We start from the raw sequence: 72,089 nt of genomic DNA, 5'->3' as shown, positions 1-72,089 counted from the left end.
TGAGCCCAGAAGAAGTGCCGATCAGTTGGAATGTTGCAGCATCTCCAGAGATCTTGTGATTTACATTCAGATGCTTGGCAACTGATTCATATTTATGATAGTCACAGTGTCCCAGGGTCATGTGAAGTGACCAACACCTGCTGCAACCACCCAACAGACGGGGGGAATAAAAACCAAACACCACCCCACCCCACCCCGCTGCCAATCCTCCACAGAAATGCTCACAACAATGAAAACCTCGGACAGGAGGAAGAGCGCTGCCGGGTAGGCAGGCAGGTGGCTTGTTCGGCTGTGGCTTGGGGGGTGCTTTTTTCAGTGCCACTGTAACTTCAAACAGTCATTAAGTGAACTGTTATAGGTCGAGGACTACCTGTACTTTATCACTTTTTTCCTTTTGGGGGGGGTCATCAAGTTTTTGACCCCTTGCTAGGCGACTGGTGGTACTCAGATATTGCCATATCCTAAAAGTGGTACAACGGGTGAAAAGGTTGAAAACCCCTGACCTAAGGCACCCTCACCCATAGACAAGAGGATCCCTGAATGTGTTGCTATATAGATGCTCATATAAAAAAAAACATGACTGGAGAAGAGCTTGGGGGAATTGCCAATCGTGAACCCTGAGGATGGTTTTAGGCTGCATATATTGGCTGCAAGGAAATAAAAATTCTGGACGTCACTTTCCTCTGCAGCAAACTCAATTATTGTTCATATTAAAGATACCATATTTGATTGCCCCCCCCCAAAATGCAAATAGCCATGGCTGCAAAAACATCTCTGCTGCTATCTAAAGGTGGTCTGAATTTTTGCAGCCCTGATAATGGTAGCTCTAGTTCAGGATGTGTTGGTTAATATTAACATTGGCTTTCTTGGCTATGGTTTACTTAAGATGTTGCTTGTTCACATACCCAAGTAGTCTTGAAAAATAGCAAATGGCTATTTGTGATCCTGAAATGCTGCAACTATCATAAATATATGCTGGTTGCTAAGCCCCCCCCCCCATCATGACCCTGGGGATGCTGCAGCCGTTAAATTATAAGCCACTTTTTTTCAGATCCTTTAAAACTTGTTAAGATTGTTAAATGAATGGTTGTGAGTAGAGGACTATTTGTAATATGCTGTGTAAATCTCTGTAAAGAATAACAGAGTTGGAAGGAACCTTGGAGGTCTTCTAGTCCAGCCCCCTGCTCAAACAGGAGACCCTATACTATTTCAGACAAATGGTTGTCCATCTGTTTAGTTTAATGGATTGTGTAACTGCCCTCACCAATGGGATAAGTCAGCAACCAGTTTATCTTTTGGAAGATATCTTCTCTAGAATCTCTACAACTTTAACCAAGCCAACTGGACTGGACCAATTATACAGATATTCAGCCCTTTAGCTAGGATTGCCCGTGGAATTCCTATTTCCTTCACAAAGCAGACAGGTTTTCTTGAATAATGTCACTATGTTTCATTTATTTTGCTATTTCTCTAAACATTGATGGAATAAAGCAAACTAGTTCCAACATATTCACAGCTGCTCCCTGCTCCACAAATTATGGGGTTCATTTTATGATGCTTGATTAAGTACTGAAATTATCTGAAGAGCAATTTCAGCCTCTCTTCTTCATATTAGTAATATGACCCATGGACGCAGAGCAGCTGCCTGTTGGGAAACCTGATCAACACTTGCAATCACAAGGAAGCATATTAGACAAATGAGGCCAGATTGTAGTGATTAGGTGGGATTCAGATGGATTATTAAGGATATTAAAGATTATTAGAGAAACAAAACTGAAGGCAACTTTTTCCTTGCAGGTGCAAATACAGAGATCAAAAGCAAACAATAATAATAATAGTAAAGTTGGAAGGGACCTTGGAAGTCATCTAGTCCAACCCCCTGCTTAGGGAGGAAACCCTATACCATTTCAGACAAATGGCTGTCCAGTTTCTTCTTGAAAACTTCCAGTGTTGGAGCATTCATTGCTTCTGGAGGCAGGTTGTTCCACTGGTTAATTGTTCTAACTGTCAGGAACTTTCTCCTTAGTTCTAGGTTGCTTCTCTCCTTGCTTAGTTTCCACCCGTTGCTTCTTGTCCTGCCTTCAGGCGCCTTGGAAAATAGCTTGACTCCCTCTTCTTTGTGGCAGCCCCTGAGATATTGGAACACTGCTATCATGTCCCCCCTCGTCCTTCTCTTCACTAAAATAGACATACCCAACTACAGCAGCCGTTCCTTATATGCTTTAGCCTCCAGTCCCCTAATCGTCTTTGTTGCTCTTCTCTGTACTCTTTCTAGAGTCTCAGCATCTTTTTTACATCGTGATGATCAAAACTGGATGCAGTATTCTAAGTGTGGCCTTACCAAGGCATTGTAAAATGATATTAACACTTCGCGTGATCTTGATTCTATCCCTCTGTTAATGCAGCTTAGCACTGTGTTGGCCTTTTTGGAAGCTGCAACACACTGCTGGCTCATATTTAGGTGATTGTCCACTAGGACTCTGAAGTTCCTCTCACAGTTACTGCTATTGAGCATTTGGTTTTTCTTGCCTAAATGTAGAACCTTGCTTTTTTTAACCATTGAATTTCATTTTGTTAGATAGTTCCCAGTGTTCAAGTCTGTCCAGATCCTTCTGTATCTTAAGCCTGTCTTCTGGAGTGTTGGCTATTCCTGCCAGCTTGGTGTTGTCTGCAAATTTGATGAGTTTCCCATCTATCCCCTCGTCCAAATCATTGATGAAGATGTTGAAGAGCACTGGCCTAGAACAGAGCCAGGGGCACCCACTACACACTTCCCTCCATGTAGATGTGGTTCCATTATGTATAATATAAATAAAAACCTGGAATAAAACTCAGCCATTGAGAAAAAGGAGGATCCATAATGAATGGACAATAGAACAGAGCATGCTTAAAAAAAAAAAAAAGATTTCTGGATTACCCCAAAGTTAAAGAATAGAGCAGCTGCAAGACCACAGTCAGAGAACTGGCAACTGACCGGCCGTACTCAGCGAGTGGTCCTCAATGGAACTGCATCTATATGGAGGGAAGTGTGTAGTGGGGTGCCCCAGGGCTCTGTTCTGGGCCCAGTACTCTTCAACATCTTCATCAACGATTTGGATGAAGGGATAGATGGGGAACTCATCAAATTTGCAGATGACACCAAGCTGGCAGGAATAGCCAACACTCCAGAAGACAGGCTTCAGATACAGAAGGATCTGGACAGACTTGAACACTGGGCACTAACTAACAAAATGAAATTCAATGGTGAAAAAAGCAAGGTTCTACATTTAGGCAAGAAAAACCAAATGCACAAGTACAGCATAGGTGGCACCATGCTCAATAGTAGTAACTGTGAGAGGGACCTCGGAGTCCTAGTAGACAATCACTTAAATATGAGCCAGCAGTGTGCTGCAGCTGCCAAAAAGGCCAACACAGTGCTAGGCTGCATTAAGAGAGGGATAGAATCAAGATCACGTGAAGTATTAATACCACTCTTCAATGCCTTGGTAAGGCCACACTTGGAATACTGCATCCAGTTTTGGTCACCACGATGTAAAAAAGATGTTGAGACTCTAGAAAGAGTACAGAGAAGAGCAACAAAGATGATTAGGGACTGGAGGCTAAAACATATAAGGAACGGTTGCTAGAATTGGGTATGTCTAGTTTAACGAAGAGAAGGACAAGGGGGGACATGATAGCAGTATTCCAATATCTCAGGGGCTGCCATAAAGAAGAGGGAATTAAGCTATTTTCCAAAGCACCTGAAGGCAGGACAAGAAGCAACGGGTGGAAACTAATCAAGGAGAGAAGCAACCTAGAACTAAGGAGAAACTTCCTGACAGTGAGAACAATTAATCAGTGGAACAGCTTGCCTCCAGAAGCAGTAAATGCTCCAACACTGGAAGTTTTTAAGAAGAGACTGGACAGCCATTTGTCCGAAATGGTTTAGGGTTTCCTGCCCGAGCCGGGGGTTGGACTAGATGACCTCCAAGGTCCCTTCCAACTTTACTACTATTACTATTTATGTCTAGGTGGTTTTAAAAGCATTTCCTCGAATGCAGGGGGAAAAACAAACAAACTGGCAACAAAACCACTAACAGTAGGAGTTTCAAAAGAGAATTTTGTCCAGACATCCCTTTTTGTTTGTAGGTCATAATATAATCAGTGGGCAAAACTAAACATTCTGTTAACCTTCATGCATCTCCCCTTTTTTACAAACCATATGGCTCAACATGGTTTCTCCCAATGCATTTGCCTTCTCGCAAATTAAAAATTGCAATTCAGCAGCTAATATAGGAAGAGTTTAGTGGGGGGTTGGGGGTCCACTCGCAACCTTTAGTGGAGAAGCCATGCAGGTCTGGATCTTCAGAGACTTTCCACCCCAAATTTAGATTAATATTTGTTTTGGACACTTCTCCGCATTCTCCCTTGAACTTCAAATCTTCTTACAAAGAATGAAGATGAAAAGTGGAAAAAGGCAAGAAAATGGGAAAACAGAACATGTTAAGGACAGTTCTAAGAATTTCAGCCTTCTAACATATCTGAAAAGGGCCAATAAAGCATAAAACATAGGAGGTGAACTGTCTATGGAGATTCTCCATCATGCAGGTCATGGTTGTTTCAAAGGTGCTATTTCAAAAGGCAACTAGACTTTTGAAATAGCACATTTTCCTTGAAGACGTTTCACTTATCATCCAAGAAACTTCTTCAATTTGAAGATGAGGTGAGAAGTGAAATGTCTTCAAGGAAAAACAAAGTCCAGGTGCCTTTTGAAGAAGCACCTTTGGGACATAGGCAGCGAAAAGGAGAGAACAGTGGAGTTGGGGATAAATAATCAGAGAGTCAAAGCAAGATTAAAGGGAGAGTCAGATTGGTTGAAGAAAGAAGATTAAAAGAAAGAAAAAAAGGATGAAAACACAAAAGCAGAGAACAAATTTAGATCCAATTTACTGCTACCAAATCATACCAAATGTCCATTCTTCCTTCAGTATCTATAGACCATAACAGGAGCTAAATGTCTATGTCAAGCATCTCTGGAAGCAGGGTTAGATAGGGCAAACAGAGAAAGAAAGGACACCAAACATGGTCAAGCCCAATCAACCAGATGCAAGCCTGTAATTTTTCAATGGTCACTGAGATCCTAGCTCACAACCATTGGCAGAAACTTACTCTTTGTATAATGATGTAGACTGAAAACAAAACATCCTTAAGGCATCCCAGCATTTGGGCTTTTCTGGCATTTAAGTGACTAGGTCACCTGTTCATTGCATTCTTCACTTTATAGCCATTCCTTCTTGTAGGTCGAATAGATATAAATATTATGCCAAGGATGACTCAGTCTGGATTAGATGGAAACTAATCAAGGAGAGAAGCAACCTAGAACTAAGGAGAAAGTTAGAACAATTAGAACAATTAATCAGTGGAACAACTTGTGAATAGCACTTAGCACTTAGCAATAGTGCTTAGACTTATGTACCACTTTGTAGTGATTTGCAGCCCTCTCTAAGCAGTTTACAGAGTCAGCATATGGCCCCCAACAATCTGGATCCTCATTTTACTGACCTCGGAAGGATGGAAGGCTGAGTCAACCTTGAGCCGGTGAGAACTGAACTGCTGAACTGCTGGCAACCGAAAGTCAGCAGAAGTAGCCTGCAGTAATAATAATAGTAGTAAAGTTGGAAGGGACCTTGGAGGTCATCTAGTCCAACCCCCTGCTCAGGCAGGAAACCCTACACCATTTCGGACAAATGGCTGTACCGTCTCTTCTTAAAAACTTCCAGTGTTGGAGCATTTACTGCTTCTGGAGGCAGGCTGTTCCACTGATTAATTGTTCTCACTGTCAGGAAGTTTCTCCTTAGTTCTAGGTTGCTTCTCTCCTTGATTAGTTTCCACCCGTCTTCTGGAGTGTTGGCTATTCCTGCCAGCTTGGTACTGCATTCTAACCACTGTGCCACCACGGCTCTAACCGTGCTCCAACATTGGAAGTTTTTAAGAAGAGATTGGGCAACCATTTGTCTGAAACGGTGTGGAGTTTTCTGCCTGAGGAGTGGATTGGACTAGAAGACCTCCAAGGTCCCTTCCACCTCCATTATTCTGCTCTACAGGTGCTCATTCTGAATGGTTTATATTACTACTCCCCTTGCATCTGATGATTCTTTATTTTGAAACTGTACAGACTGTTCTCTGTCAAGCACACCCTGACAGCCCTTGGTTCCCTGGCCAATTTTCCCCGCTCTGCAATTTGACCGTCTGACTTAATTTCACGCATCAGCCAAAAATGCAAGTATCAGCAATAAAACCTGCAAGTTCTCCAAAACATGGCTCAGACTAAATCTTGCTTAATTAGAGCCTTGCTTCTTAACTGCCGTTCTTAACTGATGCTTAACCAGCCCCCATTTTATGATTGCTTCTTATAGGGCTGTCTTCCTCTGAAATATTTTAACCTGCACAGATGGCTAATTCTAGAACTCTAGGCAACTAATGATGTTTTTGTGTTGTTGTTGTTGTAATTTATTTATTAAAACATTCAAAGAAACCAAATAAATAGCTACATAAAAAAGAAGACAGAAACAGGTACAAAGGATAGAATAGAATAATAACTTTATTGTCACTTTGAATGTATACTAATCGGCATACAATAAAATGAAATTTCATTGTGTACATTACGTGATCAAGATCACGTGAAGTATTAATACCACTCTATAATGCCTTGGTAAGGCCACACTTGGAATACTGCATCCAGTTTTGGTCACCATGATGTAAAAAAGATGTTGAGACTCTAGAAAGAGTACAGAGAAGAGCAACAAAGATGATTAGGGGACTGGAGGCTAAAACATATAAGGAACGGTTGCTAGAATTGAGTATGTCTAGTTTAACGAAGAGAAGGACAAGGGGGGACATGATAGCAGTATTCCAATATCTCAGGGGCTGCCATAAAGAAGAATCAAGCTATTTTCCAAAGCACCTGAAGGCACGACAAGAAGCAACGGGTGGAAACTAATCAAGGAGAGAAGCAACCTAGAACTAAGGAGAAACTTCCTGACAGAGAACAATTAATCAGTGGAACAGCCTGCCTCCAGAAGCAGTAAATGCTCCAACACCGGAAGTTTTCAAGAAGAGACTGGACAGCCATTTGTCCGAAATGGTGTAGGGTTTCCTGCCTGAGCAGGGGGCTGGACTAGATGACCTCCAAGGTCCCTTCCAACTTTACTACTATTACTACTATTATTATTATTATTATTACAGCTCTCAAAGGGTCACCACCTCCAATATACACTACATAAATATGACAAAAATAAATAAATACCGAATTATGCATATGCCCACATATATTATATGACACAGAGAAATAACACAGTCTAGTTCGGATTATGTATATGTGTGCATGATGAAAAAAAAAACAAATCTTGCGAGTTTACCAGATGGATAGCATAGGGAACAAAGCTATTACAGAATCAGGTAGTCTTGCTAAAAATACTTCAAAACCTCCTCCCAGAGGGGAGCAACAAAAACAGACCCTAAAGTGGGTGTGTGGGGTCTCTAACAATGCTTCGATCTCTAAGCACATAGAGCAGGGGTGTCAAACTCGCAATATCACGTGATGTGTCACAATGTATCGTGACTTTTATGCCATTGCCGGCGATGGGGTGGGCATGGTTTCGCTATGAGGCATCCGACCCGCGGACCGGCAGTTTGACACCCCTGACATAGAGCTTATAAGCAGCATCTTGAATACCAGGAAATGAGCTTCCTAACAAAATTTCAGTTTACAATATTTAAAATATATTATTCCAACAATGAATAATAGAACCACTTTTGAATTGTGGTCTTGAGAATCTCTTGGACTGCAAGCAGATCAAATCAATCAATCCTAAAGGATCCTAAAAATCCTAAAATCAACCCTGACTGTTCTTTGGAAGGACAGATACTGAAGCTGAAGCTCCAATACTTTGGCCACCAAATGAATAGAGAGGGCTCTATTGGAAAATACCTTGATATTGGGAAAGATGGAAGGCTTATGGTCCATGGGCTCATGAAGAATCAGACATATCTTAGTGGCTGAACAACATAGAACTAAGTTCATTGAGAAATAGCTAGAAATCTATACAAAATTCTAAACATGGTATTAATATTTATATCACCACTATCTGCCATTGTTCCAGAGTTTGACTGATTAATAATTTGCCATCAAGTTGTTGTTGACTATTAGCAACCCACAGAGATAGATTTTTTCCCCCCATGATGATCTGTCCCTAACCTGGTCTTTCAGCTTTTTCAATGGCACTCCCACGAGTCCATCCATCTTGTAGTTGGTCATCCTCTTCTTCATTTTCCTCCCATCTGTCTCAGCATTAGAGCCTTTACTAATAAAGGAGAATATTTGTAGCTCGGGGTTGACATGAGGGGTCCTTGGTGCTCTCTGAGCTTGCTTGTTTTCTTGCAGATGTTTCATTACCCAAACTTGATAACATCATCAGTGCTCAGAAAACAAGCATGCTCAGAGAGCACCAAGGACGCCTCATTAGAGCCTTTTCCAGAGAGCTAAGTCTTCACATAATGTGTCTGAAATAGAATAATTTGAGCTTGGTCATTTGTGTCCAAAGTGAAAACTGTTGGTTGATATGTTTGATGATCCATTTGCTTCTTCTCTTGATCTTTCACAAGGTCTTCACCTTTCACAATTCTCAGGAGTCTTCTCCAACATCAAACTCCAAAATCATCAATGCTCTTCCAATCTTGCTTCTTCAAAGTCCACTTCCAGAGATCAATGTAAAGAAAAGGAGGGGGGAAAATCAGTACAGAAATATTGGGAAGTTGCCTAGTTGTAAAATCACTCTCATTGTACCTGGGTGATATTTTCATCAATATAATAAACATTGAAATGTTTTCATTACTGTCTTTATGTCAATTATTTGCCTCTTAAAACCCCACTCCAGAACCTAAATTGGATTATAAAGACACCACTTTTTCAAATATGAAGTCATAACACCATTGAGGAAAACATTGATACTGGATTGATTCTGTGTGATGTTTGAAGTTCTGGTTCATTTAGGGACATCTTGGTAGGAACAAGACTATAAATAGTACAATATTCAATACAGACTACAGTGTCTATCATCCAGTCAGCTCCCAGTCAGTTGAGTCTAAAATGCAACTAAGTTTACTAGCTGTTCTAAAGAATTTAAAAGCTGTGCTTTTTCACAGTTGGTGGCACAAATCTCTCCGTACCACACACTCACATGTGTAGAACTCCTACGAAATGAAAGACCTGTGTCTTTATGACATCATAAAATTGATTCTGCATTTATTTGCATTTCTAGTAAAATTTCCTCCTGCCTTCCTATACCTCAAACAGGCAAACACTGACTTGTTATTTTCAAATAGCTGTTTCTAAAGCACCAACAGACTGTTGTTGGAAAAAAGAGCCATCTTTTTTTCCCAAGTCGGGGAAAGAAAATGCTAGGATATACAAGGGCTTAATTGTTTGGATGGTTCAGTCTGTAATGTCGTCTGAGGTTTCCCCTTGGTCTCCCGCAGGTATGTTTTAAGAAAACTAATGTTGTGGCATCGGGCTCAGTTTAAGACTGCTTTAAAAGTGGAAGAGTTTTGAAATTCAGAGGGAGAAGATTGGGATACATACATACAAATCCTACATTTGCAACTATGCTAGAAAACGTGATGTGTTCTATAGCTGTCCAGCTAAAATCAGAAGAATACAGGGAGTCCTTTACTTAAAACAGTTACAACAGATCACTTGAAGTTACAATGGCACCCCAAAAAGTGACTTATGACCATTTTTCACACTTACGACCCTTGCAGCATTCCCATGGTCACATGATCAAAATTCAGAAGCTTGGCAACTGACCCATATTTATGACGGTTGCAGTGTCTCTGGCAAGCAAAGTCAATGGGGAAGCCAGATTCACTTAACAACTGTGTGGTCAACTTAACAACTGCAGTGATTCATTTAACAACCGTGGCAAGAAAGGTTGTGCAACGGGGCAAAACTCATTTAACAAATGTGTTCCTTAGCAACAGAAATTTTGCTCAATTTTGACTCAGTTGTGGTTTAAGTCAAGTTTTACTTATAATATGATAGCAGTTTTCCAATATCTCAGGGGCTGCCACAAAGAAGAGGGAGTCAAGCTATTTTCCAAAGCACCTAAAGGCAGGACAAGAAGCAACGGGTGGAAACTAATCAAGGAGAGAAGCAACCTAGAACTAAGGAGAAATTTCCTGACAGTTAGAACAATTAATCAGTGGAACAACCTGCCTCCAGAAGCGGTGAATGCTCCAACACTGGAAGTTTTTAAGAAGAGACTGGACAGCCATTTGTCTGGAATGGTATGGGGTTTCCTGCCTGAGCAAGGGGTTGGGCTAGAAGACCTCCAAAGCCCCTTCCAATTCTATTGTATTCTACTCTATTCTATTCTATTCTATTCTGTTCTGTTCTGTTCTGTTCTATATTTATATTTATTGTTGTTGTTATTATTGTTATGGGTCATCACACGGTCAGTCAGATGTTCAGACTGGATTTGGCATTTTATCTACCTATCGAATCCTTACCAAGGACCTGGGATAGGCAGATGTGGATGTTTATATTATTACAGATATTGTCGCAGGATGGAAGCGGTTCCTAGTAAGGCCGCCTTTTGCAGTTGACTAATGGTGAATTTGTCAATGCCAATGGTGTTCAAGTGGTGCTCCAGTTGGTTTGGGATTGCACCCAATATTACTATTGGTACTATCTTTGCTTGCTTTTGCCACAGTCTTTCTATTTCTATTTGTAGGTCTTTGTATTTTGTTATCTTCTCCAATTCTTTCTCGTCTATTCTGCTGTCTCCAGGCACTGCCACGTCCACTATCCAGACTTTTTTGTCTTTCTTATTGACAATTGTTAAGTCCGGGGTATTATGTTGCAGGTGCTTGTCTGTTTGAATTCTGAAATCCCAGAGCAGTTTAACTTTATCATTTTCTATGACTTTCTCTATTTTATGATTCCACCAGTTCTTGCTTAGGGCAAATGATACAGGATGATAATGATGATGATGATTACATATTATTGTAAAAATTGAGACCCATACCTCTTCTTCATAGCAATGTCTTTGATGGACCAGTGACAGACTAGAGCATCAGAAGGAGCCAGTGTGCCAAAGTGATGCAAAGCAGGTGGCTGCCCCATATCTCAGAGATGATGCACAATAGTATTCCACCATTCCCGGCTCTCTCACTGCTAAGCTCCCAAGGACAACCATGCAGCAATTGAATTCCCCTCTTCCCTGCTTACAACTTACTGAAGAGACCTTGGAACAAACTCAAAAGCTTATATATCTTGTCTGGGGAGAAATGAGTTTAGAACACCAAGCATTTTGGGCTGAGCAGTTTAATAATCCTCCAAGGAAGGATAAGAATAATCTCATTTCTGGAACAGGTATGCAAGGAAAATGGGGAACACAGAAGTCGGAATAATAAGAAGGAAAGTCATAACATGCTCATACCAGCAGGAGATCACCAGCCAAAGTCCAAGGATGGGGAATTGGAAACGGGGTTCAAACCTCATTGCCAAGAAAATAAGAACAATGCTTTTATCAGGAGAGGCCAAACTCTCTCCATGGCAAGCCAGGTGAATTATATCCCTAGGGGGCAAGAGATCAAAAAAGTCAAGATGGGGAGAGGGGAGGGCTCAACAATGTGTGTAGGACTTTGTTGCACATACAGAAGAGATGGTGTTTTAATTGTACCATTTACTGTCTTGACTTTTTTTTATCTCTCCCCATGTAAGTGTTGCTGATCATTTGTAACTTGGGTGGTGGTCTCAAAGGTGCTTTTTTTCAAAGGCATCGATTGATTTTTCTTTGAGGGAGAAAACTTTTCACTTCTCATCCAAGAAGCTTCATCAGTTCTGATGGTAAAGGGATGGAAACGGGGGATGGAAAGGTTTTCTTTTTCTTCCTCAAAGAATAAAACAACCCAGCTGCCTTTTGAAAAAGCACTTTTGAGATTGCCACCTAAGGTTACAGATGATCAACAGCACCCACATAGGAAGAGGTAAAAAAGTACCTTTGAGACAACTTTGACCTGGATGACTAAGAATCTCCACAGACACTTGGGTGGTTTCTTGGGTTTGGAGAAACTGACTGTCCCGGGAAATCAAGTGGGAATTTGAGTCTGAATCCCACCAGTCAACCCAACACCTCAACACATATACTGGTTACTAAGAAATTCATTCTGGGAAAATAGGTAGGTTTGCTTAGTAAATAATTGAAATCCCATCTGTCAAAACCCATTTCTATTTATTTTCTATCTATCTCCTCTGATCTAAAAACAAATCTCACTTTCCCCTGGGTTCTGCCATACCCCCAAGGGGGAGGGGGGATATGCCTGCAGGGTTATTGCTTTTGCTTCCTCTATTTGCTACAATGTAACCTTTTGTTTTGTTTATTGCTTCTGTGTCCACTGCCCACTACAATGTAACAATTTGCTTCCTACACTGCATCTCTCTCTGAACTTTCCTCTCCCTAATCTGTCAGCTAGGAAAAGGGGAGGGGAGAAAGAAATACAACCTCCAGAGCCTGGCTTATTTCTCCAGTCTCAAAAGGAGGTGCGAGGAGCTGCTTGAACATCGTGCTACCACCGGAGCCGGACCAATGTTATCTCCTCTTTCCCATGATGGACTTAACACCTGGGGATTGACTGGTCTGAACCGTCCAGATGAACTGTGGGGTGGGGTTTGCTTGGGGATCTGTATCAATCTGTAAAGAAATCCCTCAGATCTTGTCTATTATGCCTACTATCAACTACTCTTAATAAAAGTTCCTGTTGGAGGAAATTGTCTCCAAGAATTCTGCTTTCTTAAGATGTGGGATTGAAGTGGGTCCTTACACCCATCTCTACATAGGAACAAGCTTTTTTTTTTTTTAAATTTCACCATATTCGCATTGTCCAGAAGTGTATTTTATTCCTTTTTATGTAACCTATATTTTAAAAAAGAAAGTTTGATATATTCATTTCCTTGATTTAGATGGATCTTCTTGTTCAGAAACTATAAACTGACTTAGAGTTTAATGCAATGCATTAAATGCAACCATAGTCACAAGAGTCACTGGCTTTGAAAATAAATATCATTTTATAGTACAGACAGTTCTTGACTTACAACCACAACTGAGTCCAAAATTTCTGTTGTTAAGTAAGACATTTAAGTATATTTTGCCCCATTTTACAACCTTTCTTGCCTTAGTTGTTAAATGAATCACAGCAGTTGATAAGCTAATAACCCAGTTGTTCAGTTAAACTGGTTTCTCCATTGACTTTGCTTATCAGAAGGTCATCAAAAGTGATCACATGACCTTGGGACACAGTAACGGTCATAAATATGAACCCGTTGCCAAGCATCTGAATTTTGATCATATGATCATGGGAATGCTGCAAAGGTCGTAACTATGAAAAATGGTCATAAGTCACTTTTTTTCAGTGCCGTTGCGACTTTGAATGGTCACTAAACAAACTATTATAAGTCAAGGACTCTTTGGAGAACTGCCCGTTTGGCAAGGCACATTGTCTATATAGAGAGATGGTCTGCCCATGAAGCTGGTTGAAAGAGCCTCACCAAGCCATTTGGTAGAACATAGCAAAAGCAGTTTCTGAAATATGAAATTGCCATCACATTAATTACAAGTGTGTCCTTCTGGCTCTCTCCCTTGAAGTCCTTATCTTCTGCTCTTCTTCCTGCTGGAGGATAGGTCAGGGGGTTTGTAAGGAGTCTATTGTCAAACTAATTGATTGCCCCTGGGGAAATCTGAGTTCAGAAGCGGTGGGCCTCTTCTGGGTCAACAGGGGTCAGGCACTTCAAAGAGGAAATAGATGTGTTCCATCAGGGGTGAGAATGACAGAAGTCATTGATACTTGAAGTTGCCAGGGCTGTCTTCCACTGTGGGACAGGAAGCAAGACAGGGATCTGCTAAAAGAAAAGCTCAGCAAAAGATAAAGGTATACATGTGTAGGAAAAGTTGAAAAGCAACCTGTTAAGAATTGGCGTTTTAAGTGCTACAGGTAATCCTTGACTTATGAATATAATTGAGCCCAACATTTATGTTGCTGACTGAGGCAGTTGTTATGTGAGGTTTGCCCCATTTGATGACCTTTCGTGCCACAATTGTTATAAGTGAATCATTGCAGTTGTTAAGTTAGTAACATCGTTATTAGGTGAATCTGGTTTTCCCGTTGTCAGAAGGTCGCAAAAGGGGATCACAGGGACACTGCAACCGTCATCAATACATGCCAATTGCCAAGCATCTGAATTTTGATCACGTGACCATGGGAGACTACAATGGTCATAAATGTGAAAAGCGTTCATAAGTCCCTTTTTCCAGTGCAGTTGTCATTTTGAACAGTCACTGAATGAACTGTTATAAGTTGAGGACTACCTGTAATGGATGGCCATATGCAACAGAAATCCTGGATTAAGGCATGGAAGAAGCTGACTTATAGTGAGTTAAGCTACTACAGTACCTAAGAAAGGATTTTTCCCAGCTTGCTCAAATATTTTTTGATTGGATAGATGTCTTTTTTATTATGATTTTCCATATTGGGTTATTTTGGGTATTGAACATACATAGCAAATGGGCAACTCTTCTCTTGAGACTTCTAGCCTGCAGTGGGAACTCAAGTTAAGCACCTAGGCTGGCATTCTTACCTTGATGACTGCGTTTATACAATTGTTCGGAGTTTATGTACCCACATTTCGGAGTGGTTCCTGACATAGATGTTGGAGAGGGAGAGGGAAAAGGCAGGCAAGTAATGAAATTTGCATTGTGATACTCGCATGCAAACCATATGACTTACGTATTTGTGTTCAACCTCAGGACATAAATAAGGAAAACTAGGTTGTGTACAGTGCCTATTATATGATTTCTCTATCATCAGTGAGGTTTGTGTTTCCAAATCTTTTAATAAAGCAACCAGCCTCTATTGACACCAATGTATTTGCTCGACCTCTATTTGAAGGTTTTTATATTTTCCTATTCTTTCTCACTGACCCTTCTATTGATAGCTCCTGCAATGATAACCATCCATATTTGTTTCTTCAAAACTATAATGTTGTTGTTGTTGTTGTTAGTTGCAAAGTCGGTCCGACCCATCGCGACCCCATGGACAACGTTCCTCCAGGCCTTCCTGTCCTCTACTATCTTCTGGAGTCCATTTAAGCTCACGCCTATTGCTTCAGGGACTCCATCCAGCCACCTCATTCTCTGTCGTCCCCTTCTTCTATTGCCCTCAATTTTTATAGTCTAAAAACGTATCAGTTTATGTTTGGGTGTTCTTCAGGACCTTAACTTCTACCATCACCACCATTTCTTCCTCTTCTGTTTCCTCCTCCTCCTCCCTACCCTTTTTATTGTTAGAGCTTGTGAGATTTTCTTCCTAAACTGCCTGGATGAATTCACTATATCCTGTGAATTGGGGAATAAAGCACCATTTGGTACTCTGCCTCTCACACTAAAATGTCTTTCCTTCTGGCCACACACACACACCCTGGCTCTTTATGATACAGCTCAATAGAGGCTCACAGTTGGAACAAACAGAGTGTATAGTATACCCCATGCTTGGTAAATAAAGGTAAGGTTCAAAAAAACCACTTTCTTTTGAAATACATGTATTGACATGTTTTATTCTAGAAGTTTCTGAGGCATGCAGAAAAAGCTGAATTTGACTTTTCCTATTTTGCAGAAGCAAACTCCCATCAAGATAGCCTGAAATATTTTAAACATCCCTTAAAGAGGAGAAATTTTGCTTAGATTTTTATAAACCATTGATTTCTTTCTTATTATAATTCATCTCATTACTATAACTGGAATTGTAAAACTTGTTAAATAAACAAATGCCTTAGCTAAGGATGGTTTCTTGCTCTATGTTTCACACGCGCGCACACACACACACACACACACACACACACATATACACATATGAGAGAGAGAGAGAGAGAGAGGGAGAGAGAGAGAGAGGCTACTGTACTGAAATAAATATTTGGTCTGCAAACACTCTTTAAAGATACTTTTATTGTAAGTAAAAAAAATCCCCTTTAAAAATAATAAAAGCAACAGATGGAAAAGATTATATTAATACAATTTTGTTTAGAAGTGCTTCCAATCCAGAATTTGAAATGCAGGCAATTGAATTAGTAGCTACATGTAAATTCTCTTCAAAGACTAGTTTTCAAGAAGAATTTTGGAAATTAGTTGCACTGTAGAAGAATGTTGGCTAAATGTACTGCTCTCCCTATGTTTCAATGTTATTAGTCTTTGTCTAATAACATAGGAAATTTATTTATTTGTTTTACCTAAATTTCCTTGTAAATGACACAGAAGTTATGAACACCCATATGTAGAGGCTTACAAGTTTTTGTATCCTGGATGAGTTTGAGCAAATAATAATTACTGAGGTGGGATATTTTTTCTGTGTGCTATATCCTGTTTACCCAGAGTCCTTTTGCATTAAAGAATGCAAACTGAATCAAAAAAACTTTTCCCACCATCAATTACATATTTTGACTTTTTGGCTACAAAATTGGGGCTGCATTACACAATGATTGTTTCTGATATGTCAAACTAGCTTACAAGACTGATAATTTAGGCTGGGTTATTTCTTGTCTATTTCTGAATTATAAAAAACTAAAATCTCCAAGTTTAATTCAGATTCTAATGACTCCGGATATTTTAACAACAATACAGAAGCAGTTTGCCACACTGACTTCCTTTAAAAGAGTAGAATAGAACAGAATAATAAAGTTGGGACTTTAGAAGTCTTCTAGGCCAAACCCCTGCTCAGGCTGGAAACCCTATATCATTTCAGACAAATGGTTGTCCAGTCTCTTCTTAAAAACTTCCAGTGTTGGAGCATTCACAATTTCTGGAGGAAAGTTGTTCCACTGATTAATTGTTCTAACTGTCAGGAAATTTCTTCTTAGTTCTAGGTTCCTTCTCTCCTTGATTAGTTTCCATCCGTTGCTTCTTCTCCTGCTTTCAGGTGCTGTGGAGAATAGCTTGATTCCCTCTTTTTTGTGGCAATCCCTGATATATTGGAACACTGCTATCATGTCATCTACCATCTTGATTTTTTTTTGACCATACGTCATTTCCCCAACAACAAATGGAAGGGTTGGGTAATAAAGACTGGGTAGCTTGTTCCTCAAGGAATTCACCACTGGCCTTCCCATAAGGCTTGGATAGTTTAGGAAATCCAGAGATTCCTTGGTAATTTATTCTTCAGCAAGTTCATGTCGGAACTGGGCCAGTTTTGTTTTATTTTGTCAGAAATAACTAGGAATTTTCCTACAGCACTGGTAGAAAAACTGAGAAATGTTTTCATTTTCACTGAAATCAACAAAAAAAAAAATGACAGTCACAAACTTTGTGTGTTTGAATGAATGTTTGAGGATCCCTCCATTTTTGACCTTCAGATGTTTATTTGAGGTATCATGAGAATACAGCCAGAACATAAGACTCTGTCTCCCTCTCCCCCCTCCCTCTCTGTCTCTGTCTCTCTCACACACACAAACACATCTGCATATAAAATTGGTGCAGTGTATAATACTGTGTATTATAGAAATGGGACAAGTTATGCACACATCTAGATGGAACCATGGATCCACATAAACTTTTACACCATCAATCACCCAAACAGAGATTAACTTTTGGTGGTGACTTCCATGATTTAAATTAAGATTCTATGCAGAAAACACTATTATAGAAAAAAGATGTAATACACTCACAGTTGTACAAAAATATTGTATTTATTAAAGTAACAATTGTACTAAACAACCTATATTTGAAATGCTTTGAATTATTGCTAGAATAAATACAGGCAATAAATTCAATATTTTTTAATAAAAGGAAATGAATTATTTGACACTCAAACGTTATTACCCAAAGCTTTAACTTATACAATATAAATAGTTAAAAGGCAAAGTCAAGTTTCTTTTTTTCCCCACCTGTGTTGTTTATTTATTTTGTTTCATATTTTAAAAAAATGTAATACTGATCGATTCGGTATTAAAAAGGCTCTTCCCCATGCCCAGCTGAAGTGTATATCAAAAACAAATTTGCAAGCAAGCATGCTTGTCTCCATATCACAGACAAATAAAGGGAAGTGTGTTGCACATCATTTTATGACAGAGAAAGAAGCAACCTGCATCTTAATAAAAGATTGTTAAAGAGAATCAGATGAATGTATTTTCCAAAATCCAGTTAAGAAACTAGAAGTGCAAACCAGTGTGATGCTGATAATACTTCAGTAAATATCCTTTGAGAGTTAGTATTATATAATTTTGCCCACCCCATAGGCATAAGGCCCCAAATTTTTATTTTTCTAAACTAGTACCATACTTATAGGCATAAGTAAAACAAACTCTGTTTACAAACATGTCTATCAGCATTTCTTAACGTTGACCATTTTAAGATGTGTCAGCAGAATTCATGCTGGCTGGGGAATTCTGGAAGTTGAAGGCCACACATCTTAAAACGGTCAACGTTGAGAAAAACTGGTGGAATAGATGGAATTACTACAGCCCATGTCCATGTTTGTTCATTTCATGGAGTTATATCTAGTGTGCTCATATTACCCTGGAATAAATCGTATTCATTTTTGTGGGTATATAGCAAACACCTATGAGATTATATTATTAATCACATCTCTATTAAAATCAATGGGACATTATAGTTATTTAAGTCATCTTCCAGAAGCTGGCATTCTTCTGATTGGTAAGATTGCAGTTTCCATCCACCCTTTACACCAGTGGTTCTCAACCTGTGGGTCGGGACCCTATTTGGGGTCGAACGACCATTTCACGGGGGTCACCAAACAACACAGTCCACCATTTCCCCCCCCTTTTCCTTAGCTGTGCTACTCCCTTTTCTTCTATTGGCTTTTGAAAGCCAATAGAATAGACTCTTTTGAATAGAGTCTAATTCTATTGGCTTTCAAAAGCCAATAGGAATTGTCCAGGCTGTCTCTGCCCTGCTGAGCCCGCCAAAAGTCCCATTCTGTAAATGGTGCTGCACCAGTTGAGTAGTCCTTGACTTATGACTGGTTGAGTAGTCCTTGACTTACGACCGGTGGGGGGGGTCACGGCATTAAAAAGGTTGAGAACCACTGCTTTACACCCTTACATGCTGACTGAGAATACTGGATGGAAAATTTTTGAGATGAGATTTTTGGTTAATATGTGACTAACCTAACTTTAGCTCCAGCTAATGTGTTTAAAAGCTTGGGAAATAAGGAATTACTTTTCAGTTTCCAAACTTGGGTCTTCGGATTGAAAAATGATGTACAAATTCCTTTTAGTTGCATTTCCTGTGTGTGCATTTTTTAAAAAAAAAATCACTTTCACTAACATTGATTTAAAGTTACTGTGGTTTATAAATCTTTTGGTTTTATTTTAGTGGCATTTCTGTATCATTTAAACATTTCTGGGTAATACAGGAAGCAAGAATACTGGATCGTGGTTACCAATCTGCTACATGATTGAGTACCTTTATAAGTATCTTTGATTATGCCATGTATCCCCAGTCAGATTTGCTACCTTGCTCCAAGATAGCAATATCAATAGCATTTAGACTTATATACCACTTTATAGCACTCTCTGATAGGTTTACAGAGTCAGCATATTGCCCCCAACAATCTGGGTCCTCATTTTACTGACCTCGGAAGGATGGAAGGCTGAGTCAACCTTGAGCCAATCTGGATCGAATTCCAGGCTGTAGGCAGAGCCTGCAATACTGCACACTAACTATTTCACCGCCATAGCTCTCAAAGATCTTCACAGATTTTTTGCTAAAACAGAGATTATGGGATTTATTCATCTTTCAGGAAATATATTCTGTTTTGTAATATTGTAATATCCAAAGCACCTGAAGTCAGGACAAGAAGCAACGGATGGAAACTAACCATGGAGAGAAGCGACCTAGAACTAAGGAGAAATTTCCTGACAGCGAGAACAATTAATCAGTAGAATGACTTCCCTCCAGAAGTTGTTAGTGCTCCGACACTGGAGGTTTTTAAGAAGAGATTGGATAATACTTTGTCTGAAATGGTATAGGGTTTCCTGCTTGAGCAGAGGGTTGGACTAGAAGATATCCAAGGTCCCTTCCAACTCTATTATTCTGTTATGTCTGGGAGGGGGAAACAATTGCACATATCTATCCCTTTGGCCTTAATGGGGCAGAATGCCCTTCAGTACAACCCACACTGAATACAAAGAGTTGTGCATAATCACTTGGAGAAAAGAATTCCCAGAATTAGGGGGAGCACTCTGCAGGTGTAACAAATAGTAGAATTATTGGAAGGAAACTGGGAAAATAGACATGGAGAGCTACAGTTCTGGCTGTTTTTACCAAAATAATGAAAGAACTGTTGCAATATAAGCCCTGCCTCTTTTGTACATGCAGGTGATGTTATGATGCATCTACAGAAGGGGCGGGGCTTGCAGCAGTGTGATGCACAATCATCAGATGGACTGGTTTGACCCATGCTCATTGAACAGAGAGCAAGGGATGAGATTCTTTTGAAAAATAACACTTGATGGGCTGCTGTAGAAGACCTCTTTAGAAGTTTCTCTCACCGTTTTTCTATCCCCATAAACTGACAATTTGCTTTTTCCAAATAAAATTAAAGCAAGTCGCACATGTTTATATATATACTGTAATAGAAATAGCCATCCATCCATTGAAAAATACAGAAATTAAGTTTTATTCTTAAAAAACAGAGAGCATCCATTTTCACATTGTGGGCAAGGGTGTTTTTGTTTTTAAACCTTTTATCTTAAAGTAACAATTGTTCAACACTTATTTAGAAAAAGGGCTGCAAGTGGGATGGGAAGAAAAGATTTTTGGCAGTAATATAAAATACGAGCTTTTTTTAAAAAAAATGGTGTAAAAGGTAAACAAAGACAAATTATTACAATGATATAAAAATACAACTGGGTCATCCACTCTTATAAAAAATGACTTTGGAATTGCATTTGGCAGTTTCACACACACACACACACACACACACACACGTGTCACATCATTCTAAAAAAAAATCACAGAACAATGAAAAGAAGTTTATAAATTATGGTTGCAAGGGTCATCAAATCCTTTGCTTGTGTCTCCAAAACTCTCTTTCTTCTGTGTCTGTCCATATCAGGGTGACTAATGAGGTATATAGGACATTAACACTTTCGGACATACGCATGATAGAAGAAAGTGCATTTTCAGAGACCACCCACAGGAATGGGTTGAATCCATGATTTTTATCCTCCTCCCCCTACCAAAAAAAGGCACAATCACATTTTTATTTTATTTTTTGTTTTTTTTTCTTTTGCTTTGGCATGCTTCGTTAATGTTCAAGTCCAAGCAGCAGTAATCCTTTCCCCTTAGCGATGTCAAATTCAGTGCCACCAACTCTGAAAAGGTTTATTTTCATGTCCCTTGGGGGAAAAAAAAACTTTGCTAAGGGCAGCAAAAATGAAACAACAACAATAAAATGTCCAGCTGGTGAAATCACACATCAAGCACCATATCGTATTGTTGTTCCTTCTTCCGCCGGCCACATTTAGTGATAAGAGCTAAATATAAAGTCAAAAGCATTACCCAGTAGCAGGCGTAAAGTATTGTGCCAATGATCAGCACTGTCTGTTTTGATTCAGAAAATGGCTTTCTAGATTCCTTGTATATGGTGAAAATAACCCCGCCTAGAAGGATTGTAAACCAAACGGACACGGGGATGAGTCCTATGAAATTGACCACAATAGTTTTTCGGCCAGATGTGCCCCATCCTGCCTTGTTTATGGTGGCTATTGCAAACATCTTGGCTGGAAGCAAACTTGACATGTACAACACTGAGTAAAGGGACATAAACACCATAACGATGTTCCCTCTAAGGCAGCTCGCAAAGGAAGACTTGATGAGGCCAACAAGTTGAACAGTCAACAAGAAGAGAAGGATGTTCCACAGTTTCCCCCGGTAAAAAAGTTGTATAACAGTGGCAATGAGAAAAAACGGAAAGAACCCTGTGATGACTGCCTCGTAGGTCATCCACAAGTGATGCTTGTGGAACCACATGGCGTTGTACAGCCATTCACGGAAATAGGACTTACTCCAACGGGTCTGCTGGTTCAACCATCTGAGATATTCAATGGGTGTTTCCGTAAGGCACTTTGATCGAGCGGTGTACTTTGTTGCATAGCCCAGGCTCAGGACTCTGTTGGTGAGATGTCGATCATCTCCAAAGCTACACTGAGATCCCATGAATTCTTGATTATACCAATCTTCCACGAATTCATGGAGTAAGGAGTTCCTGTACATCCCTAAGGGTCCACTGATACACTGTACACAGCCAAAGTAGGACTGGCATGCTCGTTCAATATTAAATGCCATCCAGTACCTGACACTGCTGAGAAAGGAGATCCATGAATCGTACTTGTTCAAAATCTGCAAGAGAAGGTTAACAATTAGTTCCTGAGATAAAGACAACAAGGATATCCTTGACTTAAAGCTGTCAATGTTTTTTTTTAATGTTGTAATGTGGAAGGTTCCTTATTTATTGTTTACATTCACCAGCTCTTATATGCGTAAGAATAACCTCTGCACAATAACATTTCTCAAGATCTTAGGATGTCCCAAAAATTGTTATTGCTTTTGCTGCTCTAGTAGTAAATTAAGCCAAGAGTTTCAAAGACCCAATATTTTAGTTTGGATAAATTTCTTTGCTTTGCTTTACTTTTTGTCATTATTCTGACTGAGAGAGTTCAAATCCAATCTTCAGTAATTCATCAGACCAATAACCACTGTCTTAGTATTTAATATGTATTCAACAGATTTATATGTCACCTTTTTCTGATGGACAGGTAGTCCTTGGTTTATGATCATAATGGAGCCTGCCCACTAGTTCTAATCTCATAAAACCAGCTGGGGGTCATTGGGCTAGTCACTCTGACACAGGAAAGAGGCCTGGACAAACCAGTTCTGAAATCTTGTGAAGTAAACTGTAGAGACTTGTCCAAGCAGTCATGAAAAGTCAAGACATACATGAAAGCACCAAAACACAAAAATGCTGAATTAAAGTCAAAACAATTACTATATTCACCTGTACATCTCCTCCAACACCACCAACCATTGGATCTTCTTCTAAAACCTTCACCATTTCCACCGAAGATGCTGGATCGAGCATCGTATCTGAATCGCATACCTATCCATAAAAGAAAGAAAGAAAAAAAATTAAGAAAGAGACCAGGGTAGGTTTGTTGAAAAATAGAACTATAAGCAATTACTTAGTTAAATAATAATGCTTGCCTGTTGATATTTTCTCATTGGATTTCCCAAGAAATCTCATAATGCTTAAATTCAATACTGTGATTTAGCAATTGTTTAGCAATGAATTGGAAATGCAGAACAGGTGTACCACAATGTAAAATGTACCAGAGTGTCTTTAGAATATTGGCCAAAGAGACTTGTGAAATTGATGGTAAATTTGAAGAAACAAATCTCTGCAGGGTGCTTGCTTTATATGGAGAATATAGTCTGCTATCCCATCCCCCTGAATGTTCAGTTGGTTTTTTTGCACTTAATTTGGATCTCTAAAAACCCACCCAATGGAAATTATATTGCTTGTTCTTTGCAAGCAGTGTTAAACACAAAGTAGTGGGCATATCACTTCAATAAGCTACAATTCATTACAGATAGTCACAACTGAGACCAAAATTGTTGTTGCCAAGAGACAACAATTTGTCTGAAATGGTATAGGGTTTCCTGCTTGAGCAGAGGGTTGGACTAGAAGACCTCTAAGATCCCCTCCAACTTTGTTACTCTATTATTTTGTTATTATTCTTTCCCATTGACTTTGCTTGTCAGAAGGACACAAAAGGTGTTCACGTGACCTGAGTCACTGCCAAGCATCTGAATTTTGATCGCATGACCATGAGGATGCTGCAATGGTCGTAAGTATGAAAATGGTCGCAAGTGCTGTTGTAACTTTGAAAGGTCACTAAATGGATGACTATATGTCAAGGTCTCATCACCATCCTCGTCATTTTAGCCATTGTCCATCTACTGCAGGATGAAGGCCTCTTCTGCATGTTTTCCAACCAATATAGTCCTGAGTTTTGTTTTGCCAATTGGGCCCGCAATACTTGCTGATGTTGTGGATCCATTTTGTTTTAGGTCTCTTTTGTGGATGCTTTTTATTAAGTGGGATCCATTCTATGACTGCCTTGGTCCACCTGCCATCAGTTCGTTTTCCTGTGTGACCATCCCATTTCCATTTCAATTCTTTTACTCTCTTGATGGTATTGTATACTTCCGTTTGTTCTCTAATCCATGTGCAGGTCTTTCTATCTTGTCTTGTAATGCCGAGTATGCATCTTTCCAAGGCTCTTTGCACCACTCCTAGCTTTTGTATTGATTGTGAGGTTAGTGTCCATGTTTCACTGGCATATGTTAAAGCAGGTAGCATACACCGAACAAAAACTTTTCTCTTCAAGCATAGGGGGAGTTTGTTCTTGAAAATTATGCTTAGCCTGGCAAATGCCTGCCAATCACATTTAACACTTCATTCAATTTCCCTTATTGTATCACCTTCCATTGAGATCCGTTGGCCAAAGTATATGTAGTGGTTCTTCTCTAGAGTGAATTTTTTTTCTTTCTTTGGTGAATAAAGGTTATCTTGTCTTGTCTTATCATCTTATCTCATCCTAGATCTTATATAGAACAGGATAAAAAAACACAAATTGGTGGGTGCTTTGCACTGTTCCTGGAGAGAGAGAGAGAGAGAGAGAGAGAGAGAGAGAGAAGATTGCATTTGGTGCCCCAGTTCAAATGTTTCCCACTGTCCTAAGGGGGAATGAGTGATGACTGAACTTACAGATGCTTAAAAAAAAATTGGCAGAGGATCTGGGAAGAAATGTGATAGCCCTTTTTGCTCACAGAAGATTTAGCTATTTATGTGAAATATATACCTTGGATTCCACCATCCAGCTCTCTTTGAACTCGCAATTCATGGGGCTCCACACTTCTAAACATTAATAAAAGTCTGTTTCACTCTTATGTTTAGAGTGCATGTTATTTTATTTCCTGATTATATGGTCATGTTTCCAATGGACTGGGAAGGGAATATATTTTTATACTTCTTAAAATGTGAAATAGATAGCTCTTTTGAGCACGGTTGTTGTGAATACAACTAGTATTTGTGTTGTATATACAGCACACTTTGCATCGCTTGGTTTTAAAAAATTTTTTAGTGGCTATGTGAAATTTGGTTTATTTTTAATCTTGCTGGAGGTATGTGTGTGTTAAAGTGCTATGTAAACCCAACCTCTCTGGCTGGTTTATGGTTTACAGTACTGTGTAAACTGAGAGAATGGGTTAATTCAGTAAGCAAGCAGATTTGTGAACACATTCTATGAACTATTGCAATTTTGACTTTAGTCCATGGTTTTCTGGAGGATCTATGCGCATATCAGTATAGTGTAAATGGGATTACTCTTATTTCTTCTATGTCCAGCCCTTGAAATGCACAAAACACTTTTGAATTTAAAGTTTTGAATTCAATTCTGAGCTTAAAATCAAAACAGTTGCTTCAGATTCAAGAAGGATTAACTTGAGCATTTTGGTTGAACATCAGAGGGCCTGTTTAAGCTCAAGAATTTTCTTGCACCCCTTAACAATACCTCATCTCTTCTATAGATCTGAGGCATCCCTGACAATCATCTACTTCATGTGCTACTTCCAGCATACTCAACAGACTCCATTGGTGTTCAAATTTATAAAGGAGGAATTTCATACAAAAAGGGACATTTCAAAGATCAAGGCAGAATAAAGAAAAGGGAGAAAATTATTCTTAATTTCAGAGCAAGCCAGACCCTCAATATTTTGAGAGAATCCATTCAGGAACTGAAGGCAACTTAAGGCAACTTAAGATAATTAAAAGAATATGCACAATATTGGACATGCTAATTAAATCAGTATGATTAAACTCAAAATTAAAATCACTTGTTAAAATCAGCCTTCTTCCTTTGGAAGAACATTGGATAAACTTTCAATACAGAAATAAAGGTGCCCAAAAGTTTCAGATTTTGAAAAAAAATGAGAGAATATAATGTTTTCAAGCCAAGCAAACACTGCTTCTACTTTCCTAATAGGGCCTCAATGCCTGTGATTCATCATGATCAAATCATTAAAGTTAGATGAAACCTAGTGACTCATGGGGAGAAAACATCATGTGTAAAATAATAAAATAAAATTGAAATTATATCTGAATTCTAAATTATGGAGTTACTGCCAAATTTCAAGTTGGTGTGACCTAATAGTAAGAGCAGTTTAAAATTGGAGATAATGGTTAAGAAAGGTGGAGGTCCATCTCCTGGATGTTTGGCTGCCATCTCTCTGGGCTGCTTTAATTTGGATTTCTGCATTACAAAGGGGTTGAATGATCTCCAGAATTCTGCCACTTCATTTCTGTATTTATTAATGGCCAGATGTTTTGCTTCAACCCACTTCTGGATTTCTAGTACCTGTCCTCCCTGGCTAACCTAATAATCTTGCTTCCCATGGCCAGGGTGTTGAGTGTGAGCAGCTGAAATCCCCACTCATTTTGCTGCTCTCGTGCCCATCCCTTGCAGAAGAATCATCTAGATGAGCAACTGTGTTTTTCTTTGACACTAACAATGGGGCCATGGTTTTCAGGATGATGAGTACCCAGTTCTCTCTCTTTTGCTGCCCCATAGCACCTGCTGCTGGCAGTGATCACCTCATTTTGCTCAGCAATAGGGCCGGCTTATTAGGGAATTTTATACCCAGTGTCCAAATAGAGTCAGAGACCCTGATATGGACTTGTAGTTTTATATAAATAAATATTTTTTATAACTATATATACAGGAAACTAGATAGTCAGGCAAACAGGAGTATCATCAGGTAAATCAACATAGCAGGAATATCATGAGGTAAAAGCACACAGAGGAAAAAGGCGGGAAACAAGGAAACTCCCCCTTTTCACTGAGCAACCAATCACAGCTCAGATTCCCTCATGCAGTGGCCAGTTCTCTTCAACCAGTTTGCTGTAACTGTGTGTTCTTACTCATTGTCCAACCTTTCATGGTTCCCGCTATTAAATTAAAAATCTTAACGGCTTTTGTGGGTCACCCAAAAAAAAAAAAAAAGATAATGCAGAGAATCTGTCCACATCTCTGTACACGTAAGAGGGTATCAAGAATACAAATATACTGGTGATTAATACAAGCAACTTGCATGAGTGAAATACAGTTCGGGGGATAAGCTTTCCCCCAACATCACCACCCAATTCATTTTTAGGGGGTAATGCATGGGTGGAGATGTCTACTAGATATAGCCCAGCTGACAGATAATCCCCGCCTAAAGCTTGCACTTTAGAATTGGGGAGTTGGCCTGGTCTAATTCATTTTTAAGTGAACAGTATCAACCAAGGCTTTAAAGACAAAGCTTTTGCCTTGAGTGAGGTAATGCAGCTGTGGAGGCTGAAGCCCAAGAACTTGGCTGAAGGACTAGGCTTGTTTGTATTTCTAAGCTTTCCCCCACCTTCCTGACCCAACCCGCTTTCCCTCCCTGCTTCTTAAAAAGTTTTAATAGGACTACAAACTTTCCATTTTCATAGATGCTGCCAAACCTTTGAGATTCTCTTTTGAGATGTAAGACCGTATGTTCACATAAGAGGGCCTCTGAGAGGCTCACAGAATGAACTAAGCCTTCAGTTCCTAGCTGGGATTATTGTTATCTTTTTTTTTTTAAAAAAAGAAATGTGCTTGATGATTTTTTTTCCTTGGAAAAAAAAGACAATAGAAAAAAACTTTTAAAGGAAGACAGAGAGAGAAATGTAGTCTTAATATTAGATAACATTGGCCTGGAATCTTAGGTGTTTTATCAGCCAGATTTGATAACTTATCTTGGATCACACGTTTAGATCATCTGCCGGTTTGATCTAGTAGTTAAGGCACCAGCCTAGAAATCAGGAGAGGGTGAGTTCTAGTCCCACCTTAGGCCTGAAAGCTAGCTAGGTGACTTTGGACAAATCACCAGAAGACTGTGAGTTCTAGTCCTGCCTTACTCATGAAAGCCAACTGGATGACTTTGGACCAGTTACTCTCTCAGCTCAACCAATCTCACAGGATTGTTATTGTGTGGAAAATAAGCTGAAGTAGTATTAAATATGTTTACCAGCTTCAGTTACATAGCAAAATAATAAAGGTGGAATATAAATAAATACAAATAAATAAAATATATAAACTGTCCTCTGTTGCTCTGTGGTGTATCTGAACTTCCACTTGTGATAGCAGATCAAAGGTATGAGGGAAATCAAATATCAGAAAAAAAACTTTGCTAACTCAGCCTAAAGTCCCACCCATTCAAACTTGTATTTCCACAGTGGCCAATCAGAAGTTTTCTGAGAAGCCAAAAAGTGAGCAATGAGCATAATGACTTCCTCCTGCTTGGGTTCTCAGCAGTAAATATTGAGAAGCAAACTTCTATGCAAACAGAAGAAATGGTAATTCCAGGCAAAGTAGTAATTACAAAAGCAAACTGGAATCTTGACATACTAAGGCTCTTTATGTAGATTCTTTTCTCCCATCTCCTGTAACAATATTGAGGATATTTTTCTTAAAAAGTGACTCCTAATATTACATATAATGTCTAATGATGGTAATTTCAGTCTAAAAAAATAGGATCCAAATGTATAAATGTGGTCAGGATGTTATTCAGGTAGTCCTCAACTTACAATCATAATTGAATCTGCCTATCATAGTTGTAAAATGGGTCAGTCATATGACCAACCTTTTTTTGCAGCAGTTGTTAATTGGATCAGCATGGTTGTTAAGAGAACTGATGATTTGCTATGGGTGCGGTTTTACCAAAAATTGGAGATAAGTGTTGGTTTTCGGCAAAACTGTTATAAAATGCAGTCACATTTCCGTGGGATACAACAAACAACCATGAATGCAGCCATGTTACCAAGTGTGTTAGTTGTGTGACTGAGGGAAGGGGTAAATGTTGGAACTTTGAATCCAGGTCATAATTAACCCCAAGATAAGTCTACAGTAAGTCAAAGATTACCTGTAGGCAGGTTGTTTAATAGGCATATTTTTCACTATGTTGACTACATACTACTTGTAGTTGGGCATAGTTTCACTATGTTAACAGTATACTATCTATGGTAAAATCCTGTTCTTTCTTCTTAATAGTTTTTTATCTTTAAACTGACCAGCCAGCGGAAGGCAACCTCAAACTAAATACTGCATCTGTACAGACCACAATTATTGTGAAGTATTTAAGACCTCATGGCCACATTTGGGTCCCCCTAAATATTGGTGCAATCCTCAAGAATCCTCAAACATTAAATTGCCATATTTAGTCTGAAGAGGAAAATTATTAAGTCCACAGCTAGAAAATAATCATATTGTCTCTGATGAGTTGTAATTCAGTGCCACTGCATAGCAATTGAAATGAAATCAAATTTAGTTTTGCTCTGCCTACCTCCACTACATGCCCCCACTACATCAAATGATACTTAGGAACCAAGTGCAATGTTTACTGCAGAAAAATACCTGCATACCTGGTTTAGTAAGTTAACCATTTTGGGTTGAATTCCTACAATGCTAAGCAATAGGAATCCCTGCGGATTTTACTCCGCTAGTCATTGTCAACTATATGGAATGGTACTCATCTCTGTTTCAAGGCCACTGAGCCAGCATTGTCCAAAGACACTTCCATGGTCATGAAGCCAGCATGATGTCATGGAGCACTGTTCCCTTTCCACTGAAGTGGTACCTATTCACATTTGCATACTTTCGAATTGCTAAGTTGGAAGGAGCTGGGGCAAAGACATAAGCTCACTCCATCATGTGGCACTCAGATCTCGAATTTGGGTTACCAGCTTTCCAGGCAACAAGCCACAGTGTCTTAATCACTGATCCACTAAGCAATAAAGCATCATTAATAAACTGCTCTGACTGACTTTGCATTGCATGTTACGTTAGCACCCATATTATAACAACCCATATTATAGCCTAGTTGAATTGGGTGAACTCAACTGATAAGGCCCATGGAAAAGCAGAGAGTACTCTGCTTTTTCTGCTGATAAAATACAGGTAGTCCTTGACTTATAACAGTTCATTTAGTGACCGTGCAAAGTTACAACATCCCTGAAAAAAATGACTTATGACTGTTTTTCACCCTTCCAACCATTGCAGCATGCCCATGGTCATGTGATTAAAATTTGGATGCTTGGCAACTGGTTCATATTTATGACGGTTGCAGTGTCCTGGGATGATGTGGTCATCTTTTGAGACCTTGTGAAAAGCAAAGTCAGTGAGGAAGCCAGATTCACTTAACAACTGTGTTACTAACTTGATAGCTGCAGTGATTCACTTAATAACCATGACAAGAAACATTGTAAAATGGGGCAAAACTCACTTAACAAATATCTCACTTAGCAGCATAAATTCTGGGCTCAACTTTGGTTGCAAGTCGAGGACTACCTGTACTTAGCTGCTGGCTGTAGCAGAGGTTAGTGATACGTAGCCATGTTTGACAATATTTAAGCTTTAAGAACAACCAAGGGATCATCTTTGCAATATGGCTATCAACACAAACAGATGGTTAGGGTAGAAGTTCTTTAGATGAAAAACCCGCTGAAACAAATCAGAGTTTGTTCACAGTGCCCCAGACTCTGTTGAGGTCTATGCCAACCTAGCAATGGAAGGCAATCAAATCCAGGCAACTACAGGCAGAAACGCTTCCCTGACCACAGTTCATTGCATGCTGTCTAGAACAGGGAATAATACATCTTGTGAGACACCTGGTAGAGTTGTGTCCCTTTCTGCTACCCCAAAAAAGTTCTTCAGGGAAGCTACTGGGGCTGTGTGGAATCAGATGCCCCAGGGTCTTTTTCTAAATCAATTAATTATCATCACAGAACTTGATGGCAAGTTTTCACCCTTCCCATTTGAGCCCTCATCACTGTCATTATTTGCCATCTGATCATCTTAACTATTTCAAAAGTCCAGCTTTTTCAACGGCTCTGCTGTTTTCCAATGGAGAGAGAAAGAGGCACACTGTTTGCATAAGGGGCAGGATGGGTTGGGTTGCAAACAGCTCAAAATATACAAAACTGGCTTTCTTGGGACGCCTGTTTTATTTGGCACTGAATGAGAATGTTTAGACCTACCTGTACATAATCCACACTTCTCCCCAGTGCTTTGAAGGCTGTGTACATGACTTCTCTTTTTCCACCCCATTTTTGCATGATGCAGACACTCTTGTTGGACAGGACCAGCTGAGTGACGTGTTGCATGCTTTCTCTGTGGGACTCTTCAGTCTCGTTGGGACCTCTCTGATGAAAGTTATTCCTCCAGATGTAAGTGGCAGATTTATCCCTGCCCATGATTTCACTAAAAATGTCCATCATGTAAACATCATCTTCAGAATTCCCATCGATTACCATAATCAACTTAATTCCAGGGTAGGTGAGCCTCTTCACGGAAAGTAAACATTTCTTTAAGTAGTCCGGGTCTTCTTGATAGGCAGCAATGCAAAGGGCAACAGTTTTGTTCAGCTTGATTGGCGTCTCGAGAGATCGGCGCATTTTACGGTGCTCGAGAAAGGCAAATAAGCTTTGGATGATAAGGTGGGATGCCAAAATAGCACCATAGAGTCCAAAGGAGAAATAATAGTTGTCTGTTTGGATAAACTGGTAGCCCACAATATAAGCAGCTGAAATTCCAAGCAGAAGAGATACTCCAAATAGGGTCGTTCCAAGAATTCTCAAGATGCATATAAACCTCTCACAATGCATCTGTAAAAACCAAAAAGAGAGTTATAATTTCTGCTCTTAGAAGCACTAAGCGAGTTACTTAGTAAAACAACTGAGGGATCAGTTTACTGCTTTGCAGTTTAGAATGGAAAGAGTTGACCTGAAGACCAAGAATCTAAGAATACTCGTTAGAGTATTTATTAAAAGGAGGCTTAATGTTACAAGTATTCCAATGAGGAGTCTGCTTACAAGTCACAAACACACACAGACACACACACATGCAATTTAGGGTGCTAAAGCTCTTCCATACTTCCTCCTACTTTTTAGTTACAAATATTAGGAAACTTGCCTTTTTTGTGAGACATTCCTTGTTTTGTCCCAAAGGTTCTTTTTAAAGAGGCAACTGGATTTTATTTGTTTTTTCTTGAAGAACTGAAGAAGCTTCTTTGGATGAGAACCAAAACGTCTTCAAGGAAACACAAAAAAAAATCCAGTTGTCTCTTGAAAAAGCACCTTTGGGACAACCATGACCTGGATGACTGAGAATCTCGATAAAATAACAATAATAGAGTCAGAAAAGACTTTTGAGGTCTTCTAGTCCAGGGCTTTTCAACCTTTTCATCCATTGTACCACTTTTAAGATATGGCAATATCCGAGTACCACCAGTCGTCTAGCAAGGGGTCAAAAACTTGATGACCCCCCTCCCCAAAAAAGGAAAAAAGTGATAAAGTACAGGTAGTCTTCAACTTACAACAGTTCGCTTAGTGACTCTTCAAAGTTACAATGACACTGAAAAAAGTGCTCCCCAAGCCACAGCCGAGCAAGACACCTGCCTGCCTGCCTGCCCAGGGCACTTTTCCTCCTGTCTGAGGTTTTCATTGTTGTGAGCATTTCTGTTGAGGATTGGCAGCGGGGGTGGGGTGGGGGTGTTTGGTTTTTATTCCCCCCCCCCGTCTGCTGGGTGGTTGCAGCAGGTTTTGGTCACTTCACATAACCCTGGGACACTGTGACCGTCATAAATATGAATCAGTTGCCAAGCATCTGAATGTAAATCACAAGACCTGGAGATGCTGCAACATTCCAGCTGATCAGCACTTCTTCTGGGCTCAGCAGAAACATCAGGATCAGTGCTGCTTTCCAACTGATTGGTGCTTCTTCAGGGCTCAGCAGAAGCACTAGGATCAGCGCCGAGCTCCAGCTGGAGCCTGGTACTGATCCTGGTGCTTCCCCTGAGCCCTGATAGCCCCGAAGAAGCGCCGATCAGCTGGAAAGCGGCACTGATCCTGGTGCTTCTGCTGAGCCCTAACAGCCTGCAGCTCCAGCCATCTCTCGCTCAGGCTTGTGCGGTGCTGCCACCAGTTCAGCTCATTCCCCTCCCCTGCTACCACTTTTCTGGGATGGTCGCGTATCACCTGCCAGGTGTTAATGTACCACAGGTGGTACCCGTACCACTGGTAAAAGCCCTGTTCTAGTCCAACCCCCTGCTCAGGCAGGAAACCCTATACATTTCAGACAAACGGATGTCCAGTCTCTTCTTAAAAACTTCCAGTGTTGGAGCATTCACAGCTTCTGGAGGCAGATTGTCTCCATAGACATTCCTTGTTTTAATAACCATCATTGTGAAAACTTACTTTCACAAGAGAAGAAAAGTAACTAATTCTAGACCACATTTGTTTTGGGCCACCAAAGGCTCTGGGCAGTTATAATAAAGCATCTCACCTCTCCATTATGAGGAAGACCCTTCAGAAGGAGGAGAGAAACAGTCTGCATCAGGGTAAAGTGGATGGAGAGACCACTGACCAGAAACTCAAGGAAAGCAAAAAAAAAAAAAAAAAAAAAAACCCACAATTTTGATATGGAACAAGAAAAGAGAGGTGTAGGTGGCTATGAAAATGGACAGGGGTGTGTGTTGAGGATGCTATTGTGATTCCTGTTCTTAATGGGCTTACTTTGTGCTGGAGTAGGCAGGATATGAGGATGACTCCCAGGTCATGTGAGATGCAGTTTGCTGGACAATTGAAACCATTGGCCACACTCAAGAAATCAAAACACTGGCTCTGCTTATTTTCTTAAAAGAAAGTAATTAACATTGCACAAACACGAAATCCAAAGTAACAGTAATAAAATAAAACAAGATTTTAAAAATCCCAAGGATTACTTTAATTGATTTATATGAAGTCCTCTTCTATAAATGGTATTATGGCCTATTCAGCTCCTTGTTTATTTCCCCAAAGTGGTGACTTCTACGTTAGGACAATCTGATGCCCTCCAGATGTTTTTGGACCATCACTCTTAGCATCTCATGAACTAATAATCAGGGATGGTGGGAATTTTGACTGAAGTATCTGGATGCACTGTGTGTGTGTGTGTGTGTGTGTGTGTGTGTGTGTCTTTCATTGATCCAGAAGTTCCTTTGGTGCCAAAGGGAAATCATCTCCATAACATTTCCTAGCAATTCACCTTCAATTCAGGGAAAAAGACTTGCTTGGAAGTTGCTTTCAAAGATGGAGAATTTCAAAGAAATCCTCATGGGCACAATTTGGCATTCATGAACTTATTCATCAGTGGGGTGGCCTGAAAAGTGTTCAGTCATCCTTCTAGTGGTCTGAAGGCTCCTTGGCTCTCGATGGTTAAATCTTAAGGGAAGGCAACGTACGGGAAATTGTTCCATTCAGCTTTTTCACATCAGAAAATGAGGACAATAAGGAAAATTTCAAAGTACTGGATCATCTTGAAACAGAAAACTAACACCAGCAGTATCATCTTCTGCCATATTCCACAATAAAATATGTTCAAAAACACTACTGAGAAGTTGAAAAGAAAAAATATATATATCAAAGAAACATTAAAATACAGTAATAAAAGGAGAGCTTTTTGCAAGGAAAGGTCATTTCAGAAACTAACTGAACACAACATTGATTTGTCTAAGTGAACTGATTGTTGGAAATGCAACCCTTTTTATAAGGAAACTATCCTGGTTAAAAATGCAAATCTAGTTATTAGCACAGTACCATACAGGAAGTCCTTAACTTGCAACCATTCATTTACTGACCACTCAATGTTACTTGACCACTCAACGTTACAACAGTGCTGAAACAAGTGACTTACGACCAGTCATCACACCTGATCATCACAGCATCCCCTTGGTCACATGATAATGATTTGGGCAGTTGGCAATCATCACACATTTATTTATTTATTTATTTATGAGACTTATATACCGCTTTAAGTGCAAGCACTCTCTAAGCAGTGTACACCAGTAAGCAATGTATATATATATATATTTACATTGCCCCCAACAATCTGGGTCCTCATTTTACCTACCTCGGAAGGATGGAAGGCTGAGTCAACCTTGAGCCGGTGAGATTTGAACCGCTGACCTGCTGAACACAGTCAGCTAAAGTGGCCTGCAGTACTGCACTCTAACTGCTGCGCCACCTCGGCTCCATTTATGACAGTTGCAGTGTCTGGCAGTCATGTGATTGTCATTTGTGACCTTCCCAGCCAGCTTCCAAGAAGCAGTTAATAGAGAAGCTGGCAGGAAAGTCACAAGTTGCAGTGACATGATAATCTCACTTAACAACCCCAGTTAATCATATATAATGACCACAGCAAAAAAGGCCGCAAAATCAGATGCTGCCATGTGATGCCTCACTTGATGACCACAAAGTTTAACAATCAAGGATAGATCTACGACAACTCACCATAGCCAACTTGCCATGATCAACTCACCACAGCCAACTTGCCATAATAGCCAACTTGCTGTGGCCAGCTCACTGTGGGATAACTTGCTGCAGGACAAGAATTACATTAATATCAAAGAAATTGTGGAATAGAATCATTAAAGAAAGGATGCCAAAGGAGGGACCAAATGAAATGTGAAGGACAAAAATTAAAATATTTTAAAAATTATTTTAAATAATTAAATTAAATTGTTGCATTGTCCCGCAGGGAATTGTCCCATGGTGAGTTGGCCATGGTGAGTTGTCCCACTTCGGTCAAGGACTACCTGTAGTGACTAATTCCAAGTGATGATGTCTCTTTTTCTTCCCTTTCCATGCTTGATAGTTGACAACATGACAACTCAGATTAAAAGTATATAAAATAGTCTATCTTCCTTTAAATATACCAGTGGCCCAAACATGCCTGAAGAAATATGGGAATTTAGGTCAAAATAGGATTTCAAAAGCAAATACTCCAGATGACTCAATATTTCTCAAAGGCATATGTACAGAATTCCTGAAAGGGGGAGAGGGAAGGTAATGCTAAACATCTAAATGCTTCAGAGCACATGGAAAAGCAAATTTAGTAGCACCAGTCTCCAACTCCTTAAAGCACCCACATCTTCTCTGGGAATCTCATAAGGGCCCTGAGTAGCTGCCACAGGGGCCTGGGAAAACACTGAGCTATTTTAAAGAATTCCAAACAGGTTGATTACATGCCAACAGGCTAGTGTTAGCTTTCAACAATATAGCTAGATTTTCTCCAGGAACTTGGTCCCCAAACTAGGCTTCAGATTTTGCATCATTGCTGTAACTATGTCCATCCACTTGCAGCTGACCATCTCTTTTTCTCTTTCCTTTCCCAAAATTATAGACTTCTCCAGAGAGCTAGGTTTTTTTTTTTTTTTTTCATAATATGCCCAAAATATCATAATTTGAGCATGGCCATTTGTGCCCTGAGTGAGAACTTTGGATTTGATCCAAAATATTTTTTGGAATAGAATCCAAAACACTGCACTCATTCCTTGGTTATATAAAACTTGGTATACAAAGCAACTTTCTTCGTTATGTTACTCCATGCTACTCGTACTATTATTAGATGGTCTTAAAACAGCAACAACAAAAAAGAAACAAGATTAGGACTGTCTATGCATAGTGTGAGCCCTTACAACACTTGAAACAGAATCCGACAGGCTTCAAAATCTGTAATGGTAAACTCTACGCAACACACGACCTAACCAAAATGCAAAACCTAACAAGCAGTGAGATGCTAAGGGGCTCTTGCAAAGAGTAATATAATGAATGAAACAAGACCTAGTAGTGAATCTAATGCACAGTTACTCCAAAATAAGCCCCATTATTTAGTTGTCAATGTACTTACTGATAAGTAAGATTGCACAAAGCTGAACATAAATTCAGCAGATCTCACTTCTAAGTTAACATGTAGAAGTTTGCTTGGCACCTTGAAGAAATATTTCAAAGTTTTACTTATAATCACACTGCTGTTTTAGTGAGGAACAGCAAGAAAAAGAAATACCCTTCATGTCTTAGTTATAGTTTAACTTCTTTAATAGGTCAGGATTAACAATCCCTGCTGGATGAACTGCAAGATATTTTTTTTATCACCATTCTTTTTTCTCCTTCTAATATTTCTCTTCTCTGAACACTAAAATGTGAGGATGGAATCTGAGATGAATTTGAATTTGATTTATCCCTAGCTTCATTCAGAATATATTGAGGAAAAACCCTTAGCAATATTGCCTAAATTGGATTAAAGATAACTTAAAATTTCCAGTAGACATTCTGACTATACATTCTATGTTTACATATAGATTCATCCTATGTGTAAACATAGTTTTTTAAGTCCCAGCCTTGTTTTCTTGGAGCTATAAAAACTCTTGCAGATCAATTGCTGTGCATCACAACAAAAGTTACCTGCAACAGAACATAGTAGTTTTAAAGTACTTAATACCTGCTGGGTCCCCCCCCCCCCACAAGAAGACTAGGGACAATATGTAGCAAACCACCAAGAATCAACTCATCTTGAACATTAAGACATCCTAAAGAAATCTGTGCAAGTTGATGAAGTTCCACACAATAGTCTCAAGTCACTGGTTTGACAAATCAGGATGAAAGTCAAAATGCATTATATGGTTTCAAAAGAAAAGCCTCTTTTATGTATAATGTTTACTTTATGTTGGAAAACATGCATCTCTGCTAGCAATTATTTAAGAAGCATTTCAATATGTGTACTTATGTAAGCATTAGGATTTGATTCAGATTAGAGTTGCGTTACATTGCTATTGAGTTTTCAGCCAAAGTTTTCCCAGGCCAAAGGAAATTGTATGATGGGAATGGCTTAAGAGGAAACTAAAAGTATATTTCTTCATGGGATCTTTGGTCCAAAAACTATTTCCCACAAGATGAAAAAAGCATATGGACATGCATATTCAAAATGTTTGATCACTCACTAATAATATTTCTTGATCCAGGAGGCAAAGCACTACTGCTACATTCCCCCCACCCACCCTAGTTATTTGCTGGGGTATTTTTCATTCAGAATCTGTTGAGGAAATATATTTAGCAATATTGCCTAGAATAGATGGTCTTAAAGGTAACTTTGATTGTGGGGTCCTTGGTGCTCTCTGAGCTGGGTGGTTTTTCTGCAGACATTTCATTACCAATCTAGGTAACATCAGCAGTGCTAGCCAGAAAACTACCCAGCTCAGAGAGTACCAAGGACCCCACAATCAAAGTTAACCACCCAGCTCAGAGAGCACCAAGGACCCCACAATCAAAGTTACCTTTAGACCAGTGGTTCTCAACCTGTGGGTCGGGACCCCATTTGGGGTCGAACGACCATTTCACAGGGGTCGCCAAACAAGGTTGTCCGCCATTTTTCCCCCTTTTCTTTGGCCACGCGCCTGGCACCCGGTGATGTATAAGTGGTTGGGGATCACCACAACATGGGGAACTGTATTATGGGGTCGCGGCATTAGAAAGGTTGAGAACCACTGCTTTAGACCATCTATTCTAGGCAATATTGCTAAATATATTTCCTCAACAGTTCAACTCTGAGCTACAAGTACTCTTTTCTATCAGTAACTTAAATTGCCTTTAAGTTATTACAAAAGGTTGGTCATTATTTTTGCTTACCACAGTACATTTCTAAAACATAACTCTTTATAGTAAGTCCTCAACTTGTGACAATTGAGCCCAACATTTCTGTTGCTAAGCAAGACAGCTAAGTGAATTTTGCCCCATTTCATTATCTTTCTTGCCACAGTTGTTAAGTGAATTTGGCTTTCCCATTGACTTTGTTTCAAACAATTCATCCCAACTGCTCTGGAGAAATAATGAATCAACAGAAGAAAGTGAGAATCAAGAGGAATTTTCTATTATATTAATTTCAAACGTGAAGAGTGATTGCATCATATCTTTCTTTAATTCTCACACATATCAGCCAAGAAAACCAGCCAATTAATATTTAATATGAACTAGGCTTCAATCATTACCCAAAGGGACCATGTGGATAAATTCCCTGGCATTCTCAGCTTTAAATATCAAAGTAATTATTCTTTCATCCAGATTGCACTCTAATCTTTTTTTTTTTTTTCTCCAAATGAAATGACCTAAACTTTAAATTTGAACTGATGCACTTGAAGTTTCAATATGGAAGCGTTCTGATGCAATAGCTTGGAATTGCAAGATTGACGGGTGTTCCAAGTAAATAGAAGAACAAGTGTTGCAAAATTTTAAAAGTAGGATACGGGAGCCCAGCTGTCTTTGCTCGTATGTGATCATATATAATCCTTGCAATATTACAAATAGTTCTAAAATGCATCTGTTGCGCTGGATGCCGGAGACACTTGAGTTTGGATGATATCTCCTGCCTCCCTGAGGGACATTCTTTTGAAGTTTTCCTCTCTTTGAAAGGCTGTTTGATCCAAGTCCAGTTTAAAGATAAAGAAACTTAAGTTAATGGATTCTTTAAGCAAACTGAGTAGGTCAGTTTTTCCCACTCTGGTAATATGTACTTTGATGGTACTTTTATTTTATTGTGTTAGGAATGCTTATTTCTAATTATTTTAATGTTTTTGGGCTCTCAGCTTCCAGACAAGATGGATAGCAAATAAATTTAATAATTAATGAATAAATATACCGAATCATTGTAATTCTTTGAATTTGGACGGTTGCAATTATTTCCAACCATGGATGTTAATCAGGTCAACCAAGTCTGCTTCATCTTTTGTCCTCTTTTGTTGAGATCCATGACCTCTTGAACGCTATCCAATACTTGAGCTATTTTAATATTAAATCTAGATATTAGATTAGTACAGGTAGTCCTCAACCTATGACCACAATTGAGCCCAAAATTTCTCTTGCTGAGCTGGACATTTCTCAAATGAGTTTTGGCCCATTTTACGACCTTTCTTGCCACAGTTGTTAAGTGATCCACGGTTGTTAAGTTGTTAAGTTAGTTAAGTTGTTAAGTTAGTAACATGGTTGTCAAGTGAACCTGGCTTCTCCATTGACTTGGCTTGTCAGTAGGTCACAAAAGGGGATCACGTGATCCCGGGACACTGCAACCGTCATAAATATGAGTCAGTTGCCAAGCATCCAAATTTTGATTACGTGACCATGGGGATGCTCCAACGGTCCTAGGTATGAAAAACAGTCATAAGTCACTTTTTTCCAGTGCCATTGCAACTTTGAACGGTCACTAACTGAACCGTTGTAAGTTGAGGACTACCTGCTCTACTCTAATTCAGTTTGTGCAGATGTCCTGAAAAACAAGACTCCTTCAATTCAATGAAACTTAATTCTCTCCGTTGGGAATCATGACCTTCATAAAAGTAATATGTTCATGCACCTAAGATAAAGATGGAACTTTTTCACTTGAGAAACCCAGAATATTTCCTTAAAAAACTGTAGACAGACTGATCTTGAGTCTCTTTTTTCCTCTCCTGCTATATTATTCATATTTTCCTTGCATTTTTCAGCGTCTATGTATATATGTAGCTCTAAAATCAGATGTGGAGATATATATATATATATCAGGTATATCTATATATATTAGACTCTCTTGAATAGAGTCTAATTCTATTGGCTTTCAAAAGCCAATAGGAATTGTCCAAGCTGTCTCTGCCCTGTTGAGCCCGCCAAAAGTCCTATTCTGTAACGGTGCTGCAAGTTGTCTGCAGCTGTGTGGAAGTTTCCACCCCTCCCTACTGAGCAACTACTAAAAATGTAAGTAAAAGAGGGCCGGGGGGGGGGGGTTGCTGGCACGCGTGGGGCCCGGTGGGTGCCTTACCTCCCTTGGCCTGGGCCAGCTGGTGGCCCAGCCGGTGGTCAGCCTGCACCATCTCTGCCGCTTGCCAGCTATGCCTCAGCCGGTGCAGGGGGCAGCACCACGCATGCGCAGCGCTCCCGGGTAGGGAAAGTCCTCGACTTATGACCAGTTGGATAGTCCTCAACTTACGACTGATTGGGTAGTCCTCGACTTACGACCGGTTGGGGGTCGCGACATTAAAAAGATTGAGAACTACTGATCCTGAGGATTGCAGACTCAGGAATTATAAAGGGAAGGAAGGAGAGCTTAAGAGTAGAATTTAGAAGGAGATGCAAGGTTTCATAGGCTTCATGTGATAAGAGCTAGTTTTGTATAGTGGTTAAAGCGCTGGACTAGAACTCATGATAGAGATCGTGAGTTCTAGTCCTCCCTTAGGCATGAGAAGCAGCTGGGTGACTTTAAATCTATCACTCTGGCTCAGCCCAATCCATCTCACAGGGCTGTTTTAAATGGGGAACATAGGAGGGAGAAGCATTAGGTATGCTGCCTTGAATGATACAAAATGAAGGTAGAATATCCATCTGTGGAGTCGTTGATGCTCTCTGAGCTTGGTTTGCTTGCAGATGTTTCATTACCCAACTAGGTAACATCATCAGTGCTAGTAAGTATGGGCTTTGCTCCCTGTTTATCTGGATGTTAATCTCTGCTTGTCTGGGTGTTGGTTGCTGGAGAGGATGAGCTCTGATCTTTGTGTTTCCTTCTTAACTTTGTTATTGCCTCTTTTGAATAGTGTGCAAATGTGGCTTATTTCTGTGTTTCTGGGACTACAGACAAATAAGCAAAAGACATACCCTAATAAAGGAACTTACCAAGCGGGAAATCACACCCCGGCCCACACTGGCAAGACAAGCTACTGTATATAAACAAAGGGCAAACCCCACATCCATGCACCCTAATGATGTTGGTTCTAAAGTTGCTTCTTCTGCATCACGGCTTGTCACTTGGTTCCCATATGCCTAGATTGTCCATTTCTATCCATAATGCCAAGATAATGAAATATGCATGGTGACATTATAGGACCCTTTGATACTTGCATCATGCCATCACAGGCAAGTGGGTACTTTTAGCTATTATTTTTAGTATTCAAATTGTGGTTTAATTGTAGATTGTGTGAACTGCATTATTGTGAAGCAATTTTTGAATACTGATTTATTTGGTGTTTTATATGGTGTTTTATATTTATAGTAGACTGTGTGGATTGCATTATTGTGAAGTAATTTTTGAATACTAATTTATATGGTGTATTATATTGGAAATTCTGGAAGCCACCTGGAATCTGGCAGGTTTCAGGTAGTAGGTAAATTGCATAAATTAATAAGGAACCATGTTTGTCTGTGGCATCACCACACTCATTTCTTCATCTTTAGGTACTGATAAAGGGGAATATTTGTAGTTCAGGGTTAAAATGATGGGTCCTTGGTGAGCTTGATTGTTTTCTTGCAAGTGGGAAACTTTAACCATCCTAGACCAATCCGATCCAAAAAATGCTAGGGAATTCCTAGAAGCCTGGCACTCTGACGAATTGGAGATCAATAGACACATTGATATAAACAACATCTAGACCAGTGGTTCTCAACCTGTGGGTCGGGACCCCATTTGGGGTTGAACGACCATTTCACGGGGGTCGCCAAACAAGGCTGTCCGCCATTTTTTCCCCTTTTCTTTGGCCACGCCCCTGGCACCCGGTGATGTATAAGTAGTTGGGGGTCACCACAACATGGGGAACTGTATTATGGGGTCGCGGCATTAGAAAGGTTGAGAACCACTTATCTAGACAGTGCGCAAAAAGAGACAAGCAAAAAATGGAACAAAAAAGATTAACACACCTCCCAAAAATCAATCAACACCAACATGAGCATAGATTAACACCAAGATTAACATTAATAATCAAGAAGTAAACAATACCCCAATCAAATAACTGCCAAACAAGGTAACAGTAAATAGCCCAACCTAGAGATGTCAAACTCGCCATGTCACATGATGTTTCACGATGTATTGTGACTTTTCTCCCCTTTGCTGGAGCTGGGGTGGGCACGGCTTCCACACGATGCATCCGTCCCGTGGGCCGGCAGTTTGACACCCCTGGCCCAACCAAAGAACCTCCAAGACCACTCCCACCAACACTGGCAGAATATAAACAGCGAGCAAACCCCACGTTCAACTAGCACTGATGATGTTACCTAGTTTGGGTAATGAAATGTCTTCAGGAAAATAACCAAGCTCAGAGAGTACCAAGGATCCCTCATCTCTAGATGCCAGATGATAAGATGTCAATTGACTTTGTTGTCCTCAGGCTTGAAGTACAGGGCTAAAAATGAGAAAATAGTTTGCCTTATTTCCATATTCAGATGATGAAACATCACCTGGTCATGAAATATCTGTAGAAAATAGCCAAGCTCAGAGCACACCAGGAATCCAACAGTTCAGCCCTGAGCTGCATATACTAATAATGTTTTGTTTTCATATCTGGAAGCTAGACGGTTTCAAAACACCATTTGCTTGACTTGCAAAAGCTCATAATGACTGCATTTTGAAACCAGTCCAAACAGTAAGTCCAGTGAAATGACATGTGACAAAAAAAGTAGCAGGTTCAAATCTTGTTCCCCTCAATTTAGTATAAATTAGCCTTATCCTCTTTACAGTCTATAAAATAAAAACAGAAGTAGTATAGTCTGGAGATCTCTAAAGAAGACTCTGAGGCTGGGAAAGGTGGAAGGAAAGAGAAGAGGACAACTGGTAGCAAGCTGGATGGACTTAGTTAGTTTAGCCATGGTCCAGGTTAGAGACAGCCTTCATGAAGAGAATCTGCCTATATGGTTGCTAAGAGTCAACAATGACCTAATCAATCAACCAGTCAATCAAATCATTTGTAGTAATCCATATCCAATTTGCATGTGTTAATATGACATCTAAGACACAATGCCATAGATTTAATTTGAATGTCACCCAGGATGGTGCAGTACTTGGTCAATGGAGTATATTTGCACATTCAGGATGCTTTATCAATTACTGAGGAATCAAGCAAGGTGCTGACATCAGTGAATCAAAGTAAAACAAACATGGAGATGTCTAGATACAGGTACCACATTGTTTTAATTTCTAGAATTCTATCTGAAAGGCTTTATTGCCACCACCTTCTACTCTTCTGTTCATGTAGGAAATGACATTATTGGAGAAAGAATTTGCTCTTCAGGTATATCAAATATCTCAGAGAATGTGTCAGTACACAAGAGGAAGATAAGGGCAGCACTTCTCAGCTCAATGCCAGTATAATCTAGCTGCCCTTGTACACCTAGGTTGATGGCCAAATGGAGTTGCACACTCATGTTAATATTTCAAAGAGGTTGCGCATTCACACTAAAGGCAGGTAAAGGTTACCAAGTGCTTTCACCAGGAAAAGAAAATGGAGAAGGCAGCTCTATAGGTAGTCCTCATCTTACAACCTGTCACTTAGCAACGGACCCCCCACTTATGACTCAGTTTTGAAGTTATGATGTTGTTCCCCACATTTTGGGCACTCAGCAACTGGCCTGCATTTATGTCTATTTGCAGCAACCTACAGTCACATAACAATGACTTACGATGGTTTTACCAGAAACCTGGCATTTATATCTGGTTTCAGGCAAAATCCAGCCCATCAGAACAATAGATTCGCTTAACGACCACAATGTTTGCTTAACCAGCACAGCAAAGTGCAAAAAAAAAAAAAAGGTTGTAAAAAGCAGGTATGGTCAAGTGGTGACTGTTTTATAACTGTCATGATTTATGACTGTAATTGCCAGATTTAATTGTGGTGGTAAATTGAAGATACCTCTACTGCAGAGAATGCTCATGGTATGTGAGCAATGAGGTCCTTCCTTTAATAATTCTATTGATGGTTCACAGCCCAGGAATAGGGTTTCCTTTGGACAGTGAAAATTAATTTGGGAGCCACTGAATCTAGGCCTGGCCTCCCTTGTCCACAATGGGACTGATTAGGGTAAATGTGGAGCTGACAAATAGCATGTTCCTCCTATTGTAGCCCATGGGAAGGAAAACTTGGATGGACTTCATTATGATGGCTGGCAGCAATTCAAAGGAAGCAGAGAATCTGCCCTGTGGCATTTTCCTGTGCTATGATGGAAGAGACCCAAATTTAAATCATCACTCAAATGTTGAAACCCACTTGGTGGCTTTAGGCCAGACACTCACTTTCAGCCTGTCTCACCAACAAATTGTAGCAGGGAGTTGTGTGTACAGTCTTAAGGGTGAGCGACGGTAGCCAAACAAGCTGGTACAATCCTTGGTTGTATAAACAGAATCAAAATCACTTGGAAGTATTAGTATCGCTTTATGAAACCTTAATAAGACCACACCTAGAATAGTGTATCCAGTTTTGGTCAACAAATTACAAAAAAGATGTTGAGACTTTGGAAAAAAATGCAGAGAAAAGCAATTAGGATGTTTAAAGGCCTGGAGACTAAAACATATGAAGGTTTGCAGGAATTGGATATGGCTACTCCAGACCAAAAAAAAAAAAAAGGACTAGGGGTGACATGATGGCAGTATTCCAATATTTGAGGGACTACCACAAAGAAGAGGGGGTCAACTTATTTTCTGAAGCAACAGAAGGCAAGACAAGAAACAACAGATGAAAACCAATCAAAGGAGAAAAGCAACCTGGAATTAAGGAGAAGCTTCCTAACAGTGAGGACAATCAATCAGTGGAATAGCTTGCCTTCAGATGTTGTGGGTGCTTCATCACTGGAGGTTTTTAAGAAGAGACTGGATACCACCTGTCTCAAACTATATAGGGTCTCCTGAAGGGGGTTGGACTAGAAGGCCATCAAGGTCCCTTGCAGCTCTATTCTGATTGATTGAACCTTGTAATATAAATCTGTTTCTAGACAATGAATTTGTAAAATCAATCCATCAGGTATGACTCACATTAAATGCATACTATCCTTATTCGTGAACTAAGACAGTATTTCTTCCTCTTGTCTTGTTTTTCCTACAGGTGGAACTCTTCTCCATACCAGTAAGCAGATTCAAATCTCATCCATCTACCAGTTGGAAGATGTGCCATGGACCAATACTAGATAAGAAACAATCCATCCTCCCTTTACTCCAAATAAATAAACTGACATTAAAAAAACAACAACACCCATTTTCCCACCCTTCCTTGCTTTGCCTTCCTTCCCCTTAGATGCAAAGATGTTGGTTTATTTAGTCTTGCAAAGCTCCTGACACATTGATGGTACAAAGTAAAAAAGCAACAATAACAAAAAAAGGTTGAAGGTGAATTGAAAGGTTATTTGTTTTGAGCCAAATGGCCATGTGAAAAAGGCCCAGGGCATCCTTGATTAAGCCCACTGTTTCAAATGACTCCAATCAATCTGACAGATGTAATTTTGGTTGCCTTGAACACAGGGAAAACTTTGTCATTGACTTAAAACAAAGCACAATCATCTTTTTTTTTTTTTTTAACTTCAGTGCTTTCTAATAAAGCTATAAAACTTCTGGGACATGGTAGCTCAGCTTTTTTTCATGAAGAATACAAAGGGTTGGGATCTGATAATTATCCACCAAGAGTAAACCTTTCTAATTATGTGAACATTCAACTTGTGGTTTGCAGCTTTTAGTCATCCGGTAGCAATCTGGTGCCTTCCAGAGATGGAGGTTTAATACCCTTAAAATACCCGTCCTATTGGCTTGGTTATTTCAGGACATAATAAAACAATTCCAATTCTCAGCCACTTTTTTTTTATATCAGGTTATTATTTATAGGCTCAGCTGATGGCTACACCTGGCTGCCCTTGGAGGAGGAAGTAGGATCAGGTTAGACAAGAAAGTTGAAAAATATATTAGAAGACAGTTGCAAATCTCTTTCAAACAATTGCTAAGAAAATTGCATGGTTGCATCCATTAGTCACCAATTGCTGAGTTTGATTTAAGGGCATTTTAGATAATTTTTTTCTAAGAAAAAAAATTGCACAATACAGATACTCCTCAACTTACAACCATTTGCTTAGTGACTGTTCAAAATTACAACAGCCCTGAAAAAAAGTGACGTATGGCCATTGCAGCATTCCCACGATCATGTAACCAAAATTTGGGCTCTTGGTAATTGGCATCTATTTACAACAGTTGCAGCATTCCAGGGTCACGTGATCACTGTTTTTGACCTTCCCAGCCAGCTTCCAACAAGCAATGGATGAAGCCCGATTCACTTCATGCCCAGGTGATCACTGCAGTGATCTGTTTAATAAATGTGACTAAAAAGCTCATAAAATCCTGACTCACTTAAAAACCGTCTTGCTTAGCAATAAAAATTCTGGTCCCAATTCTGGTCTTAAATCAAGGATTAACTATATACACAATTGCTTACCTACAGTAATTTTTGAAAGGACCTCTGCCTACATGAATTTGATTTCATTGTGTTCTCTGAACTCATTTGATCAAGTGCCAACATCCTAAAGCAGGGGTCCCCAAACTTGTCAACTTTAAGACTTGTGGACTTCAACTCCCAGAATTCCTCAGCCAGCCTGACTGGCTGAGGAATTCTGGGAGTCGAAGTCCATAAGTCTTAAAGTTGACAAGTTTGGGGACCTGTCCTAAAAAAAAAGGCAATCCATTGTTCTATCAACTTTATATTTCATTCTCAAAAAGTTGCTTTTTCTTAGTTATAGCAACCTCCTCATTTTCCAGTCATCTCCATTCTGAGTTCAGACTTTTTAACTTGACCTCCTACAAAGCACACAGTGTTCAAAAGTAGTCTGGCATGTATGGAAAAGATTCTCCGGTTGTCGAAAGTATACACTCAATCCCCAGATTCCAAATTAAGATCCCTAAGAAGTTCTAGGAGATAGATGGGAAAATAAGAAAACATAAAAGAAGGTAAATAGAAACAGTTTCTCTCCACATAACCATTTTGGACTATCTTTAAAATGCTTTTTTACACACTTAACTGGTCCCAGAATAGTGGATAATTTCAATTTCAGTTGATTGTTCACTGTCAGTTACAGACTGATCTGTAACTACCAAAGTGTAAGGATTACTTATGAGATCTCGAAATTTATGGATAAATAATCTCCGGGGTTAAACTTGTAGAAGTTAGAATGCCACATGGATGACAGGAAGGTATATAGACTGTATGTATCTCTACGACAATGTTTTTACACTTGGAACAAGACCAAAAGATTTTTTGTGTGTGCTCTTGCAATCTTGTTCACTTCTTAATCCTGAAATTTTGGTACAACTGTTTATATACATTGTTCTTCCTACTCCAATCCCAGCTCTCCTTTAGTTAGAAGTTTAGGCTACTTAACTAAGCCTTCCCCAACTTCTGATACATCCCAGGCCTGGCTCAGGAATTCTGGGAGTTGAAGTTCACAGGTCGTAATGGGACCATTGTTCCCCACACCTGGCCCAGACTGAGGTCCTGGCTGTATTGTATTGTATTGATTGTATTGCATTCATTGTATTGTATTGTATTGCATCCCAAAAATGCTTTTTCAAAAGGCAGCTGGACATCCTTGTATTTTGAACACATTTTGCTTCTCATCTAAGAAGCTTCTTCTTCTTGGATGAGAATGTTTTCAAAGGAAAAAAACCAAGAAAGTCTGGTTGTCTTTTGGAAAAAGCACCTTTGGGACAACCATGACCTGGATGACTGAGAATCTCCATAGACAAGTTATGAATCCCTTTTCTCCATATTCTTGAATCTTAATATTAGGCTTCCTTTCATGCACACTACTATAAATCTGGATTAAGAGAATTCATGTGTCCACTGAACATGCTATGCCAAAATAAGCCATTTTATAGCTCATTATGATCATCTGGTTAAGGTAATGGAAGAGGAAATCCAGCCTTTTATCATATACTGGGTGCTGCATTGTTACCACTCATATTCCTCCTCATTTCATTTCCAAACCTGCAGAAATTCTGCTTCAATATTCATGTGCACTGCTACTGACAAGGTGACTTCCAGATTCCCTGGACAATAACCTCCAGATGACCCAACCAGCATGGCCTTTAATGTTGTACAGGCACAACTGAGCCCAACATTTCTGTTGCTAAGTGAGAACAGTTGTTAAGTGTGTTTTGCCCCATTTTGCGACTTTTCTTGCCACAGTTGTTAAGTGAATCACTGTAGTTGTTAAGTTAGTAACCTCATTGTTAAGTGAATTTGGCTTCCCAATTGAATTGGCTTGTCAGAAGATTGCAAAAGGTGATCACATGACCCCGGGACACAGCAACCGTCATAAATATGAGTGAGTTGCCAAGCATCAGAGTTTTGATCACATGACTGTGGTCATGTGAAAAATGGAATAAGTCACTTTTTTCAGTATTATTCTAACTTTGAATAGTCACTAATGAACTGTTTTAAGTCAAGGATTATCTGTAGTGCTAAGATATATGGAAGGCACCAAGTTGAGGAAGGGAGCAGGCAGGAATGAAAACAAATTAGTTTTGCAATAGTGGTGAATATCTATAGTTTGAGGGTAGGGCAGTGGTCCCCAACCTTTTGGGCACCAGGGACCGGTTCCATGGAGAGAGGTTTTTCCGTGGACCGTAGGGGGCCTGGTTTCATGTGCTGCCTGTATCCTGCAAATGGGGCTTCACTTGTTTGCATGGCCAGGTTTCTGGCATGCCACAGACCGGTGCCGGTCTATGGACCAGGGGTTGGGGACCCCAGGTGTAGGGTGAGGGTGAAGATACATTCTCCAAGCTTGTGGGTCGGTTTCCAAACATTTGGAATATTTCCAGGCTAGGTAACATCTTCAGCAGAGTTTAGGCACTGTCAGTGTCAGTGTTCTTCTATTTATAAGGGCTTCAGGTGTGGGTGTGTCAAGTGAGGGTCTTGTGATGGGTCAGGTGTGAATCTCAGTGAGTCTTGTGATAGGTCTTGTGATGGGGAGGTTACATCAGGTCGGGGTCACTGGGAAGTGAAATTAGTTTTCCAATTAAACAATATTCACAAAGCAATTTCCAAATCAGTTCTGCTATGAAGATTATCGTGTCAAGCTGTTCAAGATATAATCTGGAAGACAGCTAAATTGCAACGGAAGGCAAGCAGATTGACGCAGCCAAATACCGTGCAAGATTGCAGCCCTGGGGGCAAAGCTGACTTTTTATCCCTGAGGTTGTAATGGGATTTGCACTGATTGCAAACTGATGCCCAGAAGGTGATAGGATCTGCCAGCCCAGAGAATATGGTGGTTGCTCTGCCTAGCACTGTTCCAGGCCCCAAATGAATAAGACTTCAAAGCGGAAGGGGGTATGGCTGGAGCAGTTCCCACCTCTGGACAAAAGCTGCTAAAATCATCCAATTTCTTATTCATGAGTCTGATTGAAAAAAATAGTCTAATAACTATTTTAGTGCCTTTCAGATGTGCTGGATTGCAGTTCCTGTAAGTCCTAGAGCACACTGCATGCTGTATCTCTCCTTGGTAAGTTTCCATCCATATTTATTAATTCCATATTTACTCCATATCAATTAATAGAGAATAAAGCAAAATATTTTAACATTGAAGATATTGAAAGATAGTTTTGAACAATGGACTAGAAGTTAACCTGAAGAGTATCTGCCTCTGTCTTTGTGTTTCAAAGATGTTATGAAAGAGGAACAATTTTTATCAGACAATAGTGTGTTCCTTTTCTATTTTTTATTTACTGCACTATTTTTTCCTTTAGTTTGTATTGATTTGTATCTTTTTCAATATAACTTTTAATAAAATTACTATATAGAGAAAGGATTCCATCCTTAATGATATTTCACAATTCTGCCCAACCTCCTGACCTTCCTCTTCCATAGATGGATCATGTCAGCATTGCAAGATACAATCTGGGTCGGTCACCGGGACCAAAGGTTTAGTCTTCCAAGCTTTCGGACTCATGCTGAAGCCCATCCTCGGGGAACTTCTCTCTCACCAGAATGTGTGCTTTGGGATATTCTATGTGTAGTATTTGAGTGGTGCCTTCCTATTGGTTGATTGGTGTGTTGATGGCCAGTGATTGGCTGTTGTTTCCTTGCGCTGCCAAGTCCTCAGCTCTTAAATACCTGATAAGCTGGTGGTAAATCAGCACTCCTGTTGACTGACAAGGGGCCCATTTCCCAGGCTTCAATCATTTCCCTGGCTGTCTTTGTACCTGCTCAGCCAACAATCTTAGTAGCTGTGAAATTGAATGTCGTTCATTGCAATGTGAGACTACCAATGTCATGTCAGCATTTTACACAATATACTAAATGACAAATTAACTAACCATATTTTAAGTTAATAACTTATATTTTATAGATTATGGTTTGTTGTGTCATCCACAACCAGAACATATGGTTAATCTGTAGCTAAGATAATGTTGGGCGAGTACGTTGTGTGATCTCTGAATTTGTTGGTCTTGCTCATAGGAACCATCAATCTATTCTGAAGATCAATGTAATGAATTCCAGATATGTGAATCTATGCACATAGCCACACACCCCTTTCCCACCTTTTCCCATTACAAATATTAGCTGACTGCTATTAAGTGGAATCCGGATTTCTGGGTAGCAGGCGAAGATTATGATTGCTATATACTATATATATATATATATATATATATATATATATATATATATATATTGGCAATAGCAAAAGTAAATCTAATTCTGAAGCACAGATGATTTGCGGTATTCATTCATTCTGAACATAAAATAGCTGTCAGCATTCCTCGCCTTTTAGTTTAACAGCCAATGCAGAAGAAACTGAACAGCTATGTTACATCTGTAGGGCTTTCCTGCTGAAACTCTGCTACTTCATCTCCAACTCATTTATCACTTCCAGATTTTACATGCTATGATCTTCACTGCAGGGCTCAGTTGGGAAAGGCATCAGTTCTCTGTTTGAAGTGCAAATTAAAGAAGATGCAAGCTCAGCTTTCAGGAATGGCAAACTATCAATAATAATAATAATGACAGGAATGGACAAAATCTCAACTCACCAGTTACTTGGAACAGAGTGTGTATTACAATATATTTCAGCTATCCTAGATGGTTGGGAAGAATGATCTATTCAGAAGTGCTAAATCCTGTGACAACCAATTGATAGATTGTGGGTAATTAGGAACCATCCTCATCCTTGTACTAACATGAAGCAAACCAAGGCATATTATCAAACCAATTTAGTCTGGTTCTTGTGGACCAGTTTTAAATCTTTCAACTTGATGGTGGTGATTGTTAATCATAATCAGAATAGAGTTGGAAGGAACCTTGGAGATCTTCTAGTCCAACCCCCTGCTCAAGCAGGAGACTATACAATTTGAGACAAGTGGCTGTCCAATCTCTTTTTAAAAACCTCCAGTGATGAAGCACCTACAACTTCTGTTCCACTGGTTAAGTGTTCTCACTGTTGGCAAGTTTCTCCTTAATTCCAGGTTGCTTCTCTTCTTAATTAGTTTCCATCCATTGTCACTTATTTTGCTTTGGAAAATAAGTTGACCCCCCTTTCTTTGTGGCAGCTCCTCAAATACTGGAATACTGCTAATTTCCAAGCAAGGGACAGAGCTACTGGTAATTTCCAAGCAAGGAATAGACAAGTTGATGAGAAGGAAGCTCTATGGCAGGGGACTTCAGACTTGGCCCTTTTAGGACTTGTGGACTTCAACTCCCAGAATTCCTCAGAATTCTCTCTCTCTCTCTCTCTCTCTCTCTCTCTCTCTCTCTCTCTCTCTCTCTCTCTCTCTCTCTTTTTTTTTTTACTCAAAGCTCATTTTTGGGAGTGTCAAAGTGTGAAAGTGAAGACAATGCCAGTCTGGCTGCACAGAAATGCACATAACTTTAAACTGGAAATGCAAATAAACTTTATTTTGAAAAGAGATGCTTTAGGGGGAAAATTGCAATTTGCCAAATACATGTAATGTCAAAGGTCATTCAGGGGAGAGTTAGAACTACATATAGTCCTCGACTTACAGCTACAATTGAACCCAAGGCTTCTGTTGCTACACAAGACATTTGTTAATTGGGCTTTGCCCCATTTTACAACCTTCCTTGCCACAGTTATTTAGTGAATCACTGCAGTTGTTAAATTAGTAACAAGGTTGTTAAGTGAATCTGGCTTCCCCATTGACTTTTGCTTGCCAGGTCACAAAAAAAAAGTGATCACCTGACTCTGAGATGCTGTCATAAATATGAGTCAGTTGTCAAGCATCCGAATTTTGATCATCACCATGGGGATGCTGCAATAGTCATAAGTGTGAAAAATGGTTATAAGTCACTTTTTTTTCCAGTGCCGTTGTAATTTTGAATGGTCACTAAACAAATGGTTGTAAGTTGGGGACTATTTGTACGTCACTGAAAAAAAGTTACTATTTCCCTTTAATAGTGTTACCAAAACACAACTAATGGGAACCAACAATTCTGCTTTCCCCCGCTAAAATATTCTTCGCTCAAGTACATTAATCAATATACTTGGATGAATAATAAAATAATAAACTAGAAAATCCATTATTCCCAGTGAGATTCTGAACAATCAGTTCAAGTCTACTGCTTTAGTTTGCTGCAGTCTTCTTCCCAAATACTTTAAATTGCAAGAAACGATCATTTGATTTCAGAATCTAAACAGAGAATTGTAGACACCGGCCAGCCAAATGAAGAGCAAGGCTCATTCAGCTCCAAAGAATTCCTTTTCTAATAATGCGGCCCTGATAAATCTCTTTTTAATCTTCTTGTGCATCTGAAAAACCCATGGATGGCGTACACCCTTCCTTATAAACCGTTACTTCAATGGGAAAGCCTTTTTTTTTTTTTTCCCTACGAAAACTGCTCCGGCTACAAAGTTCCTATTATTTCCTGCAACTTTCTACTCGGCCCGCTGAAAGAAAGGACTTTTCAGTTCCCACTAAAAGCTCTTTTGAAAACTTCAGCCTTCTGCTTCTGTCGGGGAACCCCTTCCACATGACCGGAGCCAATCAGGAGAGGGTGCGGCATTAGGTCATAAAGGGAGGCGGGAAGTTCCATTCAATGAGCTCATCAACGGCATTCCCAGGGTTTTATTTATTATTTATTTATTCTCTCTCTCTCTCTCTCTCTCTCTCTCTCTCTCTCTCTCTCTCTCTCTCTCTCCCTCTCTCTCCCTCCCCCACGTGGGATCCAACAGGATTTTTTTTCTTTTCCTTAAAAAAAAAAAAAAAAACTTTTCGGGACTTTTCAAACACTTTATCCTTTCCTTTCCTTCATTTCTCCCCAGAAAAGAAAGCGGGGAAAGCGGGAAAGCGTTTAAGGCCGCCGCTCAAACAAGGGCAGAACGGGTCCGAGCGATCCCCCAACCGCTATGCACCTCCCGGGAGAAACTCCGTGGAAAGCGGGACCCCAGCGCCCTTTGCCAGCTCTCACGTGCGCTCACGCACCCACCCGAGGCTTCATCGCGCCGCGTGGCCCGAAGGAAGGGCGCCCCGGCCCAGCTTTTCCGGAGCGGTGGGTGGGACTGGAACAATAAAGTGGCTCCCATCCAGAGGATGCAGATAAGCATCGCGGAGCCCAGCGGGCCAGCTCGCCTCTCTCTTAAGCTGCGCTCTGGTCCGCCCTCCCCTGCTCGGGAGGGGGAGGAGAGCGAGCGCGGCTACCCGGGCGAGCGGAGCTTCTTCTGAGCGGCTGCCACGTCGCTTCCCCTTCCACCCCCCAGGGACATTCCCCCCCCTCCCCACCGCTCCGGTTGAACTCAACGCCGCCGGGACAGCTCCAACCCTACTGCGAATGCGCGCGCGGTACTTGAAGGACCGGAACTGTTTCCACGGATCCCCGAGTCCCAAGCCGAATCCCGGGGCTTTCCGTGGTGCGTGGGTGCAAAATAAATGGGCCTTGTCTCCCAGCTGACCCAAGACTCCCTCGACTTTGCTATAACGGGGGGGGGGGAAGCTGGCGACCTACACTTCCCAAGCAAGTCCTGCGGATATATCCTCCTGTCTCCTCACCCCTGCAGCCTTTTCACCTCTTCCAAGTTGGAAACGGGTACCCCCTCCGTCCCTTTCTCCCTCCCCCCCAATTCCCATCAGCCACAACGCCCTTCTTCCAGACCCGGACCACGGGAGCGTGCAATAGTGTCGCGCGCCCGCCGCTCCACCTCTGCATCTCGGCGCAGCATCGTTAGCCACGGGGCGCGCTCCCGCGTGCATCTTCTGAGAAGCGCCGTTGCCCGAATTTGAAAGCAAGCCGAAAGTCCCGGCTGACAGGAGATCTAGCAGGCACCCGATCCTTCCCGCACCCGAGAGTAGAGGCGGGCCAAGAACACGGCACGCAGTCGCTAACCGCCCTAGCTCGACCGCAGGGCGCCTTTACGCGTGAATGTGGGCTACGTGTGAAGACGGGAGCGCTCTAGAGCAGTGTTTCTCAACTTTGACAATTTTAAGGCATGTGGACTTCAACTCCCAGAATTCCACAGCCAGCATTGCTGGCTGTGGAATTCTGGGAGTTGAAGTCCACATGCCTTAAAATTGTCAAGGTTGAGAAACACTGCTCTGGAGGTCCCACTTTTCGACAGAGCCAACCTCTGCCGTACAATCTGCTGCCTGGCCTCTGAGCGTGCATTAAGGAGACATCGCAATTTCTTTCTGAGCATCTGGGATCCGGGCGCCCTGACCCCGCCCATTCACCATCCCCCTCCCCACCCACCCACCCACCCACCCACCTACCTCATTGGAAAGGGGGAGAAATGGGGTGGGCGGGGTCGAAATCACGCTTCATGCTTTTACAAGCGACTAAATAGCGGCAGTGTATGTCTCTGGCGCTCGGAGGGGAGGGGAGCAGGAATTAACCGCCTTCCGGGAAATTGCCTCCTCCTTGGAAGCGGATCAAGGTTTCCCCAAGCCTCCGAAAGCGAATCTATACCGTAAGGCAGGAAGAAACACAGCTGCTCCGCTCTCAGTGGCGGGTCTGCCCTGCCCAATCTCGGGACACTCGCCTTAAGATCGCAGCGGTGGCTTTAGCCAAAAGAGGGAGGGAGGGAGGGAGGGAGGGAGAGAGAGAGGGAGGGAGAGAGAGAGAGAGAGAGAGAGAGAGAGAGAGAGAGAGAGAAGAGAGAGAGAGAGAGAGAGAGAGAGAGAGAGAGAGAGAGAGAGAGAGAGAGAGAGAGAGAGAGAGAGAGAAATCGGAAGAGGTTCTAGGTCATGGGTAGGCAACCTCGGCTCTTTTATGACTCATGGACTTCAACTCCCAGAATTCCCGAGTCAGCATAGCTGACTCGGGAATTCTGGGAGTTGAAGTCCATGAGTCATAAAACAGCCGAGGCTGCCTACCCCTGACCTAGGTACACGCATACATATATTAGGAAGACAGCAGGATAGAGAAGCGGTGAGCGTTTTCGTGGTCAGGTGCTGCTACAGGTAGGGCAGCAAGATCCTGGGAGCACGAACTCCCAGCAAGGCAGCTTTTCTGAGCTCGCGAAGTCTTCTCAAACCTACGCGGGCCTTCATCCTTCTCGGATCCCCGCCCTAACAAGCGGTCGGTGCGCGGTTAAGCCTCGCATCCGTGCAAATGGAAGGAATGCAAGTATCTCCATTTAAACTGGGAGCTTGCCTAGCTACTCCCGGGAAAAAAAAAAGGAAAAAGAAAAGCAAATGGCTTAACTTTCAAGAGATCAGTTACCTGGGGGAGCCACCGCAGGTAATTGAGCAGCAGCCGCGCTCAAGGTCTTGAAAGCGGACGAGATGCGGCGTTCCTCGGGGCAGGGCTCCGCTTGTTCCCTTGCCTCGACGGCGCTGATACTCCTGACCCCACCGGGAAGGTCTCGCTTGGAGGGGAGGGGGGGGAAACTTCCTTGGCTCCCCTATTCCCAGATCTTCGCCCTCTCCTTCCTCCCCCAGCGGAAGAACTCAAAACTTAAGAGCTAAAACGACGGTGCGGGGATCCACTCACCTTGCCACCTTTCCGGATCTTACGGCCCATCCGACGGCGCGCTTTTGCAGCTGAGGCGCTTTTGCCTTCCCCCCCCCCTCTACCCTCCACCCTCTCAACCTCCCCGATCGAAGTAATAACCGCTGTTACTTACTCTCCCGGGAGAGTTCTGGCGAGGCTGGCCGCAGCTCGCCTCCCCACCATGGAAAAGGGCCAGCGGGTGCCTTTCTCAGCCGCGCGAGGATCCCTCTTCCCACAACCTCGGGAGCTCTCCAGCGCCTCGCCAAAGGGGGTCCTGCGCGGAGATTAAGCGGCGGGCCGGTTCCTCTTGGCGCCGAAGTCCTCCAGGCGCCCGGAGAGAAAGTTGGCGGAAAGTTGAGGCCGGCGCAGCATCTGGAGAACTTCGCGGCTCTTGCGGCCACGGACTGAATGGAGCGTCTATTTCGAGGGTCCACCAGCCGCGGCGGCGGCGAATATTTTCCAGGCGTCGCTCAGCGCCTTTTGCTTCTTGCCCTGTTGGTCTTCTTCCTCCTACTCCTCCTCTTCTCTCCCTGCCCCTGGTTACCTCCCTCTTTCCCAGACGGCCGGTTCTGTGCCTCCTCCAACTTAAGGGGGTCTTTTTAAAACAAGTGAGGCTTGGAGGTTGTTTTAATAGGGTGGAAAGAGGGAGGGGAGGGAGGAGGGAACTCCTGCAAAAGGGGGGGGGGGAAAGAAGAAGAGGAAGAGAGGAAGGAGGAGAGAGAGGAAAAAGAGAGAGAGGGTGGGGGGAACTGCCCAGCAGCAGCGTGTAAGGCTCCAGGAGCCAGGGCGAGGGGAAACGAATGAATTCAATTAGAGTTAATTACAAACATTCGTCAAGAAATGCAATACACGCATGTTATCACCACCTGATTTCCTCCTCGTGTTGTAGAGGGGAAAGTGAGGCCGGTCCTTTCAAAGCCCTCCCCTGCTCTGGCTCGCTCCCCCTCCCTCCCTCCCTCCCTCCCCCCGCCTCCTCCCCCCTCGTATTACAAGCGTAGGTTGTAAAAGGATTTCTGCTCCACGTTGGGTAGAAAATCCAGGTTTCCGATGCTTTCCGTCTGCTAAAGCCGGGGGATTGCTGGTGATCAGCGCTTAATGCATCGGAATGGCTGCGTGCCCGTCGCCTCTGCTTCCTTGATCCTGCCCAGCTTTGCAAGATCAGAAGGGAGGAAATGCGAAGGCTGTGAGGATGGGGGAAAAAGAAAGTTCATGCTGCAGAGAAAGACCACCCGACATTGGAAAAGAAGGGTTTGGTTTAAAAAAAAATGGGAAGAAAAAAAAAACAGGAATATTTCACGAGGCGATTCCCTAGCCTTTTTGCAATTTTGTGTAAGAATTGTGCAAAAAAAGGGGGGGTTCCTTTTCCAGCATCTGCGATGTGCTAAGCGCAGGGGTAGCAACCTTGGCTCTTTTATGACTCATGGACCTCAACTCCCAGAATTCCTGAGCCAATGGACCTCAACTCCCAGAATTCCTGAGCCAGCCATACTGGCTCAGGAATTCTGGGAGTTGAAGTCCACGAGTCATAAAAGAGCCAAGGCAGGTAGGGACTCAGATCCTGATGGGTCTTCTCCTCTGTGGAAGTCCTCATTCATGCTTCACTGAATTATGCAACAAAAGAGTTGGAAGGGACCTTGGAGGTCTTCTAGTCTGGGGGTCCCCAACCCCCAGTCTGTGGACCGGTACCAGGTCACGGCATTCCAGCAACCTGTCCTCACAAACAAGCAAAGCCCTATCCATGGGATGCAGGCAGCACACAAAACCATACCCCCTCCTGTCCATGGAAAAACCTGTCTCCGCGGAACCGGTCCCTGGTGCCCGAAAGGTTAGGGACCTCTGTTCTAGTCCAACCTCTGCTCAAGCAGGACACTTTATACCAATCTGAACAATTGGCTGTCCATCTTTTCTTTAAAACCTCCAGTGAAGGAGCAGCCACAAGACCTGGAGGCAAGCCAATCCAGTAATTGTTATCATTGAATGGGTATCTCTTACTAGACATGTGTCTTTGTATCAACTTCTAGAAGTATTAGCATCAATGGAGCACAACTAGATTGGGATCATCATAAGATCCTCTTACTTTTATTAGATGACAGTAAGGTACCCACACATTCTAAGCCTGACTAGATATTAGAAATATACAACAGTTATTGCTTGCAGGTTTGTCATTTAACAGATGACACATAAGAAGAAATAGGAGCCTGGAGAGAAGAGGAAAGCAAGCATTGGGACATAATCTGTCTATCAACAGATGGAACCAAGCCACTGAGCCACTCTATCCTTAACCATGTCTTAATCATGTCAACCATGCAGGAAGCAGAAAATTAAAGGAGGGGAACCAAGCCTCCTTTACTGGCAGATGGATGGAAATAGGTCTTTCCACCATCAAGATCTGAAAGGTCATCACCCAGAAGAAGGAGTAGACATTCTTTATTACCCACCATAGAGGCAGTCTAATCAGGGAGTTAAAATTAAGGAATGGTGGAATGAATGTGGATAAATGTCAGGAAGAACTTCCCAATTGTAACAGTTGTTCAGCCACAGAAACAAGAAACCATAGGAACGGAGTTCTCCTTCACTAGAGGTCTTCAAATGGAGGCTGGATGTCAGAAGCTTGTCAGAGATGTTCTAGTCTAGTGGATTCTGCACTAGAGTTGGACTAGATGACCTTGAGGGATCCTTTCAACTTTCACTTTCTCTTGATTTTAAGATGCCTAGGGCAGGGGTGTCAAACTCAATTTCATTGAGGGCCGCATCAGCATTGCAGTTGCCCTCGGGGGGGGGGGGACAGGGGGCAGCCTACTGGGTGGGCATGGATGGAGTGGGTGTGGCCAACTGGGTGGGCATGGCCAGCTCTACATTATTTGTGTCAAGGGTGCCTGTGGGGGCCTGGGCAGGAGTAGGACAGATCTGAGGGTCTCTGGCAGAAGGGGATGGGACTGGGGCAAGGCCAAGGCATGGTCCATTTCTTCATTCCTCACAAAGGGTGGAACCTCCCCAGCATACACCCAGGAGGCTGACACGGCAGGGGATGGTTCCTCGCTGTTTCTAGACAGCCTTTTGGAGCCAAGAATGAATGTGTTTCAGCATAGATGCCCACCACAAAATTGTACATTGGTTCCCGGCCGGCCTGGGACAGGGCCAAGGCAGCAGGGGCTGTTCCCTCACTGTTTCCAGGATGGCTTTGTGGGCCACATGAAACCACTTTGTGGACCGCATCCAGCCCCCAGGACTTGTGTTTGACATGTCTGCTCTAGGGCAACAGAAAGTACATCTCTGATCCTGAATTATCACTTTGCTCAGAGGATGTTGCTTTTTTGTTCTCCGACACTGGACAGCCTCTGTTCATAGAATAGTGTTCCATAAAGCTCAATACTTATTTCAATGCCCATGCTGTGTTTTCAGCCAATAATATCTGATTTACCAAGTAATATAAATCTATGTTTATTACTTTGAATACTCCACTTTTTTCAGTAAATTCAAGCTGATGGAAATCCTTGTTGCCTTTTCACAACCACTTTGTGTAATCAGCAAGTTCTAGAGCTGAGTTTGAACTAGAACACCTCCTGCAAATTTTATAACCATTTCTGATGTTCATTGCTATTACTTTAATTAAGGGAAGTTGTATTATTATCCTCAGTTACAGCCAGGTAACAAAATTGGATTCCATCTCATTTATTGTCCTTTGGCTCAATTTAAAGAAATTTATTTGGAGTTTGCTCTGGATAGCCAAATTTGAAAATGAATCACCACCAGGTGGCACTGTTGAAAAACACAATAAACTAATAATAAGTCCATATTTTGTCAGTGGCACATGGCTTATTTTTTTAAATATATGAAGATGGTAAGCCCAACTGAAAAGCATGTATCAATTTGTGTCCCTTGAGACTGATCCAACTCAAGTCAGTGGCCAAAGCTCCTGAGCATCTGGTTCATTCTTAAATGTACATGAATCTTTCTCTGACATTCCCTTTATTAGTATATGGACAGACTCGTTGTAAAATTGTCTAGGAGGGATTCAGAATAAATTATTACTTTCTTAGTCATTTGCTGGTTCTTCAAGCAGTTACTCCAAATGAGGTCTTACAGAGAAAGAATTGAATAAGTGTGTGACATTTATTCCTTCCCTCTTAAAAAAAAATCTGCAAGGTCAAAATTGTGCAAGCATTCTAGAACTTAGATCTGACATAACCCAGATTCACCTAACCTAACCCAAAACCCTATCTGCATTGAAACTTCACTTCCCAGAATTCTCAGGGTGCAGAGTTGTTCCAAGAAAGCTGGGAGTTGTAATCCTAAAGCATAAAGTAATGTGAAAGGACTGAAGGTGGTGGAGGTAGGAATCAGCAGTTTTCAGGCTAAACTGTTATTTAAACCCTGAGCAAATATTGCCCAGACTCAAAGTTAGGAAGAGAAAATCAAATTTGTGATTTGGAGTTTAAGTGGCAAAAGAAGAATACGGATGGTTTAAACTCTGCAACAGTAGACTTATAGACAGCTGTTGGTGTGTTAAGTTCTACTTTGTCTGCAATAAAATAAAATACGTAGTTACATTGCATCCATGAGCATTTGCGTCTGGAGAATTGGAGTTTATTACCAGGCCTGACATGAAATCTGAAAGCTCTAATATATCTCTGGTGCAGCTAGTAATCAAAACTTGAATTTATTTATCTTAATAGAAATAGCTGCCCATCTCAAAATTGTAACAATGGGCAACAATTAATAACACCATAATAAATACCTAATTGGCAGCTGAGCTTTTACTGATTTCTTGGCATCCACATGGGGATTGTGCAAAGTTGTCTAGATGGCCTGGTGTCACAGACCAAGCTCTGTGCACATTGTGGGTATGGGCACTAAGATGGTGAAGCTTGTACCAGGAATGCCACTTGTGGCTGTTGCCAATTTTGACCCTTCTCTTGGGGATGCATGAGACCATCCCTGTGAATTGTGTATGGATATCCAATAAAGAGATGGTAGAGATGAGATGGAGAAGGAAGAAGAGAACTGTTAAATAATGGCAGGAGGATGAAAAGATCTCTATAAACTTGGAGCTTAGACATCAGGTGCTCCATACTTCAAATACTGGAGGGATGTAGTCCTTGACTTGTTCCATTCATTCATTCACTATTTGAAATTATGACGTTGCTGAACAAAGTTACTGTCATTGCAATACCCCCGCAGTCATGTGATGCAAATCTGTGTGCTTGACAGTCTGCCAGCTCTTTTGATCGACAGCAGGGACACTGTATCTGCCCCCTCTCATCTATCTTCCCCTCATCCCACCCCTCTGGCTCCCAGAGGCCTTGGACCTGCTTCCTGCTCCTTCCATGCTCTGGTTAGCGCTTTCCAAAATTGCTTTTTTGAAAGAACACCCATCTGGCCTTCTGACGGAAGCTGCCTTGTGCCCTTCCGGAAGTGGGGGCTATTCGCACACTCTCTCAGAAGGGCACAATTTAGAAAATGGTTTGAAGTCCACCCATGTTAAAGTTGCTCACATTGAGAACACAGCTCTGTAGCAAGGGGCCTACAGCAATGGCAGCTACTCTCATACCAACAAGGACAGGATCTGTGAGTCGTTCGCCTTGGATTAGTTCAGGTTGTCCAGATCTCCAGGAATCCTGTGCTAAAGGACGTGATGCAAAACAAATAAATTGCTGAAACTGCTGATGATAACGCCTTCCTTGAAGGCCTCAGTGCTGTTGAATATTTGTGGCCATTCTCTATTATCTGCCTGCAATCTATTTGTGAATGGTGATTTTGCTAGTTGCCTTGACTAGGCAGATACTAGTAGGATAGTGTAGTAAATAACTTGCAAATAGTTAAAACTAGAGAAGAGCAAAGTGAGGGATATATAAGAAGATATGTGGCATATGCAGTGTCCCAGATAGACCAAATGCACAAATCTGGGTGTTCTCCTACACTCATAATTCATGCTTCATTAGCAGGTGATAGTTGTGTCTAGGAGGGCTTCATCTTTTGCACCAATTATGCCCATCGCTGGATCTACAAACCTAGAGATAGATAGATAGATAGATAGATAGATAGATAGATAGATAGATAGATAGATAAAATAATGCCCAGAGAATTAGCTAATCTCTTACAGCAAGTGATAACAATAGTAACATCATTATAAGAGTTTTGTGCTTCCTTAAAATGTCCCACATTTATTTAGGTACACGCTAATTTATTAGTCTTTAAAGTAAGCTTCTTGGTGCCCTCTAGATATATTCCTGAATTCCCAGATTGGTGTCTGAATGACCAATAATGGCATTCAGTGGATTATCACAAAGTTCAGCTGGGAGAGTTGGTTCGCTAGATTAAAAAAAAAAGATCTATCATCACAAATTACTTACTTAAAGATTATTTAGATTGGATTATAGAGATAAACTCATGGGAAAGGTCCTTATTAGAGGAGAACAAAATGCTCTAAGCAGCAGAACTAAACCAAGAGAATAGGAAGAGGGGGGGGGGAAGCAGGATGGAGTGATATAGTGAATTTATATAAGGATGGACACAGATACACCACAATAGGGCACCTAGCCTTGAAATTTGAGCCAGAAGGTTAACTAGAGCTGGCACAAGGATGAGTCCAGCTTTGAAGCATTTGTAATGCTAAAACCTCTTCCTCTGACATCTGTGGGAAGTAAAAGTGGACTCTTGGGTGGAGGTTATGTTCCATTTTGTTCCCATTCCCTAATGTTACACTTTACAATGGTCTGCAGAGGGGCAGGTTGGGCTTATGACACTCTGAACCTCCTTTGCACAGGTAGTCCTTGACTTACAACCATTTGTTTAGTGACGGTTCGAAGTTGCAGTACTACTGAAAAAGTGACATGACCGTTTTTCACACATGATCGTTGCAACATCTGATCAACATTCAGATCTTTGGCAACTGGTTCATATTTATGACAGTTGCGGTGTCCCAGGGCCATGTGATCCCCTCTAGCAACCTTCTGACAAGCAAAGTCAACGGGGATGCCAGGTTCATTTAACAACCATGTTACTCACTTAACAACTGCAGTGATTCACTTAACTATTGTGGCAAGACAGGTCATAAAATAGGGCAAAATTCGCTTAACAACCATCTCACTTAGCAATAAAAAATTGGGGCTCAATTGTGGTTGTATGTTGAGGACTACCTGCATTGTGCCCCACTCTGGACTGTGGGGAAATCCTCCTGAGCTCATCTGACTCCTCCTGAAACTGTTCAGTTAATTTGCTCAGTTAATTTGTAACAAACCAAACTATTTAAAAGGCTGTTAAACCACTTTAGGATTTCCCAAGTGCCAAATGGGAAGAAGATATGCAAAAGGAGACTTGGGAAAAAAGTCAAGCTGATCTGAGAGCTCTGAGTAAATTACTTGCCGAACATTTGATTTAATTCAGCTGCCCAGATCTTAAGCTTCTAATTTGGTCTCTTTAGGACAGATTCCTTCCAATAGATTTGCTTTGGAAAGATTAGAAGAGGTCAAAAGGTCCTCTGGCTCAGGGCAAAATGTGTTAGGTATGAATGTACAGAGATACCTGGCTCTTTTGTCACCTTAAGACTGACACATTTCAGCTCAAGGCATCATAAAATTGTTAGTTTTTAAGGCAGTTCTCCCTGACCTGGTACTTACCTGCAGAATTCCCAATCTGGATTTCTCCCGCCACTGAGCAGTCCTACAGCTCTTTGTCAAAATTGTCACTTCCTTATTATGCAGCCTGCACTGTGTTGAACGTATTAGCTCCAATCCTGCATTGTTGGCTGCTATTTTATCTGTAGTCCATCTGAAAAATAAAGTTAATGGACAGTAATTTGCCTGTTATCATGGAACAGGATGGGGACAAACTGGGTTTTGCAGAGCAAAAGACCATGCATGGTTGCATCCATTTTTAGTCACCACAATATAAAAAAGGTGTTAAGACTCTAGAAGGAGTACAGAGAAGAACAACAAAGATGATTATGGGGACTGGATGCTAAAAGATATGAAAAATTGTTACAGGATTTGGTTATGTCTAATAAAAAGGAGGACTAAGGGTGATGTAATAGCAGTATTCCAATATTTGAGGGGCTGCCACAAAGAGGGGGTCAACCTATTCTCCAAAGCATCTGAGAGCAGGACAATGGATGGAAACTAATCCAGGAGAGAAGCAACCTAGAACTAAGGAGAAATTTCCTGACAGAACAATTAATCAGTGGAACGGCTTGCCTCCAGAAGTTGTGGATGCTCCAACACTGGAGGTTTTAAAGAAGAGACTGGACAACCATTTCTCTGAAATGGAATGAGGTCTTTGGCTTGCAGGGAGTTGGACTAGAAGACCTCCAAAATCCCTTCCAACTCCATTATTCTATCATGGTACACGGAGGAGACTTTGTTGCATCGTGCTGATTTTGCTGACCTTTGTAAGTACAAATAAAATTAGAAAAATCAATTTCTGTATACCATTTTCCTTTTTACTGGAAATCAAGTCCGGATATATGAACGTTCTAGTTAAGAAGATATAGTTCAGCCAAAGTTAAGGTGTCTTTAGGATGTATCCTACTTGAAGCAAATCTCTCTGAATTCCTGGTACTTAAAGAGGTAAAGATGGCCAGAATTCATGCTTAAATCCTGATAATTTCATGGATACATCCATGCAGTTTTCTTGGCAATAGATGGAAGAGGTTTTCCTTTCCAAGTAAAAGCATGCTGGATTGCACTGTGTGTCTAATTGCATTAGAAAGGAGTATGCACATGCTGCTTTTTATAAAATCCATAGGACTAATTTTGCTTACGTTTGATTAGATCAGGTACCTTTTTGCCTTATTATGTTGTTTCTTTTCCAACAGCATAAAGATTTCTCTGGTTATCTGCTTACTATTTTCCCATTCTGATACCCACCTCATTTTCCCCTCTTTCATCAGGATAACAGAGTTGGAAGGGACCTTGGAGGTCTTCTAGCCCAACCCTCTGATTTGGCAGGAAACCTTATATCATTTCAGACAAATGATTGTCCAATCTCTTCTTAAAAATCTCCAGTGTTGGAGCACCCACAACTTCTGAAGGCAACCTGTTCCACTGGTTAATTGTTCTCGCTGTCAGGAAATTTCTCCTTAGTTCTAGGTTGCTTCCCTCATTGATCTGTTTCCATCCATTGCTTCTTGTTCTGCCTTCAGGTGCTTTGGAGAAGAGCTTGACTCCCTCTTCTTTGGGGCAGCCCCTGAGATACTGGAACAATGCTATCATCACCCCTCTTCCTTCTCTTCATTAAACTAGACATACCCAATTCCAGCAACTGTTTTTCATATGTTTTAGCCTCCAGTCCCCTAATCATCTTTGTTGCTCTTCTCTGTACTCTTTCTAGAGTCTCAACATCTTTTGTCCAATCTCTTCTTAAAAATCTTCAGTGTTGAAGCACCCACAACTGGGTGGCTGTTCCAAGGAGGTTAGTCTATTCCCAAAATGGTACCTACAGGGACCATGACAAAGCAGATACAACATGGACCCTGGAGTCCTAAGAGAGAGAACTTGATCCATAGTCATAATGTTCCATATCAAGGACTGTAGATCTGGGAAATTGTGGCACTTCTAAAATGAACTTAGGTAACCGTCTTGCAGGGATATTCTGAGGCAATACATGATTAAATTCCAGGACTTCCTGACAACTCCAAGGAATTTCTTGAGTGTGGTGAAGTATAAATTTAAACAGATCCCTTGTCCACTGATGTAAAGAAGATGTACAAACCACCATTGAAATATCATTGGTTTCTTATACTTGAGAGTACTTCTAATATTTCTGGAGAAGGAAAGCCTTCTAAATGAGGTGAAGCATGGGAGGGAAACTAATTTAACTGGCTGTGGAGAAGATACACATGTTCTTGCTTGGGTCTCAATCAGCCAGGATCAAAAGTTCTAAATGATATTATATGGCTTCTTCAATTAAAGTTAGACCTACCGATTTTCCTGCCTTCAGGTACTTTGGAGAATAGCTTGACTCCCTCTTCTTTGTGGCAGCCCCTTAGATATTGGAACACTGCTGTCATTTCACACACACACACACACCATCCTTCTCTTCATCCTATGGTCCCCAAAGAATACTATAGGAACATCCAAAGATGCTCTTTTCAAAAGATAACTGGACTTTCTTCGTATATTCTTTGCAGTGATAAATATAAATATAAATCCTTCCATTCCCATCCACTCAGTTACAAGTAAAGAAGCTTTTGGATTAGAAGGGAAACGTTTTCAAAGAAAAAAAAAAAACCAAGATGCCAGCACCTTTGGCACCACCATGACCTAGATGATTGAGAATCTCCATAGACAGCTACCGAGTTTCCCTGAAAATAAGACCTAACTGGAAGATAAGCCCTAGCATGATTTTTCAGGACACTCGTAAAATAAGCCCCACCATAAGCCCCAGTTAAGATGATCAGCCCAGTGGACACATTTAATACCATATTTCCCCCCAAATAAGACCTATCTGGAAAATAAGCCCTAATGAGTCTTTTGGAGCAAAAATTAACATAAGACCTGGTCTTATTTTTGGGGAAACATGGGTAGTGGGAAAAAAATGGTTATCAAAATAAACCAAACACATATCTTAGAAAGGAGCCTTTCAAATCAATCTCAACTGTACTTTTCTTAGTAGTAATACAAAAAATTGCTGATGCCAAATCACATCAAGAGTAACATTTCCAATTAATACTAGGTTACTTTCTTTAATGTTGTAAATTTTGTAGGGAGGTGGGTAAGCTGTTCTGTTCTGACATAGATAGCCCTATGTATCGTCTTTACAATTTTGTTACTCATTTAAGGGCAAGATAATCAGTTCATTTATAAATTGCTGACAGTGTATCAAGAGTTTTTACAGACTAAAGGGGGGAAAAGTTATGATTTGAAACTCTGGTGATAGTAAAGAGCAGGCATAGTCTGATCGCTCAGACAACACACACACACACACACACACACACACACACACACACAAAACACCAAAAAATGCACCAAAGCTTTGTGTTCATCCTCTAGGACAGAAATCCCCAACCCCTGGCTGTGGCCCACCATTGGGCCTTGAGCCGTTCAGAACCAGATCACGGAAATAGTGGGTGAACATGCATGCCCATTTGTTCAAGCAGTGGGCAAGCACATGTGCACGTGCTCCATTTGCACAAGCAGTGGACGTGTGTGCCTGCTGCTTGAGCAAATGGAGCTGCGCGTGCGCTTGCCTGCCACTTGCAGGGATCTATCCCTTCTCTCTTCTCCCCCTCTCCCCCCTGTCCACAAAGCTGGAAAGGTTGGGGAACTCTGCTCTAGAATACATTCCACATAACTTGCTAGAAAGAGGTGTGAATTATCAAACAGGAGGAGGTTGATCAGTCAGTTCTGGTTCAAATTATTATGTAGTCTGTTGTATTTGCAGATAGTACTTCTTCCAGAGCTTACTCTGTTTTTATTTTGATCTGTGAATTTTATTTTCATTATCCATAAAGTATCATTTTTTTCCTCTTATCATTTTCTTCTCATCATAATAAAGAGTAATTGTAGTCAGCAGCATCTACAGCTGTAAGAAAACCTCTTTACAGTTCTCAATTTGAAAACTATTGAGACCCTTTCTTGTACCCCAATTAAAACTCTCTTTACATCCATCCTTATTCTTTTTCTCACACTCCTATTCTTATTGGGGTCATTAGGATTATAAGTTTCCTTCCCAAAAGTCCCATGCTTTTCTAGTAAGAAATGAAAATGAAACATCTTAGCTAATGGCTTGTCAATTTGAGCTGTTTCTTTATTTCATGCTTATTTATAGACGGCCAGCTAGTACTGTAGCATAAGCAGTCAGAAGGCACCAACTTGCTATTTCTTCTTTTTCCCCTTAACGGTTTCATTTTTCTGGAAATAAATGATGGAACAATAAAAGAACACTAGAGATGGCAAGATCCGGATCCATTATACAATTTAAATTTTGAAGCAAGGGAGATTTATAGGATGAATCAGGATGTTCTTGATTTTCATATTATTTTGTTAAATATTTTGTTAATTACTGATTTTAAATAAACCTGAAAAGTACAAAAATGGTGTATTAATGTTAACTATTTTTATATGTTATATTTATATATTTTAATAAGCAAAATGACAAATTCTTGGAATTCACTTCTGTTGGGAGGAAGAACAGATCAAAGGACCTTGAAGTTTAGATATTCTTTGTAAAAGACATTTAATAATAACATGATTTATGTAACGTGTAAGTCAATCACTTGACCTATTAAGGCTCAGGTGTCAAACTCGCCACATCACATGACATGTCGCGCCATATCGTGAGTTTTTTCCGCATTACCCAGAGCTGGAGTGGGTGGGCCTCAACATGATGCAACCAGCCCGCGGGCTGGCAGTTTAACACCCCTGTACTAAGGCATTTTATATCCCCAGAAATTACATCACTCACTTCTGAAGGAAATTGCATCATCTCAGAAGGTAAAATCCATATTTTGGACCATCCATTTTTTATCAAAATGTGTTTAGCAAGCAAGCATGGTATCCCTGAAAATTTAGAGATTAAGAGATTAAGCATAATATTAAGAATTGGTCAAGAAAACCAAAATTTAAAAACATTCAGTGTTTTAGTTTCCTGAACTGATTATATAATTTCACTGGTGCCTTACAATTTTATTGTTGGTATGATACTGTCAACATTCTCTTCTGAATCATCATATTCCTCGATTCAAAAATATGCCATTTAAGGGGTTTTCTAGATAATTAATAAGAAAATATTGAATACCCTTTATGTTATACCATTGAAGAGTCACTTAATACTACTAAATTGTGTCCTGAATTAGCAAGCTTTTGACTTTATTTATACAACAGATTCTAATATAGAATTATTAAAGATTACACAACTGAACATTATTGCAGATATGGTCAACCATATAAATTATGAATGAATGATCAACTCATATTTCCCAAAACAGGCTTACTAACTGTAGCACCAGCCAGGGAATACCCTTGTCAACAAATCCAAATATGTCTCTTTTTAAAGCATAAAAGACCCTGAAATACAACAGCAGACATAGACATGTTAGCTGAACAAAAGGAACTGTTATTTGCCAGCAACTTTGGATACAGATCTGATTCCTGTCAAAGTTCTCAGATTAACAAATTCCATTCTAAAAGTGGAGCTAATTGGAATACAGCCCTTTGCTTGTTTCTGTATTTGCTCTGAATGAACAGTGTCAGGGAAAATCCCACTCCTTGGAATTTAATAATCCAGTTTCACAATTGATTTCACAAATGAAATTATTTTTTAGTTCCAGGAAATCAGCTTGGTGACCCTCTGGAGTTTTTCTCCCAACAACCACCAGATGGATAAAGGGGACATATTCATTCATTCATTCATTCATTCATTCATTCAACAAACTTTTACTTTGTTGTGATCAAAATGACTCAGAGTGGTGTACTTTAAGTATAAAACATTCAAAACATTCATAGTTGGATATTAAATAATCCCAAGAACAGCATAAAAATTCTAGCACAAAACCATAAAAAAGAAAAAAAAATAGAAAGGCAAGGTAGCATTATATCAGTGGTTCTCAACCTTTTTAATGCCGCGACCCCCCAACCGGTCGTAAGTCAAGGACTACTCAACTGGTCGTAAGTCGAGGACTACTCAACTGGTGCAGCACCGTTTGCAGAATGGGACTTTTGGCGGGCTCAGCAGGGTAGAGACAGCCTGGACAATTCCTATTGGCTTTTGAAAGCCAATAGAATTAGACTCTATTCAAGAGAGTCTATTCTATTGGCTTTCAAAAGCCACTAGAATAAAAGGGAGTAGCACAGCTAAGGAAAAGGGGGGAAAAATGGTGGACTGCATTGTTTGGCGACCCCTGTGAAATGGGGTCCCGACCCACAGGTTGAGAACCACTGCATTATATAATGTTATGTCCTTTTTTGCCCTGGTTTCAGCAAATAACTGCAGTTGTTAATTCCCCCCCCCCCATGTCAGAAGCATCAAAGTGCTTCCAAAATGGAAGGATTTGCCAGTGATATCATCGTCTGGGAGACACCCAGTTGGGGGCTCTTTCATGCCCCTATGAACTTGCCCACTAAAGTGGTACTCATTAATCTACTTGCAGTCACCTGCTTTTGAGGAGCTGGGTCTGCAGGAGCTGAAGTATGGGAGCTCACCCTGCCTCATGGCAGCAGTGGGTCTCAAACATGAGCCTACTGATCGGCAGCCCAGTCAACTTTGAGCTTTGTGAGTCGCCACCTGAATCCCATGTTTGTTAAAGAATTCTGGCCTCCCATGTTGACTTTGCTTGTTGGAAGTCAGCTGGGAAGCTCATAAATGGCAGTCACATGGTCCCAAGATGATGGAACTCTTATAGATACTTGTCAGTTGCCAGTGCCCAGGATGCTCTAAGGCAAGAGTCCTCAAACCCTGGGCTACAGCACTCTACCAGGTCGTGGCCTATTCGCAAGTGGGCTGTGGGCCGATGCACATGTGTGTGTGTGTGCATACATGTTCGCTTTAGGCCACCACTCGAACGAGTCGAGCTACATGTGTGCATGTGCACTGGACCACTGCTCGCATGGCCTGGTCCCCCCCCCCCCCAGCCAGGCTGCCAAACCGCTGTTCTAAGACCTACAGCCCTAATAAACTGACTTAGCTTGTATTACTAAAAGAGTGTGCTATCTTATTGTCCTTAGGGAAAACAGTCTTGAAATGCTAGCAAGGCAATCCTCTTTGGATCTCAGCTATAGGCTACAGGGTAGGCATTGTTTGATAAATATGAGACAGATGAAAGTCTACACAAGTAGGGAACCTTATGGTGCAGTGTTTCTTTCACTGTCTTTCTAGGCCCCTTGTCTCCTCACAGCCATCGGCCAATCAGGGACACGCATGTCTCCAATTTGCTTCCCCAAACACTTCAATGGTAGTTAACTAATAATAGTTATCAAAATTTCCCAACTATTCTAGCTGTATGCATTGCCAGTCTGAAAAAATAGCTCCTTTAGTGGTAGAATTTTAATTTTCCAACAGCTCAGAATTAAAGTACAGTACCTATCCATGCTGTTGCAAGGAGGGTTTTTTTTGTGTGTGTGTGTGTGTTTTTTTTTTAAGCTCGGGGCTGGGAGCACACGAGGAAGATATTCTAGCAAATGATCAGATGACTGAAGAAAAACCAAAATAATGTGGCAAACTTAGCAAAGGAATTAATCTAGCCCTGAAACTAAGTCAGCCCTATTTAGAACCACACATTCTAAAAATGGATCTGTGCATAAAAGATTATCTTATTACAGTAATTGGTACCGTTTGTAGAAAACTCATAGTTGTCATGTAGAAATTTATAATTTTCACCGTGGCTAATCACTTTAAACAAGCCCTACATAGGAAAGAATAAAATGG

At 40.9% G+C, this 72,089-nt stretch overlaps 1 protein-coding gene across 1 annotated transcript; it reads right to left on the bottom strand.

Moving 5' to 3' along the window:
* Positions 1-20,031: 20,031 nt before the first annotated feature.
* Positions 20,032-57,323, bottom strand: HAS2 (hyaluronan synthase 2). The gene is made up of 4 exons (XM_039359835.1): positions 56,863-57,323; positions 31,204-31,830; positions 23,101-23,202; positions 20,032-22,445 (listed from the first exon to the last, which is right to left on the bottom strand). The coding sequence occupies exons 2-4, from the start codon at positions 31,828-31,830 to the stop codon at positions 21,516-21,518; spliced, it is 1,659 nt and encodes a 552-aa protein (XP_039215769.1). The 5' UTR covers positions 56,863-57,323; the 3' UTR covers positions 20,032-21,515.
* Between the last annotated feature and the right edge of the window lie 14,766 nt (positions 57,324-72,089).

This window comes from Crotalus tigris, unplaced genomic scaffold (genome assembly GCF_016545835.1).
Source record: "Crotalus tigris isolate CLP2741 ecotype Arizona unplaced genomic scaffold, ASM1654583v1 scf7180000019137.2069052, whole genome shotgun sequence".
In the NCBI taxonomy this organism is placed as follows: Eukaryota; Metazoa; Chordata; class Lepidosauria; order Squamata; family Viperidae; genus Crotalus; species Crotalus tigris.
Note: the sequence above shows the minus strand (reverse complement) of the source record. Positions and strands in the feature narration are given on the sequence as shown.

Coding starts and splice junctions, on each gene's coding strand:
- HAS2 (XM_039359835.1), bottom strand. CDS start 31,830: ATGCATTGTGAGAGGTTTATATGCATCTTGAGAATTCTTGGAACGACC. Junction 23,203..31,203: donor GAAGTGTGGATTATGTACAG/GTAGGTCTAAAC, acceptor TTTTATGGATAG/GTATGCGATTCAGATACGAT. Junction 22,446..23,100: donor GTGTTGGAGGAGATGTACAG/GTGAATATAGTA, acceptor CTTCTCTTGCAG/ATTTTGAACAAGTACGATTC.